The 53,854-nt window shown below is 49.4% G+C and overlaps 3 protein-coding genes across 4 annotated transcripts; 1 reads left to right on the forward strand and 2 right to left on the reverse strand.

The window, feature by feature from the left end:
* Positions 1-2,756: 2,756 nt before the first annotated feature.
* ANKRD52 (ankyrin repeat domain 52) lies at positions 2,757-16,848 on the reverse strand. Its single transcript, XM_055328758.1, has 28 exons — positions 16,707-16,848; positions 16,306-16,389; positions 15,775-15,853; positions 15,497-15,567; positions 14,232-14,432; positions 13,427-13,514; positions 13,182-13,324; positions 12,672-12,884; positions 12,349-12,427; positions 11,921-12,035; positions 11,653-11,735; positions 11,423-11,540; positions 11,138-11,206; positions 10,824-10,964; positions 10,669-10,749; positions 8,988-9,099; positions 8,727-8,798; positions 8,245-8,446; positions 7,878-7,965; positions 7,684-7,801; positions 6,858-7,077; positions 6,574-6,661; positions 6,383-6,466; positions 6,132-6,277; positions 5,628-5,710; positions 5,345-5,427; positions 5,050-5,141; positions 2,757-4,591 (listed from the first exon to the last, which is right to left on the reverse strand). The coding sequence occupies exons 1-28, from the start codon at positions 16,731-16,733 to the stop codon at positions 4,341-4,343; spliced, it is 3,231 nt and encodes a 1,076-aa protein (XP_055184733.1). The 5' UTR covers positions 16,734-16,848; the 3' UTR covers positions 2,757-4,340.
* A 4,670-nt stretch (positions 16,849-21,518) lies between these two features.
* On the forward strand, positions 21,519-24,775 carry COQ10A (coenzyme Q10A). 2 transcript variants are annotated; one of them, XM_055328590.1, is made up of 5 exons: positions 21,519-21,793; positions 22,224-22,370; positions 23,168-23,360; positions 23,605-23,764; positions 23,968-24,086. In XM_055328590.1, the coding sequence occupies exons 1-4, from the start codon at positions 21,663-21,665 to the stop codon at positions 23,749-23,751; spliced, it is 618 nt and encodes a 205-aa protein (XP_055184565.1). In that variant the 5' UTR covers positions 21,519-21,662; the 3' UTR covers positions 23,752-23,764; positions 23,968-24,086. The 2 variants fall into 2 exon arrangements, with proteins under 2 accessions (XP_055184565.1, XP_055184564.1); XM_055328589.1 differs by having other exon boundaries at positions 21,530-21,793; positions 23,605-23,706; positions 23,968-24,775.
* Positions 24,776-25,508: 733 nt separating this feature from the next.
* Positions 25,509-53,225, reverse strand: CS (citrate synthase). The gene is made up of 11 exons (XM_055329307.1): positions 52,900-53,225; positions 39,068-39,118; positions 38,399-38,506; positions 36,979-37,044; positions 36,496-36,627; positions 36,050-36,238; positions 28,895-29,094; positions 28,029-28,158; positions 27,805-27,906; positions 27,395-27,604; positions 25,509-27,081 (listed from the first exon to the last, which is right to left on the reverse strand). Exons 1-11 carry the CDS (start codon positions 52,939-52,941, stop codon positions 26,911-26,913), a joined length of 1,401 nt encoding a protein of 466 aa, XP_055185282.1. The 5' UTR covers positions 52,942-53,225; the 3' UTR covers positions 25,509-26,910.
* Positions 53,226-53,854: the final 629 nt, after the last annotated feature.

A 53,854-nucleotide genomic window follows, 5' to 3' on the forward strand; every position in this document is an offset into this window, starting at 1 on the left:
GGGGAACAAGGAGATTGTCCGGGACAGGAGCGGAGGCAGTCGGGGGAGAAAGGACTGGAAGCAGAGACCCCACCCTGGTGTGGGGGTAAGACTGGCACAACAGCTACTTTAGTGCAATTGGAGAGGGTGCCCAGAGTGAGGGATGGAGATGGGAGGGGAAGGCTCTCCCGGACTTCCCTGGGGGCAACGCCAGGCTCCCCAAGGAACGGGCCCAGCAGGAGCAAGCGAGGGCCAAGGGCAGAAGCTCTCAGTCACCCGCCACCCTCTGCCCTCCCAAATGCAGTGACAGTGTCCCCCCTCACACCTAAGTGGGCAACAGCAGCCTTGGAGTCAGTACCTTCAAGTAATTCATAGAACAGACCCTCCCCACCCCAGCTTCCTCCCATCTCTGGGATTTGGTCGCTTCTCTAGGGTTGGGTCGGGGAGGAGGGAGTCCCCACATCAGACCCTTCCCTCTCCACCTCCCTCTTCCCAGACCACTGGGCTTGGTCCTCAAAGATTCCTTGCCCCCGCCCCTGCCCAGCCTGGGTCAAGGCCGCGGAGGGCTGGAGCCACCACAATTGGAGGGGAAGGGGCTGCTTTGCTCCTTATCCCTCCTTCTGAAAAGGTAGGGTTCAAACTAGGCGGGATGGGGCCCCATAATGGTTTGCCCCAGGAGGAGGGCTTCTGGGCTAGGGTCTGTAAGGCTATTTTCCTTTGTGGTGGGAAAGGGAGGTGGGGATGAACACGGGGTGTGGGGAGAGGGGGAGAAAAGGTGGAGAGGGAAGGAGGAAGGGGCCTCCCTACCAGAGCCGTTGTCGTGGAGTCCCCGGGACGAAGCAGCACCCCTGTGCACAGATGCAGAGTGCGCCTGGTCCCGGCCCCTCCAGCCAGGCCCAACCTCCCCTCCCGGGGTCCCTTCCAAGACCCCGGGGGGAGGTTTCGGGGATACAGCTGTAGAACCGTTCACTCTGGCCCCAAGCCCCCCACCCCACCCCCGCCTCTCCTCCCCTTCTAGGTCCGGGGAGTAAGAAGGTGCTCGGGTGGGCAGACAGCGGTGGAAACAGTATTGAGTTTTCCTTTGGTTACATATTGAAGGCAAAGGTGAGCTGGACTTACAGTCAAAACGGATAGGGATGAGGAAGGAAGAGGGGCCATGCCGGGGTTGGAGAGGGAGGCAGGCCCTCCTCAGCCCCTCCACCCCAAGGAACACATGTCTAAGTGGGGTGGCAGTCCCTCAGTCTCATCTCTCCCACCCCCCCACAGCACCAAACAGAAGGAGAAGCCCCCTCCCCCAGGGGCCGCTCCCCACCCCAACCTGGGCTGTACATTCAGTGGTTTTCAGCAGTCCTATGGCTCAGGGGGCCACAGCGGGGGAGGTGGCCCGTCAGTCTCAGTTGGACAGTGGCAGTGACCCGGATCTGTCGGCCCATCCTGGGACCCACAGTTTGTGCCATTTGTTTTTCTGCAGGATAGTATACAACCTACCAAAGCCACCGCCCAATCAGAAACATCTCCCCAAAAATCAGAAATTAAAAACTGGCTCTTTTCAACTCGCCCTCTGATTCACAAGCCTGTTTCCCTGTCTCCTATGTAGCCCTCGCTCTGTCTCCTTTGCTGGGACCTGGGGCTGCTCCCAGGGTCCTCACTTAAAATAGGCCTTTTCTCAAAAGTGCTTATTACTTGAAGCAAGTGCTTTAGAGCTGCGGTGGGGAGAGGGGGAGGGAAAGCGGGAGGGCGAAGGGGAGGAGGGGTTTCCTCCCCACCCCACCCCCGTAAGATTGGGGGGCACTCTGCCTGTTTTACTTCTCCACACCCGTTTAAGTCAAAGAGGTTTGAAAAAAAAAATCTTAACATTAAAATAAATATGCAGTGGCCATGAGAATGGTCAAAACACTTCGAAAAACACTAGGGGCCGGGGAGCCCAGGGCGGGGTGTGGGATTTCCTTTGGCATAAGGAGAGGAGGCTGCTCTCCTCCGTGCCCCCCACAGCCACATGGGGGGGGGGCAGAGGACCTGTCGCAGCACTGCTGACGTGTGCAAGGGGCAGCGGGGGACCCGGCAGCCGCCAGAAATCTCATCTAGCAAAACAATGGGGCTCCTGACAAATACTCAGATTCTTCCTGTCATCGCCAAACATTGATAAAGGAGAACACGACTGATACCCCGAGAGTCTTCTCTGGAGGACCCATCTCTCTGCTCCCCCTGCCCCCCCACCCCCCAGCCCCCCTGTCACCTAATTCCCAGCACCAAAATGAGAGGGAGGGAGTGGAATGGGAAGATTTCAGGAGAGAGCTGAAGTTAGGGGCAAGCTTTGCAGAACCAGCAGGGTTGGGGGTGGGGGGCTGCAGCCCTTAAGAGAGGTCACATTGATTGTCGTCTAGGGGAGGACAGGGTGTGAAGGGAGGTGGGCAAGAGGGGCATCGCAAGGCCCTTTGGCTTTGAAAACAAAACTAAAAACTAAAAGCTGCACAATCCTTCTCACCAATAATGGTCATTTGGAAGCTTTGAAATGGTTTAGGAACTGAGGGTTGGTGGAAGCAAGACACAGAGAGAGGGGATAAAAAGAGACGGTGAGAAAAATAAGGACTTGGACAAACACCCCAGGCTTCAGGGAACCAGCATGAGGTATGGTTAAGGGTATGTTAGGGAGACAGGGGTCCCTGGGATGCCCCCCTCCCCTCAGCCCACCCTTGGTGAGGGTGGCAAGACTTGCAGGGGACACTGGAAAGTGGGGAAGGTCATGAACAAAGCAAGCGGGGGGGGGGGGGGGGGGAGGCTGAGGGATCCCCCAGGGTGGGGGGGGGGACCCTGTACTGTGTAAACGAAGCCTGTCCAGTTCTCAGGGGACAATACTGATGGCAGCCAAACTGGGCAAGGATGCACTGTGGGGGTGGAGGGGGCATGACCTCTATTCAAGTTCTGTGTCTTGGCCCCTGGCTGAGGTATTGAGTGCGAGGAAGGGAATGCTGGGCTAAGGGAGTAGAGGCTTATCTGGCGGTGGACAAGGCGTTGAAAGGGACCAGGGCCAAATTCAATGCTACATTTAGAGAGAAAACTGCCCCCTCCTCACTCTGGCCCAGTTTGGCTTGTGGGAGGATGACCTTTAGGAATCTCCTCAGTGCAGCCCCTAGCTCAATCCCATCTCTCCCCGCTGCTGGGGGGCGGGGCAGGGCCCCAGCCTCAGTGTGTATTCCTCGCGCTCCCTAGATCAGAGCTTCATCCTCACACCAGAGGGGAAGCCTGGGTCCTCCGAGTAGCCACGGTCCCTAGTCTGCCCTGCCCCTCCCACCATCTTTGGCTTCAGATCAGGAGTGACTGGGGGCGGTGGGTACTCTTGGACATAACGGAAGGTGGGGGCACGGAGGAACTATGGACCTAGGGGGCACAGGAGGAAGAACGGGGTCCTTCCCTCCCCACACATGCAAACACATGCCTGAAACGCACAGGACGTACTAGGGCTGTGGTTTTGAAATGGGCAGGAAATTAATTTGTTTCTTCCCCTAAAGGATAAAATGCTTACTTAAAAATTCATGACAAGCCTCAAAGTTAAGGGAGGGGGGAGCCAGGGAGGGAACGGCCACAGGCTCTGTCCTCCCAAAAGAAGTTAAAAGAAAGAAGCAAGGTTAAAGTGCGTGGAAGGGAGTCCGGGAGGAGCAGGCTGTGGGGGCAGAACCAGCCCTTGATTTGCATATGAGGAGCCAGGGGAGAGTGCAGGATTGGGGCCCAGGTACAGTAGTTGCTGCTTCAAGTGTTTTGCATTTGAACTTTAGGGGTGATGGGGTAGAGAATGGGGGAAAAGCTCCAGGCCCCAGTGCTAAGTACCCTCCCCCCTCATCCACTAGCTGCCCCTGAAGGGGGAGGGGGACACCCCCAGAGTGCTCACACAGTACCAGAAATTAAGGCTTCTCACTGCTGCGGGGATGGAGGGGCCAGCCGAGCAGGGAGGCAGTGATGGGTATGGAAGAGGAGGGATGTGCCTGGCAGTAGGGGCAGGGAGGGGGGCACGGCGAGGAGAGAGAGGGAAGGGTGGGGGGAGTTGGCAGCAGAAAGGGGGAACGGAGAGATGGGGTAAAAGAGAGGGTAGCCAGGCATTTAGCAATCATTTGGGGACACTTGGCAGAAGGGGTTGCCCTGGGGGTGCCAAGGGCCTGGGGTGCTTCCTGTCGGTCCCAGACCCCTGCCAGGCCAGGATGGTGTGGCAAAGGGGTGAGCAGCTGCTCCCCAGTGCTTCCCCCCCCCCGCTCTGTCCCCCCACCCAGTCGTGTTCTCCTTTAAAGTGCCCTAAATGTATAGACTTTTTCTAAATAAATAGAATAAGATATCAAGCCACCGGCAGGGGGAGGGACACTGAAGGGGGGCTACTCCGAGTAGCAGCCGTCTAACCCGATGGCGCCGTGCCGCTCCTGGCTGTAGGGGCAAGAGGCCCCGTGGGGCAGGGCGCCGCAGCCACCCACCGTCTTGGCTGCTGCGATGCCGCAGTTCTTGAGCAGGCTGAAGCTGAAAGGACTGACGGCGTCCTTGGGTGGGAAAGGCTTCATGGTGGAGAGGATCAAGGCCAGGCAGTCGGCCACATCTTTGTTGGGGGCGCAGGCCAGTGCTGGGGTATGACCTGCAGGGCAGAGGGGGAGAACTGAGGCACAGGGCCTGGCCTCCCCGGGGTCCCACCCACCGTTCCCGGGGGCAGCGGGCTCTCATCTGTGGAGGGGAGCCGAGGCAGGCCGGAGGCAGGCCAGCGCAGCACCATCAGAGCCCAAGGCCTAGGAGGCCCCGGGCTGGGGCTGGGGGTGCTGACAGGAGACTGTCCAAGGGTGGGGGGAAGGGCAGAGCACAGGGGACACAGGGCTGGGAGGCAGAGGTGTGTGGGAGGTCTTCCTGAGGACCCTGCTGGCTCCACCCAGTTCGGTCACACTGCCCTCAGACACTCTAGCGTATTGGTATTGGGTCCCTGCTCTGAAGAGTTCCCCTGGGGAAAAAAACCCAGTTTACAGCAAGGTTAAGAAGTCACCTCCTGAAGAATGTCCCTGACCCCAAACCCGGAAGAGGCGGGGGGCTCTGGACCCCACCCACCTTCTTCATCCACAGCCAGCACTGTGGCCCCACGACTCAGGAGGGCCTGTACCACAGAAGCTAGACCGTTCCGGGCAGCAATGTGGAGTGGCCTTGGAAGAAAGGAAAAAAGGGGCAAGACGTCAGCGGGCTGCCAAGCTGCCCTTCCACACCCAGCCAGAGTGGCAAGAGAGAGTGCTGACCGAATAATACAAATACTGAATACCGTGAGTTCCAGAGAGCCTCTGGAATGCGACCAGCTCTTTCTTCACCACCTGCCTCCCCCAGCCAGGAGCCCCCTTCCCCAGGCACTCACATCTGCAGCGCACTGTTGGTAGCATTGATAAGGCCAAGGTCTTGGGTTTCTGCCAGGATCATGAGGGCACATTTCTCATGGCCCTGAGGGAGAGGAACAGAGATGGAGTGGAAGCAGACAGGCTGCAGAGCGGGAGTTGGGGAGGGTGCTGGGAGGACAAAGAGCTCTAAGGCTGGATGCTCCTGATCCCCACTCCAGTACGCCTTCCCAACGGGGTAGACCCATCGCCTTCACTGGGCCCTGCCCCTCATGCAGCCCTCACCACCACCGGTCCAGGCCCTACCTTGCTACAAGCCAAGTGGAGGGCAGTGTTCTTGTTCTCATCCAGCACAGTAAGGTCTGCCTTCCCTCGATACAGCAGAAATTCTGCAAGAGAAAGGAGGCAGAGGACTGAAGCCCTCCCTCCAGAGCAGCAGCCCTCACAGGTCCCGGCCCTCCAATCTGCGTATACTTTGCATGCCATCTGCAGAGGACGATATATCCAAAGACATGCCTCCTGCTTCCTGAGCCCCACCTCAAGCAGGACTGCCTCCCCCCTTTTTTAAGTTATTTGTTTATTTAAGAGAGAGAAAGAACATGAGCAGAGGGGAGGCGTAGAAGGAGAAAGAGAAGCAGATTCCCCACTGAGCAGGGAGTCTGACGTAGCACTTGATCTCAGGACTGTGGGATCATGACCTGAGCCGAAGGTGGATGCTTAACCGACTGAGCCACCCAGGTGTCCCAGGCCTGCCCCAGCTTGCGGAAACCCCAGGGGAGCTCCTCCCTTCCACACACAGCCCCTACACACCCACAGCAGCAGTCTGGCCGTTCTCGGCCGCCGTCATGAGCGCAGTGCGGCCAGTGTGGTCAGTGGCGTTCACCTCGGCTTGATGCTGCAGTAGCATCCGGAGCCCAGATATATTGTCCGCGAAGGCAGCGGCGTGAAGAGGGGTCCTGCAGTGTGGGGGTCAGGGCAGTGTGAAGAGGAAAGGCCTGTTCACCCGCGCAGAAAGAGGCCAGAGACAACCGAGGCTCCTCCCCAAGCCTTCCACCACTCACCGTCCTTTGGCATCTCGGCTGTTCACAATCTTGGCACCCAGAGCTCCCAGCAGCATCTCTGTGGTGCTGTCCTGGTTATTAATTCTAGGGGAAGAGGAAGGGTCAGCAGGAAGGATGAGGGAAATGGAATGCCTATCCTAAGCCCAGGTCACAGACCCTTGAGCCGGGCTGAGGCATAGGAAGGGACTTACACTGCACAGTGCAAAGGAGTGAAGGGGTTTCCCTCCAGGTATGAAAACGGGCTGTGTTCAAGTAACAACTCCAGACAATCTTCGTGTCCTGAGCAGGAGAAAGAGTCATGGGAGTGGAGACGGACAATGAAAACATCTGTTTCATCCCATCTCCGGACACTCCACTTCCAGATCCAGCTTCACCCGGGTCCTTCCCTCCACCCAGGGGGCCCAGTCTCTGTTCTGGTCAGCCCTCTCCCACACAGCACCCCACCCCCACGCCCACCAAGGCCCCAGGCCCGCACCAGTGTAGGAGGCCCAGTGCATGGGCGAGTATCCACTGTAATCCACGCCAGCATCCAGGGGGTCTGTGGAAAGAGCAGCCTGCAGCAGGGTCCGCAGCACTGCAGTGTGGCCACAGGCTGAGGCCAGGTGAATGGGGGTGCGGCCCTTGAAGTCTCGGCACAGCACAAATGCGTCGTGGTCCAGCAGGGCAGCCAGGCAGTCCTCACAGCCAGTCACTGCCTGTGGGCGACGTGATGGTGTAAAGGAGGGTGAAGGGCCACTCCCTTCCCGATAGCCAGTCACTGGAGCTTGCTCAGGAGTTAAGAGCCACTTCCACTTCCAGGGCACTAATACTTGTCTTTACAACAATGACTCTAAAATGTTAGGAATCCGCGTGTCCTTCCTCCGTCCTCTCTATGCCAACAGACAACCAGGACGGCGAGACTTAGTTCTGGCCCTCTGGACTGGGGGACAAATGGCAGAGTAAGAGGACTAATGGGTCGAAGGGTCCCCGGGATGAGGAGACAGTTTTAGGGCAGGCGATTGTGGAGAAGGCCTGGAATAGTGGCATCATCATCCAGGGGGCCAGGACCAGAGTCTGGTTACCCCGGAGCGGAGTCTGGGTAGTGAGCCTGTGGCTGTGTGAGATTACGAAGCAAGGGGGCCAGGGAGATCAGCTCCGGGTGTCAGGTACCCATCCTGGAGCCAACACAGTGAGGCCCAATAAGACCCTGGGCACAAAATACTGGCCCACCTGCTAGACAATCTGCCGTCCCACTGCTGAGGGGTCCCATGCTCCCACGTCCAGGCCTGTCTGTGAGCAGCCCCACCCAGGAGGTCACTCACCCCACGGTGGAGGGCGGTGCGGCCCCGGAGGTCAGCAGCATCAGCTGTGGATCCTTTCTCTAGCAGCAGATGGACACAATCCACGTGGCCATTCATGATGGCCAGCATCAGTGGGGTTCTACAGAGGGGGCAGGGGAAAGGTGAGGGCCAGCGGGGACAGGAGAAGCCGTACCCTGCCCCGGGCCCACACTCACTGTCCATAGGCATCCATGACATCTGTGATGTCAGCTCGTTCCCCACTGTCGATCAGCAAGTGCAGGGAATCAGTGTGGCCAGAGGCGGCTAGGAGAAGAGGGTCTGTGTCAGGGCATGGTCAAGGGGAAGGAGCAGTGCGGTCGGGCATAACAGGTCTAGCATGAAGGACTCAAGGGTGGAGATTATGGGAAGACCCAGGGGGCAAGTGGAAGTCTTGGGGGATAGGAAGCCACGGATCAAGACCTGAAGTTTCTATTCTCTTCACCATGCTCCACTGCCAGGCCTAATCCCACTCAGGAGGGATCTGGGACCAGTCTCGAAGGCCTGGTGTGGCAAGGAGAGGGAACAGCCTGAGGGCGCACTAACCAGCAGCGTGCAGGGGTGTCCACTTGCGTTTGCGCTCCTTGATGAGTGCGGAGGCGCCGTGGGCTGTAAGCACCTCCACACACTCAGTAGAGCCTCGCTCAGTGGCCAGGAAGAGCGCGGTCCGGCCCTTGTGGTCCCTTACATCCAGGTTCACCAGCGTCTCAGCCAGTGTCTTCAGGGCTTCACAGTGACCGTTGTAGGCCTGGAGGGGGGCGTGGGCAACCAACGGCTACAGCCCAGGACGCTGCCGCCCTCTGCTCTCGGGCCCCATGGGGAAAGCCCGGGCATCAGTCCCCCCACGAGCTTCTCGGGCCCCTCAGGCTCTCAACCTGCACCATGCTCGCCCGGCTCCAGACCACTGTCCGCTTGCCACATCCCCACAAGAAGGCAGAAGCCAGGGCAGATTCACAAGTGCTCGCGCCTGGGGTGGGCCCAAGGCCGGTAGGGCCATGGGAGGCAGGAGGGAAAGAGCGGGAACTCACAGCTAAGTGCAAAGGGCTGACTGGAATGGTGCTCTCCACATCCTCCAGGCAGTTAAAGGACATTTCTAAGAGCTGCAATGGACAGGAGAGTAGGTGCTGAGGTTCTCGAACTCCATCCTACCACCCACAGTAATGCCCTAAGCCCCTAGTTCCACAGACCACATCTGAGTCACCCAACCCTGGATTTTAGACTCCACAAACACGAAGGTGACTGGGTGCCCTGGCCCCGCTTCCTCTCCTCCAGGCCGGACCCACACGTACCAGCTCGAGGTTCTGTCTGTTGCCGTAGGCGGCTGCATAGTGCACGGCTGTGTAGCCCTGCCTGTCCCGCAGGGAGGGGTCTGCACCGTTATCCAGTAAGAACTCCAGACAGCTGGGGGACAGGGGGACACTGTGAGGCAGGAACAGGCCCAACTGGGGAGGAGCCACTGTGGAAAGAGCAGAGGAGAGGGGCGAGGGGGCCCCCTCCAGGCCTAGCTGGCCAACACCCATCCTCTGCTTTGGGTAGGCTAACTCCTGCCCATTCGACCCCGGCTCTGGACCCACCACCGCCTTCGCCTCAGCCCTGAACCACTCTGGCTTCAACACCTTCCTTTATCCGTGCAACACTCTCCTAGAGAATCCAGAGCACAATGATCAGTTATCAACCTGCTGATCAACACTTTCTGCCCATGTCTAGACACGCTGACCCCTTGTCTCAAATGCCTTCTCCTTCCAACCCATCTGAAGACCTATTCATCTCAAACTCACTCCCAGCATCGTCTCCTCTGTGAGGCCTTCCCCAACCTTCCCAGTGACGTGCCTCTTCCTCTGTGCTCCCCTGGCACCTTTATTTATTTATTTTTTTAAGATTTATTTATTTATTCATGAGAGACAGAGAGAGGCAGAGACACAGGCAGAGGGAGAAGCAGGCTCCATGCAGGGGGCCCAATGCGGGACTCGATCCCGGGTCTCCAGGATCGCGCCCTAGGCTGAAGGCAGACGCTCAACCGCTGAGCCACCCAGACATCCCATTGGCACCCTTCTTAGTAGGGTCAGCTTAGTAGTACTAGCAGTATTTAGCATTTACTATGTGTCAAGCGCTATTCTAAGCACCTCACGTGTATGAAACTATTTAGCCCACATAATGATCCTATGAGGTAGGTACTATTCTTACTCCTACTATGGCTAAGGAAACTGAGGCACAGAGAGGTTAAGTTGACAAAGGTCACACAACTAAATTTCTTGGACCATAAGTATCCTTTAAAAAAAAAACAACAAACCTCTTATTTCAGAAAACTCATAGATTTACAGGAAGACTGTGAATATAGTCTAGAGTTCCCATATATTCTGCACCATTTTCTCTGTTAACATCTTACATGAGAATGCAAAGGTGCCTTTTAATTTATATTTCCCAACAGATTATTAGTTTTCAAAGGGCAGAAATTTGGGATAATTCATCTTTTTTGGGGGGGTGGGAGAGGGAGAGAGAGACTGTCAAGCAGGCCCCAAACTTAGCATAGAGCCCAACACCGGGCTTAGTCTCAGGACCCTGAGATCATGACCTTGTTCAAAGCCAAGAGTTGATGCTGAACTGACTGAGCCACCCAGGAGCCCTGAGGGTAATTCATCTTTTGATCCCTGGTACCTAGCACAGTATTTAGTACCTAATAAGTAAAACCCTCCCTTAATTCTTATGGATTAGAAGAGTGATTTTGTCTGTTTAGCTGTTCTGATCCTCTTGAGGAGACCATCCGTTCCCCACGGGGAGGAACTAGGCCTCACACTTTTGTTTTTACCCACAATTATTTGGTTCAGGACTAAGTTCAGAGCAGAGTGCTCCCAACACTCTGCAGGCTGGCCAACTGCAACCAGTTAGAAGCAAGGGGTGGGCAGGGGAATAACAGGGCCAGAGCTGACTCTGCTGGGAAAGCACATCCTAGGGCTCTTGCTGGCTACTCACAAGAAGGCCTCTTTCCTGCGGGACTCCTTCAGTGGCTCGTCCTCTTCAGCATCGTGGCTGGAAGATGAGTGAGGCTCCGCTCTGCGGTACAGAGAGTGAAGTCAAGGGAGGCTCGGGGAGGTGGGGGGCTGAGAAGGCCAAAGCGGGACCCTCACCTCCTGTAGGTGTCAGAGGCAGCGGCGTAATGGAGGGGAGAGCAGCCTTTACAGTCGGCCTCATTGACGCCTGCGCCAGCCGTCACCAATGTGACTGCACACTGGTAGCTGCCATTGGCGGCTGCATAGTGCAGTGGGGTCCTGAGGAGGATGGGTGAGAGAGTCAGGGGCAGACCCCAACACAACTGGATGAGCGGCCTAAAGCTGCTCTGTAATACTCTCCTCACCTAGTCTCCAAGTCCCTCCCGTTCCCTCCACCATTGGTCTCTCTCATCCAACATTCCCCACGCATCTACTCCTGCGTATCGACACACCTTCCGAATTTGTCTCTTCTCCTCAAGTCAGCTCCACTGCTCAACAGCAAATTAAGACATTCAACATTCCTAAAAGGAAGGAGGATGCGGGTTAAGAGAGCAAGAGTCTCAAAGAGCAGCCACAGGCACAGGGAGAGGCTAAGGAAGGATGGCGCTGGGTAGTCCTTTCTGCCATGACTGCCCTCACGGTGACAGGGCCAGGGGACAGATCTGGGCCACAAAGAAGGGCCCAGACCCTTGCCCAGATCTCCTCGCAGCGCCTAGGAGAGAGAGAAGAGCACTCACCCTCCAGAAGCAGCAGCATGAAGACAGGTGCGGCCAAGGTTGTCAGGCGTATTGATGTCAAACCCGGCTGAAAGCACATGCTCGTTGCTGAGTGAAGACACAATGCTGTACAGCTGACCTGTGGGGCCAGAAGAGCCACAGATGTCATCCAAGGGCCCCGAGCAGAGCCGGGAGAGGCATCGACCGGCCTACACAGCTGCCCAACCCCCTCTCAACCAGTCAGCACATACCTGAGGAAAGAAGCTTACGACAACAGTCAGAGAATCCAAAGAGAACAGCTAAGTGCAGAGGGAACATGTCGTGAATGCCGCGCCTGGGGAGAAGTTGAGGGACTCAGTCCTTGGGTCAAGGAGGGACCAGTCATAGGCCTTTCTTCTATGCCCCTCCCCCCAGCAGCTTAGGAGACAGTGAGGTGCTGCAAGCTTCCTTCGGCGAGCTTCTATAGGCCTCCCTGTCTGACCTGAACAGCCTGCACAGATGTGAGGGGCCCTGACTCACCGGGCGGTATCCGCGCCATTGGTCATGAGGGTGCTGATGAGCAGCTCGTGTCCGTAGCGAGCAGCCACGTGCAGTGGCGTGTTCCCAAATTTGTCGGCACAATCAATCTCGCTGCCTGGGAAGGGATGCACACAAACAAACTCAGGCAGCCCTTGGGCTCCAGACCACTCGCGCTAGTTAGCTACCACGGGAGTGCTTGTTACGTGCCGCATCCCAGGCTGAGCATTCCACGTGTGTTATCTCATTTGTAAGTATTAGGGGACGGGGCATGCAGGCCAGGGCCATTTCCACAGGTGCCTTGCTCAGAGCTCCAGGTGCCCATCCTGACTGGAAGATGGAGTGGGAGGTGGAATAAGGAAACCAAGGGGTTTCTAGGGATGAGTTCTTGGGGGGGCAGGAGAAGAGAGCACAGTTTCCCGAGTCCATACCATTCTGGATGAGGATCTGGGAGCGGGTGAAACGACCATGGATGGCAGCCATGTGCAGAGGACTCTTTCCTTCTTTGCTCTGTGAAAACATGGCAATTTTTTTTTTCAGTGCAAAGCACCGAGAATGCCCTCTTCCCCTTCGAAAGGACACATCTCTGAGGATGGAGTGGTCACATGGACATCTGCTCAGCCCATACTCTCCTGGGGCCCTGGCAAGGTCTGATCAACCCAGGAGGCAAGTGGGCAATTCCCCAGAGTTGTCCAGGGGGGAAGATACGATCAGGACCCCCAGAGCCAGGTTGCAGCCTCATCCCTTCAGGCACCTGGTAGTTGACATCAGCCCCATTATTGACCAACAGCTCCAAGCAGAGAGCGCCATTGGTGGAGACTGCAGCCACATGCAGTGGCGTGAAGCCCTTGTCATTCGGCTGGTTGACATTGGCTCCTGCGTTCACCAGCTCAATGGCCACAGCATCCTGGCCCAGGTAGCAGGCGATGTGCAAAGCTGTGTTTCCAAAAGCGTTGGGCTCATCGATCTGGATTTTCAGGGGTGCAGGTAAGGGGATAAGGAGGTATCAGTTTAAATAAAGTGGAAGCTGGCACAGGTAGCCTAGAAAATTCCAGAATTCCAACAACCACCTGAGACACCTCACGTTCCTAACTCAATAGACCGAGGGCACGATTACTTCCGGTAAGCATTATTCACATCTCCCTCTATCCTGCTGACCTCCCCAAACCTCTCCAACAATCCAGGACCCTTCAGTCCCCACACACAGGCTCTGACCTCCAACTCCCTGCCCGTAGGGCCCCACCCCCATGCTCAGCACCCTGACCTCAGCCCCCATCCGGAGCAGGTACTTCACCACTTCAATCTGGCCGCTGGCAGCAGCTGTGTGGAGCAGCCCATAGCCCTTGCGGTCCTTGCAGCCGAGGTCCGCTCCCCGTGCCACCAGCAGTTTCAGGACCTCCAAATGCCCTAGGAAGAGAGAGAAGGCTATCAGGGAGGTGGAGGGTGAACTCAGAACCCCATGCCTGCCTTAGGATTCCTAAAAGTCAAATGCCATGAACCCTTTCTCACCTAAAAAAGCTGCCCAGTGCAGAGGCTGCCGCTCCTTTTTGTCACAGACGTTCAGGCTGGCTCCCTTGTTCAGGAGCAGGTTCACCGTCTGTATCAGGATATGAAAGACACCTATTCAGAGCCAGGTTCATGCTTTCAGGATACCTAAGGGCAGAAGCCTTTTCTGAAAAGGTGGAGGCACGCAAATGTCTTTGTTCTCAAAAAGAACAATCTGGAGAACTAGAGGGAACAGAAGAAGCAGATACTAAGAAGGAGAGCCGTATAGATTTGGAAGCCTAAGGGAAACCCAAGGAAGTATCTTTATGATCTGAGGGCTCTTAAATTCTTTTGTAAAATCTTCTAAAACACTTTGAAAGACATGGACACTCGCTTCAGAAAAAAGCATGTATATAAACGTTTTCCACGCAACTTCAAGAGTTTATCTTGGACTTAAAGTCCAAGTCAAGAGGGGATCCCTGGGTGGCGCAGCGGTTTGGCGCCTGCCTTTGGCTCAGGGCGCGATCCTGGAGACCCGGGATCGAATCCCATATCGGGCTCCCGGTGCATGGAGCCTGCCTCTCCCTCTGCCTATGTCTCTGCATTTCTCTCTCTCTCTGTGACTATCATAAATAAATAAATTAAAAAAAAAAAAAAAGTCCAAGTCGAGAATTTCAATCTAACCCAACCATTTGTTTGATCTTGAGCCCAAGTGTCTATATATTCATCCAGGCCGCTTCTCCCAGACCTGATGGCCCAGAAGCAGAGGACGGTGAGTGGGAAGGGAAGGCACAGCACTAGGCTGGGCATGGATGGGAGCAGTCCTCACCTCGAGATGCCCACTATGCACTGCATGGTGCAGGGCACTACGCCCGCTCCTATCAGCCACGTTGAGGCTACTCAACAGGGGTGCCAGAGCCTCAGCACACTTCGTGGCCCGGTTGGCGGCAGCCACATGCAATGGTGTCTGCCACAGCTTGTCCCGGGCGTTCACATCTGCTGAATGTGCCAGCAGCAGTCCCAGCACCTTCTGTTAAGGAGCGGGGGGGGGGGGGGGGGGGGGGGTAAGAGAGAAGATACAGGGGCAGTGGGAGGTAAAACAAATAGTGGAGGGAAAAACAGGTCAGCATGACACACACAGCCCCAGCTCCCAACTCCCCAGCACAGAGTCCTTTCCCATTTTTCGTACGTAGCCTGTCAATACCTACTTCCCATCTTCTGGATCTTCTTAGAGTCTAAAAATCTTCCCAACCTTGCTGAGGAAAGCATGGTCCCTTCCTTTTCCTCAAGCCACCTGGTATCACTCCCCAGCCAGACTCTGAAAATCTTCACCCATGCACACAGCTACTACCAAGCAAATCCACATATAAAGAGGATTCCAATCCCTCACTACTTTTCACTAGAAAATATACACACTTCTGCTACCTTAATGCCCTGAATACCCGCCTTCAGTCCTTCTATAGGTACCAAAATCATTTCTATTACCTCAGTAAGCAAACAGATGCTGGTCCCCCTCTAAAACCCAGGCTAAAAGGTCCCTCCTAATCACAACCCACCCCATTCCCATTGGCCTCAGTCCCTCACCCTGCTGGTCAGAGCCAGGGAACTGACCATCAAGCCAAGAGGGAGGTCTCCTCTTCCCTGCTACCCAGGGTTGATGGACCCAATTGATGAGACACATGTGACCCCTATGCTGTCAACTTTCAGGCTGCTTGAGGGGCAGGGATGCAACAGATCACTACCCTCAGCCCCTCCATCCCTCCATCACAAGGTAAGAAATCTCAGTGCCCAGAGGGGGATCAGACTCCAAGGTGGCCCCCCAGGGAGAGATGAGTCACTCAGGCCTGGCAGCAGGGCCCCCTGCAGTCTGCCAGCCCAGTGTTAAGCTCTCCCCTGACGTCACATCAGCTGGCAACACTCAGCCCCCCCTCACCAGCCAGTTCTAGGGGTGGGAGGGAGGGGCCAAGGTCTAGTCTCCTGACCTAGGGGTAGACCAGCTGGTAAGGCAGAGAGCTGAGGCTCTCGAATCCTTCACTTCCACCTTTAACCAACTCATCCTCTTTGAAAGGGTGAAAGGGCACAGGAGGCCGGTACCTCATTTCGGGAAGCAGCAGCACGATGAAGAGGGGTCAGCCACAGTGTGTCCTTAGCATTGACATTAGCACCTGTGGGGATACAATTTCCTCTTTCAGTGGGAGAGGGACAGCAACGAGGAAGGAAAGCAGTAACCAGGCCAAGGAATATGGATAGAGATGGAATGCCTCTCGCACACCAAGGTCCAGAGAGCAGTGCTTGGATGGGGGGATGGAGGGGAGGGCTCTTCCTTCAGGTCCCCTCCCTAGGAGCCACACCTTCCAGCTCCCCCCTTTCACCTGACATCAGTAGCAACTGGAGGATGGGGACATCGCCTACGTAGGCAGCAGCATGCAATGGGGTCCGCCTCTCTTGGTCCTGGGAAGGCAGAAAAGAGCAGCAGCTGCAGGGATGCGTGAACTACCAGGGACCCCAGCCCAAGCCTTAGAGCTCCAGGCCCTCCCGCCCCTCTTCCCACAGGTTCTGCAGCCTCCTAGAGCCCAGTCCTGGGTCAAAACAGGCACCTAGCGCGGGCGGCGTCAGGGAGTCAGGGGTCAGGGCCCTGGGGCTGGGAGGCGGCCTCCCTCTTCCAGGAGGGGTGGGGGCGCTGCAGACACTGCTGGTTCGGAAGCGACCGCCGCTGCTGGGCATCCTCGGCGCCACTGAGGCTTCCAGCCTGACCTGCTCCCCGGGTCCGCCGCGGAGCCGGCGCCCACCCCGGGGGAGCGCGCTGCGGCCTCGTCGGCGTCGCGGAGCCGCCCGCTGCGGGGCGGGGGCCGGCGCGGCAGGGCCCGGGCGCCGGCTCCGCATCCTCCCCGATCCCAGCTCACCAGCACGTTGATGTTCTCCTTCTGCGAGAGCAGGGAACGCACTTCCTCCACATCGCGGCTAAAGATGGCCTGGACCAGGGGCGGCTGCGGGAGAACCGGCGCTCAGCCAGCGGGCCGCGGCGAGCCGGCCGGGGGCGCGGGGGCACCTGGCCCGCCGGGGGGCGGCGGGGCGGGGCGGGGCGGGGCTGCGCGCCGGGGGCCGGGCGCCGGGGGCCCGCCGCGCTGGCCGGTCGCCAGGCCCCCAAGGACGCCGGCGCGCTTGAGGGGAGCGCGGCGCGGGGCGGGGCGGCAGCCGCGGGGGCCCCGGGCTCGGGCCCAGCCTAGGCCGCACATCCCCGGGCTCGCGTGGCGGCGGCGCCGGGCCCCGGAGGGACGCGGCGGGCAAGGACGGGCGGGCTGACCTGGTCCGTGATGCTGAGGATCCCCATGGCCCGGCCCGGGCTCCGTCCGCATCGAGCTCCCGGCGGCGGCGGCGGCGGCTCCACCGGGGACACGGGGCGGCCCAGGCGGCGGCTGCGGCGGCGGCTGCGGGGAGAGCGCGGCCCCGCCTACCGGGGGGCGGGCGAGCGGGAGCCCGCAGCGCTCCCTGGCGGCCGAGCTGGGCCGCGGCCCCCGCCCCCCGCCCCGCCCCGCCCGCCCCCTCCCGCGGGCTCCCGCCGCCGCGGCCCCCCCCCCGCGCTCCGCCGCCCGCTGCCGCCCGACGCCCGGGCCCAGGTCCTCCCGGCGCTGAGCGGCCTCGCGGCCTCGCGGCCTCGCGGCCTGGGCCCCTGGGCGCCCCCCCGGCCCCGCGGCGCCCCCGCGGGAGGTAAAGCCTCCCGCCGGCGGTTACGTGCCCCAGGTCCGCCGCGGACCTGGGGACCCACGGCCGTGGTGACCTGGGGTCACGGCCGGCAGTGGCCCCGGGGACGAGGAGGATGCACATCTCCTCCGGCGGTGGCAGGACTCGGGAGAAGGGAAGCAGCCGAGCGCTGACTGCGGAGAGGACCCCCGGGGGCCCCGGGGCGCCGCACCCCCGCACGCAGGCGGGGCGGCCGGCCGCTGAAGCGGGCCCCCGAGGCCCGCAGGAGGGGCGCCTCCCCAACTCCCAGTTAGCCCACGGCCGGGTTAGGGCGGTAGGGCGGCCCAGTGACTTCTCCCCAGAAGAGGGTGGGTGCTTTCCCTCCTGCGCCGGGGAGGCCAGAGGGCAGCCAATCAGGCAAGATCCGGATGGAGGTCATCCCAGCTCAGAACAGGAAAAGAGGGGAGAAAGCTGGATATTGAAAAATTGGTGCAATTTATAAAAGGTGATGGTCCAGGGTCCTGCTTAGAGCTCAACAATTCAATCTGTGTGCTCTAAGAGGGAGCACGTTGAGGAAGGAGGGCTGCAAGTTGGCCCCCTGTCAAGGCATGCGGATAAAAGCTCCCCTTTCCTCTCTAACCAATCTGTGCCCTTCATTACCTTTGGTATCTTGATTCCCACTGGAAAGATACAGACACTGATAACAGTGCTTTTTCCTGGAGAGAGAAATTAGGGAACAGGGAATGAGGAATGAGAGGGGAAAATACCTATCATTAGATACCTTCAGCAGTTTTTGAGGGACTCCCGGGTGGCTCAGTGGTTGGGCATCTGCCTTCAGCCCAGGGGTGATCCTGGGGTCCTGGGATCGAGTCCCGCATCAAGCTTCCTTGGATGGAGCCTGCTACTCCCTCTGCCTGTTTCTCTGCCTGTCTTTCATGAATGAATAAATGAAATCTTAAAAAAAAAAATATTTTTGTACTTCTACCGTGAAAAAAATTTACATTACTTAAAACTTAACCTATTCCTCCAAGAAATCTTCCTTGGTTAACAGGGTTTTTCCCTTTTGTTAAGCTTCGTTAACACTTACATATATTTAGTTTACACTGTAGCAGTCAGATTTTATTTTTTTAAGATTTTATTCATTTATTCATGAGAGGCACAGAGAGAGGCAGAGACACAGACAGAGGGAGAAGCAGGCTCCCTGAGGGGAGCCTGATGCAGGACTCGATCCCAGAAACCCAGGATCACCATGCAAGCAAAAGGCAGACACTCAACCACTGAGTCACCCAGGTGTCCCTGTAGCAATCAGGTTTAAATTGCACACCTTTGTTGCTCATTTCACCCTACATCTTTGACATATAAGTGTCCAACATTACAGAATAGATCTCAAACTCCTTTCTAGACTGTCTTCCAACACAGGACTATACATTGTTTTGGTTTCATTCTTTTTGTTTTTTTTTCCCCCATGAAAAAAAAGGATTTTGAGCTCTCTAAAGGCAAGGATATACATTATTATTTGTAGCTGTAACAGGGCAGTAGCAGGCACTTAACATTTGACAAAGAGGAGAAAGATGAGGCTGAAGAAGTAGAAACTGAAGGTAGCTGGGAATCAGATGGATATGGGTGTTGGTACATGTTGACTTGACTGTTGGGCCTTCCAGGAAGGGCTGAGCTAGGTTATGGCCCAGAGGATGGGGAGGAGGGGACTACATGGCCTCTATTGCCTGAAATAGCTCTTGGTAACCTGAGGAATTGGAGTCAGGGGTTGAGCTGGGGTCACGTGCCTGGTTCTGGCGTGGGAGTGGAGGTGAACAAGGGAGGTTGCCAGCTGGGTTCTCTGGGCAGCTGGAAGGAGGAGGAAGGGCTAAAGAGTTATTTTTAATATTATTCAGAGCACAGAAAGAGGATTTCCCAGTAGGGAAAAAAAGGAATATGATGTAGGTAACACAGATACTTCCAAGGTTTGGTGAGATGCAAGGGGCTGGGAGGGGTGGGTGGGGGATATTTAGGCCGGAAGTGGTAGCAAAGGCCTTCTGTGAAGACAGACCTGTGATTCAACTGCTGACTTCACATTTGGGTAACCCTAGGCAGACACTTCCCTATTTTTAAGCCTCAGTTTTAGCAAATGCTGATTGAGGACTCAACCATTATAGAATGCATAGTACAGCACTATATGCTAACTGGTTTGGAAGTAGAAACTTAGAAGTAATAGTGTCTGTTTTTGTGGAACTTAGAAGAACATATGCATACATATGAAGCAACTAGAAAATACAGGGTACATGCCATTTGACATGGCATTATGTGTTTGGGGTAATGTTCAGGGATGGGTTCAGTCAAAAGAGGGTCCTCCTAGACAAGGTATGTTTTGAGTTAGTACTTGAAGTTACTGATGTAGAATAACAGGGAAATGGCAGGAAATTGGTTGTTCAAGTACAAGAAATGAACTAGGAAAAGTTTAAATGGCAGTAATTAGCTAATCTAATTAGTAGGGGGACAACAAGCAAATTGACTTGGCAGGCCTATTGTACCTTGGGGATTCTGTAGCAGTTAACTCGGTTAAGGCATAGTGTTAATGAGGTCACAGTTCAGTCATGTATCCCGGTTAATTTCTGTCTTTTATCCAGCCTGTTCGTTTCTCCTCACTCTAAGCAGCTGTCTCACATGTGTAAGCCCTTAGAGGGAGTGGGTCAGGACCAGAAAGCAGGGTTGCAAAGAGTAAGTCTGTCCCTCAAGGTCACATGCCCATCTGAGAGTGGCTCCAGATTACCATCTTGGAACTGGAAGGAGATACTGTATCCTGGTGGTAGGGGTAGGGGTGCTGGGGAAAAAAGAAGAAAGAAAAAGAGGTAAGATCATTCTCCAATTTGGGGCCTCATGTATAAGTAAATATAAAATAAGGATTAAAATGCCTTCCTTAAAAATGTTAAATGTAAGCTCTTTGAAATCCAAATAAAATGGACTCAAAATTTAAATCAATCCAAGGGCTTCTGACTGGCTCAGTTGGTGGAGGATCTCAGGGTTGTGAGTTTGAGCCCCACGTTGGGTGTAGAGATTACTTTAAAAAATAAAATCTTAAAAAAAGTTAAATCAGTCCATATCCAATGGAAGTCCCAAAATTAATGCCAATCTCAAGGAGGAGTAGGGAGGTGGGGGATTTATGTTTCCAGGTCCTCATTTCTAGGAAAGATGTTTCTCTTCCACACCAATTAGACCCCAGAGGCAACACAGTCTTTAGTTACTTTGTCTTCCTTCCCCCTTCCACACATTACTCAGATAAGAGTCTCCTGAATGTGGAAGTGTGATCAAAGATTTAGAGCAAAAGCAGGACTTGCACTATAATAGCATAAACATCTCTAAATGCAACATCAGGCACCACCATTCTTTTTTTTTTTTTTTTAAGACTTTGACAGGGAGGTAGAGGACAAGCAGGGGAAGTGGGAGACAGAGGAGCTGACTCCCCACTGAGCAAGGGGCCGGAACTTGGGACTCAATCCCAGGACCCTGGGATCATGACCTCAGCCAAAGGTAGATGCCTAACTTACAGAGCCACCCAGGCATTACCATTTTTCTTTTAAGATTTTACTTATTCGTGAGAGACACACAGAGCGAGGCAGAGACACAGGCAGAGAGAGAAGCAGGCTCCGTCAGGGGAGCCGGATGAAGGACTCGATCCCAGGACTGGGGGGTCAAGACCTGGGCCAAAAGGCGCTCAGCCACTGCGCCAGCAGGTGCCCTTGGCCACCACCATTCTCCAAATGCCCTTCCTCTTCTCCACTGTGGGAGAACTTCAGTGATTTCTGCACCCACCTAGATCCAATCTCTTTTTATTTCCCTTTTATTCTTTCCATTTTTATCACGGGCATTTCGCCCTCCTTGGATCGCGACGGCGAGCAGCCTAGTGACACTGGTCGGCCCGGGTTCCCGCCCCGGAGTCTCCCCCTTGGGCAAGCGCACACTCCCAGGCGAAGGCGGTTTTCTCCTCTAAAATCAAGTCCGGTTTTCCCTCCGCCTTCCCCGACTTCTTCCTATAAATACTGAAAGAGAAAACTATGCAAGGTCTTAGCCCACAGGGCGGAAGACTCCTTTCCTCCGTGCGTGCAGCACAGCGCCGGGTGCCAGCCCGGAGGCAGCGGCGCGGGCAGCTGCGAACCGGGGCGCGTGCGGACCGGCCGCCGCCCGCGGAGCCGCCTCGGTGCCTCCGCTCCGGCCTCTGCCAGGCGGCTGGGCCCTCGGGCCCCCGCGGCTTCTCACTCGCCCGCGCCCTTTCCCGCCGGACGCGTGAGACTACATCTCCCGAGAGGCCGCGCCGGCCCCCCGCCCCCGGCCCCCGGCCCGCGCCATGGCGACGGCGTGACGTGGGGGCGCCGGGAGCTGCGGGCGCGGCGGGAGCAGCGGGCGCAGCGGGCGCGGCCTCAGTTCCAGGCTCCCCGCCCGCCCAGGCGGGAGCAGGGCGACAGCAGCCGCGGCCCAGGGCGCCGCCGCCTCGCGCCAAGCCCGCCGCCGGCCGCCGCTCCTCCGCAGTGAGGGGGCCCGCGGGCGCCGCCGCCGACCGGGCGAGGGGCGCACGGCCTCGGGGCGCATGGCCTCGGCGGGCGCGCGCCGGCTCCCCGGAGGGACGCGCGCGGCGGCCCAGCGCTGCTGCGGCTTCGCGCTCCGCCCGGCCCCGCCCCCGGGCCCGCCGCGGCCGCCGCAGCCGCCGCGGCCAATGAGGTGAGGGGGAGGCGCGAGCGCCCGCGCGGGCGGCGAGGGGTCGCCCGGGGCGGCGGGGGCGGGGGCCGGGGCGGGGCGCGGCCTCCCCGGGGTCTCTCGGGGCGCTGGCCTTCCAGCCCCGGGGGGCGCCCAACCGCTGCTTGCCGCTGGCGGGCCCCGAGGCCGCGGCCCCCGAGTCCTAGCTCTTAGCCGCGTCGCGGTCCCCCGCTCAAAGGATGCACCCCACTTTTGCCCGGCCCCCCCCAGCACTGTCCTCGGCCGCCCTCGACCTTTCGCACTCGTGACTGCCGCGCCGCGGCGCCCGGCAGGCCGCAGCAGGTGCTGGGCAAAGCTTGTCCGGACGCCCTGCCTGGGATGCGCCCCGCTCCCCCGGGATGCCTGAGGGACACAAACAGTCATGACTTCCTCTCTCCTTTCCTCTTGTCCTTAGATTTCTGACGCCCTGCAGCCTTTTCTTGCCCCGCGCTGCCCAGGTCTTGGGGGCTGAGGTTGGCTTACCTCCCTCTCGTTCCTTCATGGGCTTTGCAGCCCCCTTCACCAACAAGCGAAAGGCTTACTCCGAGCGTAGGATCATGGGGTGAGCATCCTCCCCCCTCCAGCATCCTTACACCTTCCCTTCGTCTCCAAATGACTAACTCCAGGCTAGGATGCAAGGTGGCAGTGGTGGGCTAGCTTCCTCCCCAGCCATCCCTCTCCCCAGCTATTATTACTGATCCTTTATCCTTCCCTGCTAGCCTTCCAACCTTAATTTTCCCCTTCCTCGTTGCCCTGTCAATTAAACGAAACATTATTATGTTTGGACAGTATAAGACGACAGGGTATTGTCCCTCTGCTGACCTTTTACACGTATTCGTGGGCAAAATAAAAATACTAACTGAGCACTTGCTACGGCTAGTAGTTAGGCTACTTAGGTGTTTTACATAGTTTTTCTCATTTAATCCTGTCAACAAACCTATGAATCAAGTACTAAGTCTGATTTATAGATGAGAAAACGGAGGCACAGGTAATTTTACCTAGGGCTACATTGTTAGAAAGTTGTAGAGCTAGGATCTGAGTTCTTGTGATCACCAATGAAATTAGTAGCCTCTGTTCCCCCTAGATGGTCCCACTTAGGATCAAAATAGATAATAAATGCTGGGCAGCCCAAGTGGCTCAACTGTTTATCGCCACCTTCAACCTAGGGCATGATCCTGGAGACCCCGGATCGAGTCCCACGTCGGGCTCCCTGCATGGAGCCTGCTTCTCCCTCTGCCTGTGTCTCTGCCTGCCTGTGTGTCTCATGAATAAATAAAATCGTAAAAAAAATAGATAATAAATGCAAAAGCATTCTGTGAACTGCAAAACATAACCTCTCTCTGTGACTCCTTACCCTAGGTACTCCATGCAGGAGATGTTCGAAGTGGTGTCCAATGTCCAGGAGTATCGTGAGTTTGTGCCCTGGTGTAAGAAGTCCTTGGTGGTATCTAGCCGCAAAGGTCACCTGAAGGCCCAGTTAGAGGTTGGCTTTCCACCTATAGTGGAACGTTATACATCTGCTGTTTCCATGGTCAAACCTCACATGGTCAAGGTGAGGCACTGGGAGGGATTAATCAGCAAAGTTTTTATATTTTTTAGCATTTTTTACACTGAAGGGTTATTTTGGCCTTCCTTGTAGTGATTTTATCAATACTTCCCTAATAAAACATTAGAAGGAAAGGAAGACATTTTTCAGTTCTTTCTTATACACTCTTGTACTCATTATAGGTTTTTTAAAGTACTTATTAAAGGTTTCATTCTATTGTAATATTATTTGACTAACTGCCCTCTTCTAGGCTGTTTGCACTGATGGTAAGCTCTTCAACCACTTAGAGACCATTTGGCGATTCAGCCCTGGTATTCCTGCCTATCCTCGAACTTGCACTGTGGACTTTTCGGTGAGTCAGGAGGCTGTGGAGCATAGAGCAACAACTGGATTGTGAAGGCTGGGCAGAGGTACTGTGACAGTTATTAAGTATGGCTAGGACTTGGTATTGCCCAAGTCAATGACACTTTCCAGAGGTCTGAGCTTACATCAAACTTTACTCTGTGCTCAGTCCTAAGTAAGGGCTTTTGAGGGGATTTAAGGAACTGGAGTGGGTAAGGGAAGAAAGGACTATCCACCAAGGTCTTGAATAGTTTCTCTTACCCATTCCCAGATTTCCTTTGAATTTCGTTCTCTACTGCACTCCCAGCTGGCCACCATGTTTTTCGATGAGGTTGTCAAACAGAATGTCGCTGCCTTTGAACGTCGGGCAGCCACCAAGTTTGGTCCAGAAACAGCCATACCCCGTGAACTGATGTTCCATGAGGTGCACCAGACTTGAGGCAGGATTGTTCCCTGGCCTCTCCTCTCCCTCCCAACCCAATTCTCTTATTTATTTCATTTGACTTCTGCTCCAATGTAACAGAAGAGTCTGTGTTCATAATGATATTCTCCCTCTCAATTCCCCAGAAATTGGGTTATAAGCTGGCTGGAAATGCTGGGGCAGAAAAGCAGGAGGTTATGGAAAGAAGACGTGCCTAGGAAATGGTCAGGCTCATCTTGAGAGCCTCATATGTCTGATGTCTGCAGCCTTCTCACGGGGAATTATAATCACGACTGTTGGTTGTCTTTGGACCCTGTCAAGATGCCTTAGTGTCTGACCAGGGGAACATTGCAACTTTTCCAGAGATTGAATAAACTGAACTTTTTCCTCTGACAGAGAGGTACTGGGTAGTCAATAACCTGCCTGCCTGAGATGTCTCAGGAAATGCTAGATCTGGCCCAAGCTTGAAATCCATATGAACTCACTTTAAGAATATTTCCATGCTGCCTGGTTAGTGGAGAGCAAGGGGCTGTCAACATCAGTGCCACAGGGGCAAGGAGAATAAAAGCACTGAAGAGAATTGTACTCTTGGGTTGTACCTTTTTCCACTTGGCTGAGTTTTTATAAAATTTCAATAAATTAATTGTGACAGTGTGAATTTGGCATTTTTATACTGTTTCTTCGGGGGAACAATGTGGATATAGCAGAGAAGAAGAAAGTCATGGCTTCCTCAGGGGAGTAAAGATGCAAGAAGGCCTCTTGGACATAGTGTCCCTGCTAACTATAGTAGCACATTCTACAAGCCAGGACCTAGTACCCACTCCCTTGCCTATTTATAGACTTTTTCAGAAGGTCAGTTGCAGCAGGAGTCTCAGGACAGGATAATCTGGCCTCAGATCTACCATATAGCCCATGGCCTCAGGACCACCTCTTATTCTGAAGACCTTTAAGAGACTGCAAGGAACGGGCATTCCACACAGCACCAGAGCCCTCTAGTGGCTCAGGTCCAGAGCTAGCGGTCCTCCTGTTTGCCCTTGGTATGCTTTGTTCCTTTCACCCAGTGGGCTGGACCAGCTTCCTTGGATTAGCCACAGAAGCAGGTGTGAGGTCTCAGCTAAGGTCCTTGAGTGTGCTATCTTATGACAAAATTAAGCAGGATGGGGGCGCTGAACAATAAGGACTTCTAACCTTGAGAGGAGACAGGAGACAGAACTCTCCTTTGGAAATTTCACAGGGATCCTGTCTTATTCGTGTAAATGAATGTCAGACCCAACTAAAGATAAAGGTGCGCACAAGACAACTTAGAACCCACTTAGTCCAGGATCTTGCTAGCCATATTCCTTATTTTATAACAGAAATTCTTCCAGGCCTTATTTAATAGCAGGCTCAAGCATTGTTAATAAAAACATTTATTTTGCATTTTATACAGAACAACCTGAAGTCTGGATCATGACTTGACAGTTACCCAGGGGTTTACAGACAATGTGTCCATCTCAGCGTGGCTCTAGGGATTAGGGATCCACACAAACACAGGCAGGAGTTTGCAAGGGAGGAAGGGGGCACAGTAGGAGTGTATTTCAATCCTTTCTTAAAGAAAAGGCAGTAGAGCATTCTGAGTCACTGAAAACCTGTGCAAATGGGGCTTCTAAGAAATAAGCATTGTACTGTAAGTTCTTGGGGAAGGGACTGGATAAGGACCTTGATAAATAAAGGGATATTTCCTTGTAGCAGGAAAAGAGAAGGGAGGCCTACTATTGAACCTGATAGTCAAAGGAAACCACGTCCAATCTTAAATAATTTCCCTGCTCAGAAAGTAGTACCTATATCCCTGGAACCAGACTCTGAAGATACCATTCTGGACATTCCCAAGTCCTTATTCAGTGGCCTATAGCATATTAAAATAAAGGGGAGAAAAAAGGTCAGAGGGTAGTGGCTTGTGTTCTGCAGAAGTGAAAACTTAGATCATGTTAAGCACTCATAAAGCCAAATGACTGGGAAGGACTACTGCTTACTTAGATAGTGGCATATATGACCTGCTGAAAGAGGTCTCTAGTAAGGACCAAGAAGGGTAGGTCCAGAGCACCCTCAGCTTGAAGTGCAGCAGGTACAGAAAATCTGGAAGGAGGGAACAAAAGTAGTGGGGAATGGAACACTTCAGATCTTAATTTTCATGGGATAATTAAAAAAAAAAAAAAAAAAACCAACAACACTGGGTGCCAGTCACAAAATGTTAATGGCCTTTATGGTCACTTGATAGCATAAAAAAAAATGCCAAAGATGTCCAACTAACCAACAGGTCTTGCTAGGAAGTGTCGGTGTGCATGGAAGAGGGTGATGGGGCTTTATAGAGCTGATAATCCAACATGATTCCTATGGAAACAAAAAAGGCGGAGTCCTGATTTGCTGGCCTACAGAGGGCTGGAGAGAACAGAACTGAAAGCTCTGAAGTGACTGCAGATTCTCTGCAACCAGCTTTAACCCATGGAAAGGAGAGCCAGATTCTCACTCTAGAGATGGTGGGGGGCCCAAACCTAACCCATACCACATGCATTAGTCCTGGTCACCCTACAGTTGATGGGCAACTCACCAGGCAAGAGAAAGGAACTGGTTGGGGAGGAAGGGGTTACTTTTTATCTCTTAAAGTCTTTATATTTTAACCTCCAACTTATTATCAGTGCCTCAGATACAATTTAATCTTAAGTCTTAAAAAGCCCCCTGAAACAAAACAAAATTATACTTTTTTTTTTAAAGCTCCCTCACTTTCTGGTAGTTAGTCTCCCCCAGTCTTCAGTTTTACCCTGACTTAGAGTCCACAAACTTCATCAGACCATCTGTGCTCATGGACTTGGGCCTCTCTAGTGGGAAGCCTAGGGCTCGGCTCCAGATGAGCTGTGCCAGTACACCCAGTGCTCGTGATACCCCAAACAGGACTGTGTAGTAATTCATCTCTGTCATGCCGTAGTACTGTAAGATAAAAGAGAGAAAAGTTCTGTTAAAGGCCCTGAGGTAATGGCACGCACAAGTTCAGGGTGACACAAACCTTAACCAAGTCAGCCTTAAATAGAAATGAAACTAGGAATAATACAATAATTGGGATTCTGAAAAGAGAGCACCCTTTCCTCTTGCCTGCACCTGCCCTCCGCCATAGGCAACTTTATCAAAGGGGTAAGGAAGAAGGTATGAGTCTTTGCTCTGACTACAAGGTTGACTTTCTGCATGGCAGAGAACATTAGGGGTTGGCACAAATTAAAGGGAAAGCAGGGACAGGAAGGCTCACCTGGAGCAGCACGCCACTGTGAGCATCTACATTGGGCCAAGGGTTCTTGGCCTTGCCCTGCTCTAACAGGACATTGGGCACAATCTTGTACAGCTGAGCAACCAGCTTAAACATGGAGTCATGAGGCAGGTGTTTCAGAGCAAACTCTCGCTGACAGGTATATCGTGGGTCAGTCTTCCTTAGTACTGCATGGCCATAGCCTGGGACAACCTGCGAAGAAAGGGTAAAAAAGCCAGTTGTATTCTCAAGTAGATGTTCTTGTCTTTTCTAAATTCTTTAGGATAGACAAATATGGGGGAGGGGGGCCTTCTCTAACTTAGTGACCTCTTTCATTCTATTTTCCTTAATTCTTCCAAATCATGCAACTTGGGTCTTGGTTTCTTTCCTAGTTGCTAAGCATCTCTGCTTACCCGTCCTGAGTTCAGTGTGTTCCATATGTAGTCTCGTAACTTCTCATCTGACACATCTTTGCCAACTTCTTTCTGTAGTTGTGTGAGCCAAACAAGTACTTCCTATGGGTTAGGTTTGGGGAATAAGATAGTGTCAACACATATGCCAAGAGAGAATGCCAAGATCAGAAGAAAAGCACGAGAGTAAGAAAAGCATGGAGCAGAAAAGGAAAAAGAAGTCTTACCTGATTTGCCAAACCATGCAGGGGCCCTGCTAGCCCATTCATGGCTGCCGCAAAGGACAGGTAGGGGTCTGAAAGGGCACTGCCCACCAGGTGGCTGGTATGGGCACTTACATTGCCTCCCTCATGGTCACTGCGAGGAAGTAAGAAAGGAGAATCAAGGCCAAGAGAAAGAGGAGGAAAAAGGGGCAGGCTATAGAAATACACACCTTGCTGTTCTCTCATCACATGCTAGCCTACTTATGGGCTCATACCAGCCTATAGCAGCCAATGATACAGAAGCTTTTGTAAGAGATGTCCCAAACTCATTACCAGCCTTTATTCACTAATCCACAGGGCTGGAGAGGTCATTGGTTGATGACGCCTGTGTGACAAGTTTCTGGACTCTCACTCCAGCTTTAATAGCAATGGCCAGAAGAGGGAGCTCCTAGAAAGCTGAATGATCATCTACTGTGACAACAACTTTCCCCCCAAGCATTACTTTGTTCTTAAAAGTGGTTATGGTAATCTCCCTACACCTCTGGATTTCCTTTACTAGACTCCTTTCTTGCCTTGTGTGATCCCTCATGCCATGTTTCCACCTCCTTGCTGCCTACCACCTGTTCCCAGAAGATGAGAATGTGAAGGAGCTTTTCTTAAAAATTTCTATCAATCCAGGGCAGCCTGGGTGGCTCAGCGGTTTAGCACCGCCTTCGGCCCAGGGCATGATCCTGGAGGCCCGGGATTGAGTCCCATGTCGGGCTCCTTGCATGGAGCCTGCTTCTCCCTCTGCCTGTATTTCTGCCTCTCTCTCTCATAAATAAATAAAATCTTAAAAAAAAAAAAATTCTATCAATCCCTGGTAGCTATGGTTGCTAGGTCTAGCTTACCTGTGGATGGTGAGGTACAAGCGCATGAGCTCAGTGAACTGAGCATCAGTATAGCCTAACATGTTGGTAAAATTGTGGGACCAGTCCAGCTTAGAGTCAATGGCCCCAATACTGCTGCCCTCTCGGTAGAGATTCCGGTAAATCTTTGCTGCAACACAAGGTAGCTTTGCGATCAGATCCATACAATCTTCATAAATCAACTGTTGAGGAAAATAGAGGGGGGAAAACAAAAGGATTATCAATAAAAAAGAATTAAGCAAGGATGCTCTTTGTACTCCATGGATTGGGCTATTTGGTTAATGGTTTCATGCTCAGTGATTATATATGGAGGGTAACAATAACTATTTAACTGAATAATTTTTATGACCCAGGCTCTGCACTAAATGATTCACACATAATATCTCATGTATATCTTGTGCATTAGGACATAGTAACCTCCATTTTACAGGTGAGGAAACAAGTTCAGAGCATTCAGTTAAATGCCAAAGTCAGATTAAAAAAAAAAAAAGGTTTATTTATTTTTGAGGGGGTTGAGGGAGAAACGGAGAATCTCCAAAAGACTCCCTACTGAGCATGGAGCCTGACCATGTGGGGCTTGATCCTATGACTCTGAGAGATCATGACGTAAGCCAAAATCAAGAGTTGGACACTTAACTAACTGAGCAACCCAGCACGCCCACTTTTATGTTTAATCATGATCTTTCCCACTACATGACTTAATGCACTAAGACACTAGGTTTTAAGAATCAAGTCTATGTTTCACCTTTCTTTTCTTTTCTTTTTTTAATGATTTTATTTATTTATTCATAGAGACACACAGAGAGAGAGACAGAGAGGCAGAGGCACAGGCAGAGGGAGAAGCAAGGTCCGTGCAGGGAGCCTGATGTGGGACTCAATCCAGGGTCCCCAGGATCAAACCCCGGGCTGCAGGTGGCGCTAAACCGCTGCGCCACCAGGGCTGCCCTATGTTTCATCTTTTAAAGAAAATTCACCATATATACCAAGGGTCAAACAGTGGCACTCAACTGCTAGTTAATAACAAAGACTTCTGTTTTGTAAGCACTTATTATATAACAGGTACTGTGATACGTTATTTGCATTTTTTTCTTTTCTCACAATAGCCCTGTAAGGTAATATATCCCTCATTTTATAAATGAAAAAGTTTGGAAGCTTGGCCAGGTCAAGTAACTTGCCCAAAGTTACCCAAGTTACCCACTCAGCTAATAAGCATCATGTAGCTTAAACAATTTTTAACTCATGGACAATCTTGTTTCATCTATACCCTTACTTTCACCTTCCCCCTCCCAAATTATTTTGAGCGAATTCGAAATATCATATATTCCAACATGTAAATATATAAGCATATAACTCTAAAGATAAAGGCTGTGAAAAAAATCATAAAGCCATTAGCCTATAGGAAAAAAAATGAACAAATCCTCGGTATTACTAAATATCTACTGAAAATAGCCCACACTGCAATCATCTCACATCTTTGAACTTTTTTTTAAATTTTACTTTATTTTTTTAAAAGATTTTATTTATTTATTTATTCATGAGAGACACTTGGGCTGCCCTAAGTCTCTTTTGATCAACGTTGGGTTCCCTCTTGTGGTTTTTTTTTTTTTTTTTTTTTTTTTTGGAACTACTTTGCAATTTATTTGTGTAAAATCGGATCACTCGTTCTGGAGAATTTCCCAGTTTAGATTTTGCTGGTTATATACCTGTGATGTCATTTAACTTGTTCCTATTCCTCTGTCTACTGTATTTTCTACAAACTGAGAGATCTAAAGGCTTGAGTAGTTTCATATTCAAAATTTTTTTTTTTTAGCAAGACTACCCAAGTGACCACCTAGTGATGTATGCAAGTATTGAACCACTATATTGTAACCTGAAACTAGTATTATACTGTATGTTAACTGGAATTTAAACCTTAAAAAAGGGCAGCCCGGGTGGCTCAGCGGTTTAGTGTTGCCTTCAGCCCAGGGCGTGATCCTGGAGACCCGGGATCCAGTCCCGCGTCGGGCTCCCTGCATGGAGCCTGCTACTCCCTCTGCCTTGTGTCTCTGCCTCTCTTTCTCTCTCTGTGTGGGTCTCTCATGAATAAATAAATAAAATCTTTAAAAATAAATAAAAATAAAAAGCGTATCTTTACAAAAATAAATAAAAATAAACCTTAAAAAAAAAAAGACTACCTAATAAATAGTGCTGTTTATTTACTAATAGAAACAGAAAAAGAAGGGGCAGCCCGGGTGGCTCAGCGGTTTAGCGCCACCTTCAGCCCAGGGTCTGATCCTGGAGACCCAGAATCGAGTCCCATGTTGGGCTCCCTGCATGGAGCCTGCTTCTCCCTCTGCCTGTGTCTCTGCCTCTCTCTTTCTTTCTCTCTGTGTGCCTCTCATGAATAAATAAGTAAAACTAAAAAACAAACAAAAAAAGAGAAGTAAGTTGATACGGCATAACTCTTGATTTTAGGGTTGTAAATTCAAGCCCCATGTTGGGTGTAAGAGATTACTTAAAAATAAAATCTTAAAAAAAAAAAAAGAGGAAAATAGAATTTAGCTGTCTCTTTTGGGGATATTAGCTTGCTCAACTCTTCGGTCTCAATATTATCTTCTCAAAGGGATTTTAAGTTCCTCAGGGACAAGACAGAGTTTTGGCATTGTTTTCTTTTTGGAAATAACTTAAAAAAAAATCTGCTTTTGGGACGCCGGGGTGGCTCGGTGGTTTAGTGCCTGCCTTGGGTTCAGGGTGTGATCCTGGGGTCCTGGGATCAGGTCCCACATCAGGCGCTTCTCCCTCTGCCTGTGTCCCTGCCTCTCTCTCTGTATTTCTCATGAATGAATAAATGAATGAACGAATAAATAAATAAATCTGCTTTCATCCATAGTTCCAGGTACATAGAAAGCATGGAATAAACACTTGCTGGTTGATATTATTATGTAGTGCTAATACACAAGTTATTATTTTTTAAAATTTCATTTATTTATTCATGAGAGACACACAGAAAGAGAGAGAGAGAGAGGCAGAGACATTGGCAGAGGGAGACGCAGACCCCATGCAAGGAGCCCGATGTGGGACTCAACCCCGGGACTCCAGGATCACGCCCTGGGCGCAAGGCAGGTGCTAAACCGCTGAGCCACCCCACGGATCCCAATACACAAGTTAAATAGCTAAATGCTCCTGCAAGAAGGCAGGAGGTTTCAGTAGTTCTGTTCAAAGAAAGAACAAAACCTATTAATAACTAGCCAAAATGAGTTAATCCCTATGAAGTCACAAGTTATTCAAGTATCAAATATTTTGTGAATTTTGTCAATGTCACTGGATTCAATAATAATTAAAAAGCTACTAGAAGCAAGAAATATTCAGCTAACACTTGCAAGTTCTCAGGAGATTACTTTTGTGATAATCATACTCTAACCACACACACCTCCTTACAGATTTATATCCTCCAAGGAAGTAGGTTACTTCCAGAAGCCTGCATCAAGTATATGTAGTCCTAAGAGACTTGGATTAATTAGCATAATGCCAAGAAGAACAGGATCCTGGGCTAGACAAATTGTTATCTGTGGAGTATATACTAACTTGCAAAACTATTTGGAAAGTAATGATTGGCCACATCAAAAAGAAACCACATAAAGGAGATTGTGTTCATTTCCACTACTGAGAATGAAGTTTATAAACCAACATGTATCAGACCAAGTATGACAACATGGGATCCTTAAGCTGTTTTTGTAGTGGTCAATGCTGTATAGTCAAGAAGAGATCAAAATCAAAACTGACAGAAAACTCTTGTTATCTCTTTCTTTATTTTTTTTTTTAATTTTATGATAGTCACAGAGAGAGAAAGAGAGAGAGGCAGAGACATAGGCAGAGGGAGAAGCAGGCTCCATGCACGGGGAGCCCGATGTGGGATTCGATCCCAGGTCTCCAGGATCGTGCCCTGGGCCAAAGGCAGGCGCCAAACTGCTGCGTCACCCAGGGATCCCATCTCTTTCTTTAAAAAAAAATTTTTTAAATATCTTTATTTATTTGAGAGAGAGAGAGAGATCTCAGAAGGTGAGGGAAAAGCAGACTTGCCGCTGAGCAGGGAACCCAACCAATGTGGTACTCCATCCCAGGATGGTGAGGTCATGATCTGAGCTGAAAGCAGACGCTTAACCAACTGAGCCACCCAGGTGCCCCCTAATTTCTTTTTTTTCTTTTTAATATTTTATTTATTTATTCATGAGAGACGCGGAGAGAGAGGCAGCGAAACAGGCAGAGGGAGAAGTAGGCTCCCCACAGGGAGGAACTCAATCCCAGGATCCCGGGATCAAGACCTGAGCCAATGGCAGATGCTCCACCACTGAGCCACTCAGGCATCCCCCTATTTCTTTTTTTAATAAGTTAAGACTGAGATGCTATTTAGCTATTTGTGCCAAAACACTCTTCATTGATACAGCCTTGTGGGAGAAAAAAAAAGGCAATTAAGACAGGCCAACATCACAACTATCTGGAATAAGGATTATAAGGATTGTAAAGCTGACCATAATCATCATCGTGAGTTGTGGCCAGGTAGTTCGCTTTCAATCATTATTAAGAAGACACAGAGAGGGATCCCTGGGTGGCGCAGCGGTTTGGCGCCTGCCTTTGGCCCAGGGCGCGATTCTGGAGACCCCGGATCGAATCCCACGTCGGGCTCCCGGTGCATGGAGCCTGCTTCTCCCTCTGCCTCTTTCTCTCTGTGTGACTATCATAAAATAAAAAAAAAAATAAAAATAAAAAAAATTAAAAAAAAAAAAAGAAGACACAGAGAGAGAGAAAAAAAAAAAAAAAAAGACGACACAGAGAGGGGCAACTCGGGTGACTCAGGGGTTTAGTGCCGCCTTCAGCCCAGAGCATGATCCTGGAGACCCAGGAATGAGTTCCACGTCAGGCTCCCCACATGGAGCCTGCTTCTCTCTCTGCCTGTGTCTCTGCCTCTATGTCTCTCATGAATAAATAAATAAAATCTTAAAAAAAAAAAAAAACAAAAAAAGAAATAGTGTGTCTGACCTTTGAAAGAGACACAAGATGTAACAGCAAAAGAGCATGAAGCTCTACTAAACTAAAGCAGTTACTGGTGCTAATATTGGTGCAGTGTGAACTTATCAGACACACATCCTCTAAGGCTGACAAATACATCAGTACCACTTATAAATACTCTCCAAAAGATTGGCAAAGTCCTGGAACATAACATGTTTACTTCAAGACAACTCCACTCAGATGACATCTCACGAAGAGATAATGGCAGAACAGTCAATCAATGATTACACCGAAACAAGATTCATTTTAATGATTCAATAAAGGACAGTATGAAACAATGAAGCATGCTTGGATTCCTGGGAAATATCTTATAGGTCTATTATAAAGCATGAAGAAGCTATTTTCTCCTCCTGTCGTGACAGTCAAGAAAATAGCACTGTGAGTAGTAACAGGCAGATCCGAGTGGTCAATTTCTAAAAGACAAGGGTTTTGTTTTGTTTTTTAAAGATTTTATTTATTTATTCATGAGACAAGAGAGAGAGAGAGAGGCAGAGACACAGTCAGAGGGAGAAGTAGGCTCCACGTAGAGAGCACAATGTGGGACTCAATCTCAGGACGCTGGGATCACACCCTGAGCCAAAAGCAAACACTCAATTGCTGAGCCACCCAGGCGTCCGGAAGAGACAAGTCTTAAAATAGGAGAATGCTGGTCTCAATTTAACCTTTTCTGCTATGGTGACCCACACAAATAACAATTACCTGAGTAACATTTAAAAAAGAAAATGGAAAAAAAAAAAAAAAGAAAAGAAAATGGAGGGACGCTTGGGTGGCTCAGTTGTTGAGCGTCAGCCTTCGGCTCAGGGTGTGATCCTGGAGTCCTGGGATCAAGTCCCGCATTGGGCTCCCTGCGTGGAGCCTGCTTCTCCCTCTGCCTGTGTCTCTGCCTCTCTCTCTGTGTGTCTCTCATTAATAAATAAATAAAATCTTAAAAACATACAAATAAATAGGAAAAATGGAAAGCAATATATTCAGATTATACAACCTTCTGAACCTGCTGATACAGGGCTTTATGAATGCTTTAAGTACTTGTGAATGTGTATATTTTCCATAATTCCTATGCCTTCTTTCACAGTGCCAACCTAATTTCAAACTCCCTTCCACTTTCCCCCAATAGCAAACACAATTCAATACACAGTTGGCATTGAGTAAGTATTGACCAACCAAATGAAGCAGGATTTGCCAAAACCCCAAAAGGATTGCATCAGATCAGTGGACTGTGCATGTTATTCTGTGCCATGCATCTAGTAAACTCTTTGGGGGCTTTCTCCTGGTCAAATCATCTATCTAGTGTATCTGCTTCACAAAAAGGGACCATTCTGTTCCTATTTTACCTGTCTCCAAATAAGAAAAGAAAATGAGATGGATGTCTTGCTATAAACCTAGCCAGATAACTTGTACTTTACCCAGTGTTTGTGAATACCATGTAGGGTACTGGAAAGAGGATGGAAGGAGTTATGTACTATGCACTGGGACAAGGCAGTCTTCTCATATTCCAAACAGTTCAAACTAGCAGGGCCACATCTCATTTTCAGAAATCAAAGCTTATTTGTTTCTGGATCCTACTCCCAGGGTAGTAACCACCCTTCTGCTGTGAGACAGTACAGAACATTGGCAGACTGGCATTAGTTCTCCTAGCTAAACTGAAAACTGCCTTAGCTGTCATTCACCTAACATCCCAAGATCTTCCTCATTTGAGGACAAGAACAAGAAAAAGGGACATTTGGGGCTAGGGTAGACTACTCTGTGAAATCTTCCTCAGGGATCCTGTAGTTAAGTCACATCTTTTTCAATGTTCCAACAGCCCTGTGTAATATACCCTATTGCAGCAAGATTTACTGAACTGTATTTTTTTTACATGTATCTCACCCTAATCAAACCAATAACCTTGGTGATAGAAAGCATGTTCCATTTATCTATATAATCCCAAGGACCAAAAGAAAAAGCAAGCCTAAAATAAAAATTTGTTAAATGAGCTTCTGTCATAACGCAGAGTAGTAATCCTCTTAAAGATTCTACATTCCTTTTTCTTCCTTCACACTCAAGTGCTTTAAATCCCCATCACACATCAATCAATACACCAAAATTTCTTACCTCCCAGTACTTGGTTCGGTTGATACCCTCTGCATATGCTCGGGCAAAGTTACTTTCACTGTTGAGGGCTGTAATGGCTGCACTGAGCTGAGACATAGGGTGTAGATTGGTAGGAAAGTTGTCCAGCATGGTGACCACATGGGAAGGTAGAGCTGCCCTCTTTGCCCACTCTTTTGAGAGCCAAGACACCTGTAGAAAGGCAGACATTGCTCATAACACTAGGCAAGGGAAAAAGAGAAATAAAAAAGACAGTGACATCTAAATAAAGAAAATCCAAGAGAATTAAACTCAGTCCACTTATACTGCAGAACTCTGTTCTGATTCCTTCCCCTTACTACATATCCCTACAAACTACCACCCAGAGCCAAATCAGGATTAAGTGCCTGAGATTAGAGAAAGGCAAAGAAGGAGAAAGAGAAGGGCTAACTAATATCCTTCTGCTTTACCTGTTCTTCTGTTGGGATTTGTCCAGTTACCAGCAACCAAAATAAGCCCTCTGGCAGGGGTTCTTCACCGCCTTTAGCCTTAGGCAGCAGTTTCTGGCACTCAGGGATACTATAGCCTCGGAAACGGATGCCCTTGAGGGAAAAGAGTTAGGAGGTACAAATTTTAAATTTACTAGCCTGGAAGTCACATAATTGACTAGTCTCATTCTTATCAGACCTTTCAACAAGTTAGAATAGAATTTTTAAAGCTTAAAAAAAATTTTTTTAAAAGCTTAAATCTTCACATAACTTAATTCTGTTTAGTACTTTTAGTTTTATTAGGTAATATATCGAAAAGGTAGACTTGTTCTTCAGTTATCCCACACGTACCTATTTTCCATACACAAAGACAAATGCTTTGTTTTCTTTACCCTCATCAGTCTAATCTATGGTGCGCACAACAGTCAGTAAACTATGATTAGTGTTGACATGAGGGTCTCTTACCTCATCAGGATCAAGAACTGATGTTTCATATACTAATCCCTTCATGCCTCTCATGCCACCGTACATCTAAAGAAAAAGAGAGGATAGGATGTAACAAGTAGTCAGAATAATTCAGGGTAGAGCTTGTTAGTGTTCCATGGCATCTGAGAAAGGAAATGTACTTCCTGACTTGCAAGACTTCATTCATAGATTTCTGAGAGGTTTACTTACTATAGAACAGAACTTTGCAGGGAAGCCTGCTAACACTGGAAATGAAAATTTTAAGTTGAAAAATCTGTCTTTATTTATTGTGTCTGCCTCTGCTTCCTTCTCTTCTTGTATTTTATTCTTTATTCTACCCATTCTTACTCCTTCATTCCCACAACCAAAGTCAACAGAATGCGATCTACAACAGGGAAAGGAGATAGAGACCAAAGACTAAACACTGCTGTGGAATTATCATTTGAGCTGCTCAGACTCTTAGAGCTGGGGAAGCCATCCTAAGGTTGTTCTAGACCACCTGCTGGAGCTGATCTAGGTGTATAAATGATCAACACAGCATTAGCTCTAACAGAGTCCTGGCCCCAAAAGCTGAGGGGTTGGGAAGAGGAATAGATACTTCATTCATCTCTCCATGGGTAAATTAATCTAGGCTCAACTATTAAATTTATTTAAAAATACTGGGGATCCCTGGGTGGCTCAGCAGTCTGGCGCCTGCCTTTGGCCCAGGGCGCGATCCTGGAGTCCCGGGATCGAGTCCCGTGTTGGGCTCCCGGCATGGAGCCTGCTTCTCCCTCCTCCTGTGTCTCTGCCTCTCTCTCTCTATATATATATCTATCATGAATAAATAAATCTTTAAAAAAATAAAAATTAAAACAGTCTAGGGCGCCTGGGTGGCTCAGTCAGTTAAGCGTCTGCCTTCAGCTCAGGTTGTGATCCCAGGGTCGTGGGATGGAGTCTCACATTGGGCTCCCTGCTCATGAGGAGTCTGTTTCTCCCTCTATCTCTGCCTCCCTTTTTCTCCCTCATAAGTAAATAAATAAATCTTAAAAAAAAAAAAAAAAAAAAAAAAAAAAAAAAAAAAAACAAAGAACATTCTAATTTCTAATGAACATCTTAAGCTCCAACTTTTCCATGTATGGGACAGAATGCTTCTGAATAGTCAGTGAAGAGAATTTTTTTTTAAGATTTATTAAAAAAAAAAAAAAGATTTATTTATTCATGGAAGACACAGAGAGAGAGGGAGAGACAGAGGCAGAGAGAGAAGCAGGCTCCAGGCAGGGAGCCTGATGTGGGACTCGATCCTGAGACCTTGGGATCACGCCCTGAGCCAGGGGCAGGTACTCAACCGCTGAGCCACCCAGGCGTCCCAAGAGAATGGTATTTTTGTTGAAGCACATTACAGAGCTACTTTTTCCAGCCAAAACCCCACAATCTTTACCATGTCCACAGTGATTTGGCCCACTACTGTCTTGCCATGTTGCTGCCTGAAGGTCTTTATTCTGGCCTGCTCCTTCGGTATCAAATCGGCCAATATGTCTTTCAAATTCTAAAAAGAGACAGAGAGGTTAGGTGATGGTCAAAATGTTTAGATTTTTCCTACAAAGTAGGTATGCTAAGACTGCTTTTTAGAATTTGGCTTTCTCTATTTGCTAGAGAAATATGGTCAACTACTCTGCCCAGATGAGGGTAAAAGAATTAGGCAGAGAGGGAAGGGAATGGAGAGTTTATGGGTACAAAGTTTCAATTTGGGAAGATGAAAGAGTTCTAGAGATTGATAGTGATGATAGTTGTACAATAATGTGAATGTACTTACTGCCACTAAACTATACACTTAAAAAAAGGTTAAAATGGGAAACTTTATGTTATGTATATTTTATTACAATTTAAAAGATAAGGCAAAAATATTTGCTATTCCCATCTCACTACACTCTTGAATAAATTACTTCCTAAAATAATAGTAATATTAACTAATAGTTATAACAACAATAACAAAAGACACCTCTGAGTTACTCAGGATAATGATGAGAAGCTAGGTGGTAACCAACCCTACTCCCCATCCCATAATCCCAGGGTCAGATTGCCTCAGTTACTCTTTTCCAGTCCTTACCGTAGAGGAGGCACTGGCATGCCGAGCAGCAAGAACAAGACAAGATGCATTCTGCAAAGAAAACACAACACCTTATGCAACAGTTACTCTTTCCTCCTATGTATAACAAGGAGTTATAGTGACTCATCCTCTTTCTCTCCACCTTACTTAGCCTCTGAGGACAGTCTGACATAAAAAAAAGCTGTAAAAGGCCCTGAATAGCTTTGAAGGAGTCCCCAATCTGGAGGCAATAGCAGATTTAACTCTGCATCCATAGCTTTAATAGCATTTGCTGTGGAGAGGCTCTTTCCAGTCATCTGGGTTTCATCAGGGCGGGCTTTGCTAGGCACTGAAAGGTCAGAGAGGTGGTTGTTAGAGTGCCCAGGCCAACCCAATTCAGCTGTTAAGACCTCTGCAGTGCCTAGTCTTTCGGCAGCACTTCCACCTCTCCAGCCTAGGAGAGGCCACAGGCAGAGGCTGCCTTCACCACACTTCTTCAAAGTTCCTGAAAAAAGCTCAGGAAGACAGAATACCTACAATGTAACAACAGACTACTCAATAACAGCACTGGGAAACCAAAAAACTGGAAAACTACTTTCCAAACACCGAGAGAAAAGAATTATTAAGCTAACGTATATCCAGGTGAGGAAAAAGTCTTAACAAAGGGGGTGAAATAGAGACCTTTCAGATAAAACAAAAGCTGAGTTTGTCACATACACACCTGTCCTAAAGGAATTCTACAAAGACAAATAGTATATAGCTCACCTATGTTTTCTATACTTAGAGGTTTCTCCCCACAAAAAGAAAGGCTACTCTCTATGAGATTGCTGAGGTGCAACAGAGTTCAACACTGCCTTTGAAAAAAACAACCAATTACACTACTAATCAGCTATGAAGTTTGCCAAGATTAACTTCTCTGCACAAGATTTTGAAGATAAAATGATAGTCAAAGCCACCTTCATTTTCCTCATCTATAAAAGTGGTGTTAGGATGCCTGGGTGGCTCAGTGGTTGAGCATCTGCCTTTGGCTCAGGGTGTGATCACCGAGTCCTGAGATCGAGTCCCGCATCAGGCTCCCTATATGGGGCTTGCTTCTCTCTCTGCCTGTGTCTCTGCCTCTCTCTCTCTCTCTGTGTGTCTCTCATAAATAAATATTTTTTTTTAATTTTATTTATTTATTTATTTATTTACGATAGTCATACAGAGAGAGAGAGAGGCAGAGGGAGAAGCAGGCTCCATGCACCGGGAGCCCGACGTGGGATACGATCCCGATCCCGGGTCTCCAGGATCGCGCCCTGGGCCAAAGGCAGGAGCCAAACCGCTGCGCCACCCAGGGATCCCATGAATAAATAATTAAGATCTTAAAAAAAAAATGGTGTTAAATACCCACCACATATTTCACAGGGCTGTCTTCTGATAATTAAATTACGATGATGTGAAAGCACTTGGCAAACTAAAAAGATTACACACACACACACAAACTAATCCAGGAACAAGACCAAACCTTTCCTCATTTTGTCAAAAGGCCAGATACACCTTTTCTTGTAACTACTGCACTGCTAGCTGATTGCACTGAAAATCATTTGAAGCAATAGTACTGTATAAATTCCAAAACAGGGGCACCTGGGTGGCTCAGTGGTTGAGCGTCTGCCTTTGGCTCAGGTCATAATCCCAGGATCCTGGGGTCCTGGGATGGAGTCCTGCATAGGGCTCCCTGCAGGGAGCCTGCTTCTCCCTCTGCCTATGTCTCTGTCTCTCATTAATAAATAAATAAAATCTCAAAAAATTAAAAAAAATTTCCATGCCTAAGGGGAGAATTCAGAAGGGCTGGAGATGTTTTAGAATTTAGTATCCTTCTTTTTTGGGGGCACCAGGAAGAACTGGAAAGGAAAGAGATCCTTCAGAAAAGGTGTTTTTTTTTTTGTGGTTGTTTTTTAAAGAAGGTGGGGAGGAGGAGGGAGTCTTAAGTAGGTTCTCAGAGAAGTGCAGAGCAGCCTGGGGCTTGATCCCTGAGATCTTGACCTGAGCTGAAATCAAGAGTCTGGAGACTGCCTGACTTTCTGTTTCTCCTCTCCTCTGCCCCTCACCCCCTCCCATGTGCACATATGCACACATGCTCTCTAAAATAAGTATCTTAAAAATTAAATGATTTTTAAAATAAAATAAAAAGACTCAATCCAAAGCTAAATTCAGAGAATACAAGGCAAGCTACTATGTTCCCAAAATAAAGGGGGACTGCCTCAGCTTGTTAACTCCTTTCATTAACTTTCTAAAGAATCTCTTCTGGCTCAATGGGAACCATTTGGGCAAAAAAGTAGGCAGCACAAACAGGCCTTTAGCCTCTTCACCCTTCATGGAGAAAATGGAAACCTGAACTAGTATCTAAGAAATGATTTTACCTTTTCTTATTAGTCACCACCGAGTTAACAAGAAAACATGCAAATAAATTCTGTTCCTTGCTCCATGGTCCCTAGATCCTGATATAGAAGGGCCACCTCCCAGAGACTACATCAGCCCTGCAGCAGACAGACCTTTAAATTGTGGGTGGTTGGTTGTTGTGGTTGTTTGGTTTCTAAAAAGGCTACAGGGGAACATATCATCTGAGAGGTGTTAAAATCTCTCCATAATGATCTCTTTTCCACTTTTTAATTTTTTTTTCAAAGATTTTATTTATTTATTCATGAGAGACACAGAGAGAAAGAGACACAGGCACAGGCACAGGGAGAAGCAGGCTCCACACAGGGAACCTGATTCGGGACTGGATCCCGGCACTCCAGGATCACAACCTGGGCTGAAGGCAGCGCTAAACCGCTGAGCCACCCGGGCTGCCCTCCACTTTTTAAAAAAAGATGTTATTTATCTATTTATGAGAGACAAAGAGACAGGCAAAGACATAGGCAGAGAAAGCAGGCTCCGTGCCGGGAGCCCAACTCGGGACTCGATCCCGGCACTCCGGGATCACACCTCCATCCAAAGACAGGCGCTCAACCGCTACGCCACCCAGGCGTCCATTTTTCCACTTTTAAATCAGTTTTAAGTTTCTATGATTGCAGGGGTGCCCTGCTGACTCAGTTGGAAGAGCATGAGACTCCTGATCTTGGGGTTGTGAGTTCGAGCCCCACGTTGGGTGTAGAAATTACTTAAAATCTTTTTAAAAAAAGATTCTAGGGCAGCCGGGGTGGCTCAGTGGTTTAGCGCCATCTTCAGCCCAGGCCCTGATCCTGGAGTCAGGATGGAGTCCGGTGTCAGGCTCCCTGCATGGAGCCTGTTTCTCCTTCTGCCTGTGTCTCTCATAAATAAAATTTTAAAAATAAATAAATAAATAAAGGAATCAGATGGGTCATTACTGCTGCTTCATTACAATCATTTCTCATATCTATCTGTATGAACGCTACTTTAAAACAATGCATAGGGGGGATCCGTGGGTGGCTCAGCGGTTTAGTGCCTGCCTTTGGTCCAGGGTGTGATCCTGGAGTCCCGGGATCGAGTCCCATGTCGGGCTCCCTGCATGAAGCCTGCTTCTCCCTCTGCCTGTGTCTCTTGCCTCTCTCTCTCTCTCAGTCTGTGTCTCTCATGAATAAATAAATAAAATATTTTAAAAAATAAATAGGGATCCCTGGGTGGCGCATCGGTTTGGCACCTGCCTTTGGCCCGGGGCGCGATCCTGGGGACCCGGGATCGACTCCTGTGTCGGGCTCCCGGTGCATGGAGCCTGCTTCTCCCTCTGCCTGTGTTTCTGCCTCTCTCTCTCTCTGTGTGACTACCATAAATAAATAAAAAATAAAAATAAAAATAAATAAATAAATAAATAAATAAATAAATAAATAAAACAATGCATAGGAAGAGAAACTTAGAACTACACTGTCACCCCACTTCCAACATCAGCAAAGTCTTCATTACCTTTGTACTAAGCATCTTGCCCTTTCAGGTGAGGAGCTTCAGGAATAACTTAGAGGGTTGATCTCAACTGTCCCTGATCTCCATTAGTAACACTTCTTAGACCTCCAATTTATAAAGCAATCCTGTTTTGTGGATAGTGTGGATATGCAGCTATAGAATAAAGCTAGTATATTCTGTTTCTACTGCCCTTCTCTGCTGCTTATTACCTGTGACCCCAGCCATGTCATTTAATGGTTCTGTGCGTCAGTCTCCTTATCTGTAAAATGGGAACAGTAACAGTACCCACCTTAAAGGACTGCTGTGAGAATTAAGGCAACACTTAAAAAGCACTTAAAACCATGTCTGGCAAATGCTTTGTACCTGTTATATAATAAATACATAAAATTAAACAGTATGTCCATTTTCTCACATCCTCTCTGCAGCTTAAAAGAAAACTAAAGAAATTAGAAGGATTTTAAAGGCAGCAATCCGTTGATATAACCACTCAAAAGGCTAGAATAGGAAAAATTCAAGTTAGAACAATTTTACCTAATGAGGTAAAACACAGAGCACACGATTAGGAATGTGGAAAGGTAAAAATCAAAAAATTAAAAAAAAAAAAAAAAAAAGGGATCCCTGGGTGGTGCGGCGGTTTGGCGCCTGCCTTTGGCCTGGGGCGCGATCCTGGAGACCCGGGATCGTGTCCCACGTCGGGCTCCCGGTGCATGGAGCCTGCTTCGCCCTCTGCTTGTGTCTCTGTCTCTCTCTCTGTGTGTGTGACTATCATAAATAAATCAAAATCAAAAAATTAAAAAAAAAAAAGGAATGTGGAAAGGAAATCTGGGTTTTTAGCCCCAGCTCCATTACTAGACAACAGACAAAACAACTAACTGCAGTTGACCCTTGGAACATGGGAATTAGGGATGCAGACCCCTCATGCAGTTGAAACTCTGGCTATAACTCTTGATTCCCCCAAAACTTAACTACTAATAAACTACTGTTGGCTGGAAGCTTTACTGAGAACATAAACGGTCTATTAATACCTATCAAATATTATATGTTACATACTGTATTCTTACAAAAAAGGTAGAGAAAATGTTAGTAAGAAAGTCCTAAGGAGGGCAGCCCTGGTGGTGCAGCGGTTTAGTGCTGCCTGCAGCCTGGGGTGTGATCCTGGAGACCCGGGATCAAGTCCCACATTTCTCCCTCTGCCTGTGTCTCTGCCTCTCTGCCTGCCTCTCTCTCTGCCTCTGAATAAATTAAAAAAAAAAAAAAAAGGGTCTCTTGGTAAGAGATCTCATTTCATAAAAAAAAAAAAAGTCCTAAGGAAAAAATATATTTGCAGTACCATACAGTAAAAAATCCACACGTAAGTGGACCAGCAGTTGAAACTGTGTTGTTCAAGGGTCAACTGTATTGTTCCCCTTTCCTTCTCCATATTTAGGATAACACTCAAGCTACTTAGCTCAAAGTCTGATAAGTCTAATAAGGACATATGTAAAGTCTAATAAGGACATAGGTAAAGGTACCCAAAAGCCTTGCTATTTAAAACATAACTGCCTAGCCAGCAGCATTAGCATTTCTTGGGGCTTGTCAGAAATGTAGAATCTTGGGCCTCACATCAGACCTACTATATCCAAATCTGCAGTGTAACAAGCTCCCTAGGTGACCCACATGAACAATAAGGGAGAAGCGTAGAATGTAGACCCTGGCATGTACAGCTATTAACGATCAAGTCTTAAATCCAGGTTCTGCCACTATCCTGCTGTGTTACCTTGGCTATATGACTTAACTTCTAAGTCTCAGGTTTCATATCTCTAAATTGATAATAATAAAGCCACTTTTGGGGTAGATAAGTAGACTGTACAAAATAGTCTGCATGAAAGCATCTATGCCTTCTGCATAAGTGAGTTCAATAAATAGGTGTTTCTCAGAAAAGTGTTTTTTTTTTTTTTTTAAGATTTTATTTATTCATTCATGAGAGACACAGAGAGAGAGGCAGAGACACAGGCAGAGGGAGAAGCAGGCTCCATGCAGGGAGCCCAATGTGGGATTTGATCCCAGGACTCCAGGATCATGCCCTGAAGCAAAGAAAGGCACTCAACCACTGAGCCACCCAGGCTTCCCTCTTTGAAGAGTGTTGGCCTATTACCTACCATGTCAAGTGTCTTTACTCTCTCCTGGAATTGGATTCCAGGAAAGAGGTAGTCAAGCCTGAGGAAGGGGTGAATGGATAATTCCCTCTACCTGCAGAATAGGAAATAAAGCCCCAATTTTCTTTTTAAGGGAGGGCCTTAGGAGTGTCCCAACCAGGAGGGGAAGAGTCTCAAGGAGAGGAAACAAATCTAACTACCCAGCAGAATAAATGACTAGAAAGGAGAGACTGGAGGACTGTTATACCCAAGGTTACACACCTCATTTCACCTACCTCCTAGCTGCCAAAGAAACCTGCTGAATAGCTCTGTATAGTACATTCAGACTATACTCATTGATGGGACAGGCAGATTACAAATCTCTGAGTCATCCCTGAACTTTCACCTACCAGCTCCTCCCTCTAATTCTTGAGGTGTGGCAACTAGGCTTTTGCCTTCCAGTAGCATGCCACGTGGTGAGTCACCCTACTGGAACAGCAGCTGTCAGGTGAATCAGGGAGTCACTTTATTCAACAGGTCAGCTCCTTCAGGTGGAGAGATGGAGAGAGCTGCTTCCAAAGACAAGGGCCTGGCTCACGTGTCTGACAACAGATTCGCTAAAGGGTAGGGGGTGGGTGGTTACAATCAGTAAGAGGCTTTTTTAAACCTCAAACGCTGCCACCCCTTGCAAGAACTCTTATAGTGAGTCTGCTATTATTGATGATAGCTCTCAACTGTGCTACAACAGAAAAATGTAATTAAAAGAACTTCCACCTTAAAGGGACAAGAGAGGAAAAGGACTTAGTACATGCAGGAAATTCTGCCAAGCACTTGCCTTGCCTATAATACTTAAGGTATTTCTGGAATAGGGTATTGACCAAATCACCAAAAATCATCTGAAACTACTCCCTACTCCCTCAAATTCTAGGAACAGCAGAGTCCTATTTGAAAGAGCAGAGTCCTATTTGAAAGAGCACTTTAAAAAGTTGTTATTTCCCTCTTACTCCTCTTAACCTATTGTCATCATTGATCCACACTTAGGACCTTTACTCCAAAGGGGAAGGGCCAAATTTTCTTTGATCCTCCATCCTAGGCATATTTAGAACATGCCCTGCAACATATCCAAGAGCTCCAACATTAAAAGCCTGAGAGAGATGCTCCTGATTTTAACAGAGCCCTTGCCCTTCATCAAAAAAAGATCAGAGCTTGCCAAGCCAGCAGAACTGGCTTAGTTGATGAAGCAAACATAATGCACTAATAACTGGTAGGAAAAATCTTGTGCTGCAAAGGCTTCCAATGCAGAAGGAACAACCTGCATTAAAGGAAAAAGAATATGCACAGGACAAAGACTCCTCTCTCCCCAGAACCAGGTCAGAGAACTAAAGCCTTTTAACATCTGTGTTTCACAATGGTAATACTGGAAGTAGGCCTGCACTCCTCGATCGGGCTACTTAATAGCCTGAGCACGGTAATCTTCAGATTTCATACCTTGAGCTCCTTCATACTCATGAGTTTCCTTAATAATTCTACCTAATTGTCATTTTCTAACAGACTCTTCCCTAAAGACTTACTCCAAGGAAGACCACCAAAGACCTCAGAAAAGAATCAAGAGCCCTAAATTTTCCTTTCAGTAGAAATCTTTACAGTTCTTTAACAATTATTTTCTGGGGGATCCCTGGGTGGCGCAACGGTTTAGCGCCTGCCTTTGGCCCAGGGCGGGATCCTGGGGACCCGGGATCGAATCCCACGTCGGGCTCCCTGTGCATGGAGCCTGCTTCTCCCTCTGCCTGTGTCTCTGCCTCTCTCTCTCTCTCTCTCTCTCATTCTCTCTGACTACAATAAATAAATAAATAAATAAATAAATAAATAAATAAATAAATAAAAAAAAACAATTATTTTCTGAACATCTACTTATTCTATACACACTAAGTGTACACAGGTGAGTAAAGCACATAGGATCTGCTGTCCTATTAGCTTTCTGAGAACTAAAAACTGCTCTCACTTCCACTAGGAGTTTAAGATTTTATTTATCCCGGCAGCCCAGGTGGCTCAGCGGTTTAGCGCCGCCTTGAGCCCAGGGCGTGATCCTGGAGACCCAGGATAGAGTCCCATGTCGGGCTCCCTGCATGGAGCCTGCTTCTCCCTCTCTCGGTCTCTCATGAATAAATAAAATCTTAAAAAAAAAAAAAAGATTTTATTTATCCATTCGACAGAGACAGAGAGAGAGAATAAGCAGAAGCAGCAGAGGGAAAAGGAGAAACAGGCTCCCCGCTGAACAAAGAGAAGGACATGAGGCTTGATCCCAGGATCCTGGGATCATGAGCTGAGCCAAAAGCAGATGCTTAACTGACTGACTCACTCAGATGCCCCCTACTAGGAGTTCTTACAAGTTTTAGTGCCTAACACTTTGGTCCAGAAATTTACAAGAAATTTTTCTGAAGGCATTTGAGAAAAAGGCCTAGAAGACAAACCTAAAGAAAATAGTAAAAAAAAGCCCATATACTCAAAAATTTATACATTCAATAAAGTTGCAAATAAAAAGACCTGTATGTAGCTTTACTGGCCCAAAAGAAGGGGACCACCAGGCATCATCAGTCAGAAGCATTAAAAAAAAAAAATAGAAGTTTCTAGATCCTATCCCACCTTTGCTGAATCAGAATCTGAAGACAGAATTCATGAATGTGCAACGTGAAGAAGCAACCCAGATGATGATGCCACTGTGAACTTACAGAATTTTCATTTTTTATTTGTTATTTTTTGTTTCTTTTCTTAGAGGGGGTAGGGGCAGAGGAAGATTGAGAGAATCTTAAGCAGGCTCCACGCCCAGCATGGAGCCCAACATAGGGCTTGATCTCAGAGCCCTGAGATCATGATCTGAGCCAAAATCAAGAGTCAGATGCTTAACTGACTGAGCCACTCAGGTGCCCCAACAACTTTTAAAATGATAACATGTGGGCAGCCCGGGTGGCTCAGCGGTTTAGCGCCTGCCTTCCACCCAGGGTGTGATCCTGGAGACCCGGGATCCAGTTCTATGTCAGGCTCCCTGCAAGAGCCTTCTTCTCCTTCTGCCTGTGTCTCTGCCTCTCTCTCTCTCTCTCTCTCTCTCTCTCTCTCTCTCTCTCTGTGTCTCTCTCATGAATAATTAAATAAAAATTTTTTTAATTTTTTTAAAATTTATTTATGATAGAGAGAGAGAGAGAGAGAGAGAGAGAGAGGCAGAGACACAGGCAGAGGGAGAAGCAGGCTCCATGCACCGGGAGCCCGACATGGGATTCGATCCCGGGTCTCCAGGATCGCGCCCTGGGCCAAAGGCAGGCGCCAAACCGCTGTGCCACACAGGGATACCTAAATAAAATATTTTTAAAAATTTGGGCAGCTCTGGGGCACCGGCTGGCTCAGCTGAGCACACCCAACTCTTGATCTCGGGGTCATGAGTTTGAGCCCCCATGTTGGGTGTAGAGATTGCTTAAAAACAAAATCTTAAAAAAAAAAAAAAGATTTTGGGTATTTGAGTCAAAAAATGAAAGACAGTCATATGCTCAGAAAGACCTATTGCTGGGACGCTGGGTGGCTCAGCGGTTTTGCGCTGCCTTCAGCTCAGGGCCTGATCCTGGAGACCCGGGATCAAGTCCAGCATGGGGCTCCCTGCAGGGAATCTGCTTCTCCCCTATGCCTGTGTCTCTGCCTCTCTGTGTCTCTCATGAATAAATAAAATCTTTTTTTTTTCTTAAAGACCTATTACTAACTTTGCTTCACTACTGCTTCTTTTTTTTTAAAAAAAGATTTTAATTTATTCGGGATCCCTGGGTGGTGCAGTGGTTTGGCGCCTGCCTTTGGCCCAGGACGCGATCCTGGAGACCCGGAATCGAGTCCCACGTCGGGCTCCCGGTGCATGGACCCTGCTTCTCCCTCTGCCTATGTCTCTGCCTCTCTCTCTCTCTCTCTCTGTGACTATCATAAATAAATAAAAATTTAAAAAAAATTTAAAGATTTTAATTTATTCATGAGAGACAGAGAGAGAGAGAGAGAGAGAGAGAGAGGCAGAGACACAGGCAGAGGGAGAAGTAGGCTCCCTGCAGGGATCCCGGATCTCCAGGATCAGGCCCTGAGCTGAAGGCCGTGCTAAACTGCTGAGCCACCTGGGCCGCCCTTCACTACTGTTTTAAATTTCATGCCCTACTCAACTCTATCACATAAAGCACTGAAGGGCAAAAAGAATTACTATGTAGCTTTAGAGAGATCCACCACATCTGGCTTCCTGCCTTCTGCCCACTTGGATTCTAAGAAACAAGAATGCCAGCCTTCACCTTTCTAATGATCTACTTTAGCAGTGCTTCCCCACACCCATGCATTCATCTGTTAACAATCTAAAGGCCACTGGGGGCACCTACCTGGGTGGCTCAGTGGTTGAACATCTACCTTTGGCTTAGGTAGTGATCCCCGGATCGAGTCCCATTATCAGGCTCCCAATGGGAGCCTGCTTCTCCTTCTCCCTATCTCTGCCTCTCTCATGAATAAATAAAAATAAAATCTTAAAAAGGCCACTAGGATGGACAAATGCAGTTATCACACCAGTAGCACATGAGGAGGATTTACTCTCCATTTGTCATCTTCAGCCCACCTAGCAAGCATCAAGGAACGGACATCCCTTTGAGTAGGCTGATAATCAAAGCGAAGGCACATAGATTTGGGTGCTTGCCTTTAAAAGTTCTAGGCTGTACAGAGTGCCTGGCTGGCTCAGTTGAAAGAGCATGTGACTTAATCTTGAGGTCGTGGGTTCAAGCCCCATGTTGGGTGTAGAGATTACTTAAATAAATAAACTTAAAACATTTTTTAAAAAGATAGATAGAGGGATCCCTGGGTGGCACAGCGGTTTGGCGCCTGCCTTTGGCCCAGGGTGCGATCCTGGAGACCCGGGATCGAATCCCACATCGGGCTCCCGGTACATGGAGCCTGCTTCTCCCTCTGCCTGTGTCTCTGCCTCTCTCTCTCTGTGACTATCATAAATAAATAAAAATTTAAAAAAATTAAAAAAAAATAAAAAGATAGATATAGATTTATTTATTTAATGAGAGAGAGAGAGAGAGAGAGAGAGAGAGACAGGCAGAGAAACAGGAAAAGGGAGAAGCAGGCTCCCTCCATGCCGGGAGCCCGATGCGGTACTCGATCCCCGGACTCCAGGACTGTACCCTGGGCCAAAGGCAGGCGCCAAACCGCTGAGCCACCCGGGGATCCCCAACTTAAAATATTAAAAAAAAAAAAAAAGTTCTGAACTGAGAGCCTAGCTAATATTTCACAGAAAAAACTTAACTTTTGTTGAACCCGATTTCTGACTAGGATTAATACAAAACACATTCAGTGATGTAGGTCTACTGTAAAGGAATTATAAGCATTAAATACATGTCTTGAAAAAGTCTAGAGGGACGCCTGGGTGGTTCAGCAGTTGAATATCTGCTTTTGGCTCAGGGTGTGATCCCGGGGTCCCAGGATCTAGTCCTGCATCAGGCTTCGTGCATGGAGCCTCTGCCTGTCTCTGCCTCTCTCTCTCTGTCTCTCATGAATAAATAAATAAACTCTTAAAAAAAAAAAGTGTAGAAATACTTAACACTTTTGGCTTGATTTTCTCAAAGTCATTGAACATCTTGGCTTAGAGGAGCAGTGCTCAATGGTACAAGAAATAATTATGATTTGTTAAGTCACAATAGTGTTAAAAGAGAGAACAGAAATAAATCAGTGGCCATACTCTAACTCCCGACCCAAATCCAAACTCAGATCACATGTGAAAAAATAATACATCACAAAGATAAGGCATCCACAGCTAATACTAAGACCACCGTTTAGTAGAAATACATTTGGGTAAATAAGAAGTCGAATAATCTGAATTAGTATCTCTTTCCAACTCAGGTGTTCATTAAATTACCTGAAAGTGGATAGAGTGGAACAATGTAACAATGACTGGCATTTGTGTCATCTAGCAAGGTTAAAAAAATCTCTTCTCAGAAAAGTGAAACTACATCTGACCTTGAGAATCAAAGTGGTAAGGGTCAGTGTTCCCAGATCAGGAAATGAATTCTCTTTGCTTTCCAAAGCCTACCTTAGCAGCAAAAGTAAAATCAGTTAAGCTTTAGGCTGATCTGAATATTCAAGGCAGGTGCTAGCAATGCTACAAACTGAACAGGCTTCCTGCTATCCTGGTTATTCTACTTAGATCTCAGGAAATTTCCACTCGAGTTTTTTGGGCTTTGCTAGTTTTTAAGGATCAAAAGCTTTCAAATGGCTTCCAATTTATAGGTTTCTGGGGTCCTCAGGATCATTTCTACCAGGAAAGTCAACAAAACAAAACAATACTGATTCTACAATTAATGTAGCACTATCATCCCAAAAGCTTCCTGGGCTTCCCCAGAGGCTTAAAAAAACAAAATGAATTCAAAAGGTAAATTCTAAAGGCTTTTAAAAATCACTGAAGAATTAAATGATCTGGTCTGGGTTAGGAGCTCTGGAATGAGCTAATTATGGTGTCATGTCCCCTATTCTGCCAAAACACTATCTAGAACTCGCCTCATTTCCCAAGGGGCCTTCCTTACCCTGTTCCCTGGCAGCAGCAGAAGCAACAGTCAAGTAAGACAAGTGTCTCCCAAACGATCAGCCTCCACCTGCTGCTGGGCACCCGGAAGAACCTCCATGCTAGATTCTACAGGCTTCACCTCATCTGCCAGCCATGCAAACTAACACACAGCACGCCAATGCCATCTTAAGACTTTCCTTTCCTCCAGGTGCTGGCAGCTTTAATCTGCAGGAGAAAGTGTAAGTTCTCTGCAGAAGTCAAGGTCACTTGTGGGACTGTCCCTGCCTGGATTAGAGGGCTGGGACTCTCCTCAAAACAGCAGTTTCTCTATTTAAAGGGTTAAGTGACCCAGGCACCAAAGCCCTGGCCATTTGAAACTGAAAGCACCATTACCTGCAACAAGATTCCTATGATCCAAAGGTAAGAACATTCAAGTAAATGAGGGCCTCAAAGAATGAGAGGGCTCTCTCTCCTGGGTAGACTTCTAAGCAATAGCTAAGCCTGAGTGAGCAAGGAGTAGGACCGGTCATGTGACTTTGGCAGCACTATCTCCAGTCCAGTATCTTCACTTTCTGGCCTGCCGTTTGGAGGAACAATCTTTCTGGTTCTTTCTGCAATCATTATGTGATAATCATGCAGAAGGTCTTACAGAAGGGCTCCACCCCACCCAGGATCCTCCTATACGAAGAGTAAGTGCAAGAGTCCCAAGGACAAAGAGGACCCAGTCCCACTCCACCAGCAGAACTGCTAAGGCTCGGTCACTAAAAGCTTCAAAAATTGGGTTGGAGAAACAGTAAGAGGCAGTTTGGGAGCCGACAAGGCCCTCCCCGCAGAGCAGAAGCCGAAGCCGGCCACGGCGCAGCTCACCAGGGGCAGTGCACGGAGCCGGCCGCCGGCCGCCTCTCCTACCCCCGCACCCCTCTCCCCAACCGGCCCTTCCCCTAAGTCCGGAGGCACACGACACCGAGGCTCTCCAGCGGCAGCTCCTTTCCGGGGCTCCCCCGTCCTGGCCGAGCCGGGTGACAGCAGCGTCCGGGCTCTCCGCCCGCCCAAGACCGCAGGCCGGAGCAGGCAGCGCCCTCTTCACCCCCGGGGGCAGAAGGCCAGCGGAGCACATGGCCTGGGAGCGCCACCGAGGGCTGGCGGCCAGCCAGGCGTAGGGCCCCTTTAAGGCGCGCAGGGGTGTGAGGTGGAGGGGAGGGGACCCCGGCGCCCGAGGGCCTGCAGTCGCCTCAGCCCTACCCTGGGGCCGCGCGCTCCCTCCCGGAGTTGCTCACCTTGGCTCCGAAGAGCCGGGCGGCCGCAGTGAGTAGAGCCATGACGGGCGAACGCGGGCTTCCGGCGGGGAGGCAGGACCGGGAGAGCTGCGGCCGGGGGAGCCGCCGCCGCTGCACCGAGGGCCGCGCCGACGGGCCGACAAGGTTGAAAGGAGGCGGCTGAGGGAAAGGGGAGACGAGCCGGCGGCGGCGCCCAGCCCGGGGTCCTCGGCGAGGCCCCGCCCCCCGCTCCGACTCGCTCCCGCCCCTCCCAGGGGACTCGTCTCGGGCCCGGCCATTGGCCCGGCGTCCGCGGGGGCGGGACCTGAGCCGCTGACAGCGGGCGCGGCGGGCAGGATTGGACCGCCGGGTTGGGCCGGGAGGGGGGCGCGGAGGTGCCTAAGTATGTGCCTGCTAACTCCGTTAACTTCCTCCTCGGCGTCCCTTCTCGCCCTCGGCGGTTCGGGGTTAGCTCGAGGAGGGGAGTGTGGGAGGAGGGCTCCGACCGAGGACTCCGACCTCAGAGGGCCTCGGAAGCCGGTGCCATCCTGTACCGTCGCTGACCACTGCCTGCCCCTCCTACCAGCTGGCGGTCTTTCCTGAGGAATGTCTTTGGTCAGTGACTTAATGGCCTTAGAGGTGACGTCATGTGGACAGGCTCTGATGCCAGCGCTGGCTGCCTGGCGATCCTTTGAGGGCAGCCGAGGCCATGGTATTATTACAGATAAAGAGACCCCCAATACATGGGGAAGGAAGGCAAAGGCGGGAGGCTGGTATCCAGTGCTGTTTACGGGCCGTCAGCTCTGCGTCCAGGGCGGGGAAAACGAAGTCTTACAGATGCCCCTTAATATGAAGGCTTCCGAGGCCGCCTACCTGGCTCAGCCGGTGGAGCATACCACTCTTGATATTGGGGTTGTAGGCTGGAGCCCCACCTTGGGTGTAGAGATTACTTAAAAAAAAAAAAATCTTAAAAAGA

This window comes from Nyctereutes procyonoides, unplaced genomic scaffold, assembly GCF_905146905.1.
Source record: "Nyctereutes procyonoides isolate TBG_1078 unplaced genomic scaffold, NYPRO_anot_genome, whole genome shotgun sequence".
Taxonomy (NCBI): domain Eukaryota; kingdom Metazoa; phylum Chordata; class Mammalia; order Carnivora; family Canidae; genus Nyctereutes; species Nyctereutes procyonoides.

Bases quoted from the DNA above. Each gene is read 5' to 3' on its own strand.
- ANKRD52 (XM_055328758.1), bottom strand. From the start codon at position 16,733: ATGGGGATCCTCAGCATCACGGACCAG. The intron at 15,568-15,774 runs GTGAAAGGGGGG...GTATCCCCACAG, and splicing joins CCAGTTGCTACTGATGTCAG to GTGCTAATGTCAATGCTAAG. The intron at 10,750-10,823 runs GTGAGGGTCCCG...TCTGTACCGCAG, and splicing joins GCCTCTGACACCTACAGGAG to AGCGGAGCCTCACTCATCTT.
- COQ10A (XM_055328589.1), top strand. From the start codon at position 21,663: ATGGCCTCGGCGGGCGCGCGCCGGCTCCCCGGAGGGACGCGCGCGGCG. The intron at 21,794-22,223 runs GTGAGGGGGAGG...TCTTGTCCTTAG, and splicing joins CAGCCGCCGCGGCCAATGAG to ATTTCTGACGCCCTGCAGCC. The intron at 23,361-23,604 runs GTGAGGCACTGG...GCCCTCTTCTAG, and splicing joins TCAAACCTCACATGGTCAAG to GCTGTTTGCACTGATGGTAA.
- CS (XM_055329307.1), bottom strand. From the start codon at position 52,941: ATGGCTCTACTCACTGCGGCCGCCCGGCTCTTCGGAGCCAAG. The intron at 38,507-39,067 runs GTAAGGACTGGA...GTCTCTTTTTAG, and splicing joins ATGCCAGTGCCTCCTCTACG to AATTTGAAAGACATATTGGC. The intron at 37,045-38,398 runs GTAAAGATTGTG...CTTTTTCTTTAG, and splicing joins GCCAAATCACTGTGGACATG to ATGTACGGTGGCATGAGAGG.